A 72,089-nucleotide genomic window follows, 5' to 3' on the forward strand; every position below is an offset into this window, starting at 1 on the left:
ACGATATTATTTTGTGAGGAAATTAAAACACTAATTTGTTGTACAGTGAACACACTCCCATCTCTAATAAAGGCAGACTTAATTTTCTTCTCAGTAGCTGGTGCGGTGCTGTGTTTTGGATTTGTGCTGGAAACAATGTTGAAAGCACAGGGATGTTTTCCTAACTGCTGAGCTGTTCTCGCACAGCCTTTCCTGCTCCATGTGCCGCCCCAACAAAAAGGAGGCTGAAAGCGCACAAGAGCTTGGGAAGTGACACAGCTGGGACTGCTGGTCCAAAGTGATGCTCCACACCATATGGAGTCATGGTCAGCATGTGAATCCAGAGGAGAAAGGGGAGGATGTTCAGAAGGGTGGTGCTTGTCTTCCCAAGCCACCATTATGCATGATGTAGACTTGCTTTCTTAGGGATGGCTGAACACCTGTCTGTCCATGGGAAGTGGTGAATGAATTCCTTGTTTTCCTTCACTTGTGCATACAGCTTTCTCTTTACCTACGCAGCTGTATTTATCTCAGTCCAACAGTTTAATTGCTTTTACCCTTCCAAATATCTCCCCCACCCCAGGAGTCAACAAGTGTCTGCATGGTGCTTATTTGCAAGCTGGGGTTAAACCACATAACCTAAAGATCTGGGCTTTGATCTGGGCTTTGTTTGTTTTCCTCCATTGTTTTTATATATTTTTATTAGGCATTTACTTGCTTTTCTGTTTCAGAGTTACTTCTGTTATATCAAGATTTCTGTGGGAAACTTATGCTGTACATTTTTATTGTTTTCAACCAGAGGCAGATCCTCTCCACAGTCATGTACCATTTACTGTTTCAGATATCTTTTCCTCACTGTTCATCCTAGAAAAGCCATGGTCTTGAATTTATGCTGTTGTCTTCAAAAGCTTAGAATAGGCTGTGTAGCACTAGTATTTGGATGAGTGCTTCTAAATCTGTATTGCTAATGATTTGTATTGAAACCAATCATGACTAAAATTCAGTGGGGATGAGTTTGCAGATAATGTAATCCAGCTTGGCAAAAGAAGATTGCATATTTAAAATATTTCTATTTTTCACTGTTATCTCCATTTTATTTTTCTTTTGATAGATGCTTTTATCTATCAAAAATTAAAAAGCTATTAGATGTCTTCCTATCAGTCTCTTTTTACTGCACTAGATAAATATGAATATTACACTGGTAGAATATCTCTGTTCCCACAATTTCTCATTTCATTTTCCAATTATTCAATACACAAAGGTTGTCAGGCAATCATATATTTTTTTCTCTACTGACCTGCTAATTACAAAGTCTTTTTAACATCCAATTTAAAGACTTCAGGAAAGAGGGGGATATTTCTAGAAAACATTTTTTTCATACTTGATGTATATATGCATAGCTTGAACACGCATATTGAAAACTGTCTGAAGGCCAGGCCCAGATGGTGGTTAAAGACTTTCAAAAGTCTAGTTAGAGACCAAAACCTGGTGCTGTAGCTCCGGAAGTCTCTACTGGGTCCAGTCCTGTTTAATACCTTCATTAATAATTTGTATGATGGGGCAGACTGTACCCTCAGCAACTTTGCAGATGACACACAACAAGGAGAAGTGGTTGATACCTCAGAGGGACCTCAACAGGTTGGAGAAATGGTCTGACAGGATCCACCTGAAGCTCAACAAGGAGAAATGTAAGAGGAACACCCTCAGGCACCAACCTATGCTGGCTGCCACCCAGTTGGAAAGAAGTTTGGCAAAAAATGCCTGAGTTTCCTGCTCAATGCTGAGTTGAACATGAGCCAACACAAGCCCCTGCTGCAAACAAGGTCAGTGATGCCCTGGGCAGCACTAGGAAAGCTTAGCCAGCAGAGGAAAGTGATCCTTCCTCTCTGCTCAGCACTAGGTGGGCCACAGCTAAAGCGCTCTGTCCAGCTCTGGGCTCCTCAGTGCCAGAGACACAGACAGACTGGGAGAATAAAAGGGCCATCAAGATGGTGAGGGGGGCTTCCTCCTGTAAGAAAGAACTGGAAGGACTGGGCCTGTTTAGGCTAGAGAAAAGAAGGCTCGTGGAGGATCATAGCAGTGTACATAAACACTTGAGAGATGGGTTCAAAATGCTTGGAGACAGGCTCTTTTCCCTGATGCCCAGTGACAGGGGCAGAGGCAATGGGCATCAACTGGAGCACAGGAGGTTCTATCTGACCAGTGGGAAACACTTTTTCGCTGTAAGGGTAATGGAGCACTAGAACAGGTTACTAAGTGAGGTGGTAGATCCTCTAACCTTGTAAATGTTCAAAAGTCAATTGGAAACGGGGAGGCTGGACTAGATGGTCAAGAACCCCTGGTCTGGCTTATGCGGAAAGGCAGTATCTTTATTGATTAACTCAAAAAAGTCTATTTGAACAACCAGTTGATCCACTTAAATGATGTAGCCCTGATCCACTGATGCAGATGACTTCAAGCTGTTTCACAAACTGTCATGTCTGAAGATGAATTAGGGTTTAAGATTGAAATGAGTTCCCTATTAAAAACTGGCAAGTAGCAACTTTATTTGTGGGGTCCATTTTTACAGCCATATACAGCCCTACTGAAATTTTCATAGCACTTCACAGAATCATAACAGCCAATACATGTAACTTAATTTGCAATTTCAATACTTAATTTTGAAAAAAGAAAATATGCTTAATGAACTACCGCTTTGGAATGTATATGAATACACAGAGCATTCCAGATGACAGGGAAACACATGAAAATCATTCATTTTCTGTTTATGTGCTAGATTGGCAAGAAAAAAGACTGGTTTAATCTCTTTTTGGGTTTATAAAATCTGTTTTCAACTTTTTTTTACCCCCTTCTGCTAGATAGAAATATTAAATGGTCATAAAAATATCACTTTATAAAGTCAATAAAACACAGGAATATAAAAAGTCACTTATTTGCTCTAGAAATTCCCTGGTTTAGCCCATATCTTCAATAGAGTTTGGGTCTGCACTTGAAATAGGGTGGGGTTTGTGTCCCTGAGAAGTCCCACTCTCTTTTTGTGAATTAGACTTTTGATGCTCAAGTCTTTATAAACTGCTTTCATTATCCACTATGTATATTTGATAAACATCAAGCCAGTAGTCTTTAGAGATTTCAAATCATTATTACTCTCCTATTAGTCATGTCATGTTATCCATAATGCCTACAGAGCAGAAAAGACTTTGATTTAATGTTTTATTCAAAGGACAAATCCTTCAGTGGTATAACAGTTCCTAATGCAGGAGAGATATTAGTTGATGTAAAATAGACAGTTTATTGCAGCCTGGGATCTAGAATTACTTTGACCCTTTCAACCTGGAGGTGAAAGAGTTTTCTATTGGAGACCAGTTACAAAACTATTAATACTAATAGTGTTTTTGACATCCTTTCTTGCTCTGAATAGTGATTACATATCCATGGAAGTGCTTTGTCACCTACTGTGGGATCTCAGCCTCTCAGAACTGGGGTGAATGGTGAAGGGATAAGTTAATTGGAGTGTGAGATAAAGGGTTTAAGATTTCTGTACAGGGGGGTCTAGAGAAGTAAGATGGAGGAATTGGGGCGTGCCCTTCTCCTTCTTCTTCTTCTTCTTGGCCTCCATTTTCTGTGGTGATGTTGGCACTTTGGGATTGGTCTTTACTAAAAGTGCACTGGTTAATAAGGGTAGAGGGTATTGGAGAAAAATGATAAATATTGTATACGTAACTCCGGGTATAAAGATAGACGACCGCCCCAGGGGCTCTCAGTGTGTGCCCATGGCTGACTGCTGAGCAGAACTCTGTCAGGCCAAGAGAAAATCTTTTAGATAAGCATTTAATAAACACTGAGACCGAGAAAAGATCTGAAGTCCCTTCTCGTCCTTTGAAGCGCGGGCTGCCCAAGGCCACCTTGGGCCTTTCCAGACCATCTAAACAGCCGAAAATCCAACAACCTACACTCTGTTGGCATTCTACAAAGACATTATTCTCTTTTGCTCTCTCACTGAGATACACATAAGTAAATAAATATAGTCAATTTATTTTTTCCTAATATTTTTCATAATCATGTCATGGTTACCCTACTTCATTACATTTGTTCTCTAAATGTGTGAAGAGTACATGCTACAGAACCAGCAAATGTAGAACTCACTAATATGAGAAGAGAAATGAAGCAGCCTTAGATGTAGATCTCATTATTATGATTGCAAGTGTAAGATTTCTAGATTCTGAGACATTGGTGTCGACTTGAATGGGAGCAGTGTTGGCTCTAAGTAAAAAAAAATTATTAATATAATCCCAAATACTTTGTTCTATTCCATGAAATTATTCAGCAAAGCCCTGTGGCTGCTAGCAATGTTTTAAGCCTTTGTATTGGTCTCAGATCTGACTGCCAAAGCACATGTTTAACTTTGGGAAGACAATTCATGACTTAAATTGTGAAAGAGGATCAAATGATTTCCACACTGGATTCACAATTCTTGATAGCTGGAAACGTTCCCATGCCAGAACTGTATCAAAATGGAGAACTGGAAATTTATGAAAAGCCTAAGTACACAAGTTGTAAAATGTCCTATTTCTTTGAGTAGAAGAAAAATTAGTGTGATTACTAATTTGGTCCATCCCATGAGTAACACAGCAACAACTAAGAACCAGCGCTTGGAATTCCAATTTGAACAGTGAGAAACTATCCAACATCTACTATGTTCTTATACACAGGAAAAAATTGCCTTAAATAAATGACACTTTCAATAGAGTGCACTACTACTGCCAAGATAGTGCAAATAAGTAGTTCATAATACATGTATATAATGATATAAATATATATATTATATGTAATATATTTTATATAGATGACAAGAGTAGCATTTGTGTTAACCTTGACTTACCAATTTTTATCACAAATTCCATATCTACCATCTCTCCATCTTTCAGTTCTGACACACTCCTGTATGAACACCAGCTGCAGCTTCCTTTCTATTAATTCAGACACCAGAGGCAGCATGAGATGATAAACTACAAGTTGCTACTGCAAACTGCTACATATCTCATAGATCAGGAAAGTCAGTAAACACCTGAAAAAACACATAAAGAAGTCTGTGATATATAGCCAGGCCATTAAAGATTTGCTTGATATACTCAACTCATCTGAGTAAAAAAACCGCACCACCAAATTATTTTCCAGATTGTATCTTTGAATGACCTCTGAAACAAATATATGGAAACCTATTACAAAAAGCAAAATGCCAGTGATAGTAAGCAGCTAGTAATCACGTATCACCATAACCTAAAACAAAGGCTAAAATTATTAAAGAAATACATTCATGTCTTGAAAGATGTTTTCAGGTTTCCTCTACTGTTTTTCAAATGGCAGACCCCCAAAGTAGAATGGATCCCCTTCAGGGACACCTATATATGTGAAGCTAACCAAGTGCAATACACTGAAGCGAGCTCAAACAAACCCATGATAAAGAATAAACCAAATAATTAGCCCTAAGTGGGCAATTTTTTCACATGACAGCTACTCACCAAGATCTCACAATCCAGATTCTTAAGGGACAACTTCAAAGCTCCTCTCCAACTGCACAAATCTATTGAGTACCATCAGTCATGGACTCAAGATATAGAAACTTCTCTTTGTTTTACTTGTCTCAACCCAGCCGCACTGCAAGCAGAGCCAGTTTATGCCTGTTTCTCTCTTGTATATAAACTTAACATGTCTTTCATCTTTTTTACTGTCATCCCCTGCCTTATAACTGTCTATCACCCCTTCTACACAAATGTTCTGTAGAAAGGCAGCATATTACATTTGGAGCAACTGTCCTAAAAGTTTATGTCCATTCTAAAGTAAATGCATCTATTTCAAAGCACACTACAAGCATGTGAACCTAGGAAGTTACACGGGGTTTTTTTCCTAATTGTATAAATTTATCTAATCCAGGATCTGTTTAACCTGCCTCCTCATACCTTCATAAATATGAATCCCATTGAACACTGACTCTGAATCATATAATATGTTTCAAAGGTGATTATTGTCTGTATGGATTTTGGCCCATAAATATAATTGTCTTTTTATCATACCATTGACTGTATTGCTAATGAAACTACAAGTCAGCTTCTTGGGAATTTCATACCTCTTCAAAAATGGTCTTAATCAATAAATTTCAACAGAGAAGTTTGACAAGAATAAACCCCAATGTCCAAGCAGTTCAATCTGGGTCTTCTGTCCTTTTGCTATGCTTCTGCTGATATCCCTTAAATTTATAAAATATCTTTTTCTTTATTGTAAATACTTCTGTGGTTATTCTGAGGCTGGGGATTAGATAAAACAATAAAATAAAGCTGTGAAGTAAAACACTGGCCACATTAATGACAAATATAGACTAAAAACCAACTAACAAAACAAAAAAAACCAGCATCAAATTACTGTCATGATGGAGAAAATAGAACAAATGGCATTAATGCACAAAACTAAGGGAAACAACAAGACGAGCTTCACTATACAAAAAATTTCACAGACCTTCACAGCAACTAATTTTAGCATTTGATTAGTTTTGTAGTATCTGTGTATGCATTGGTTTTCAGAAAACAGGAACAAACAGACAATGATTTGAGTTTGTTCCCATAGGGAAGTTTAGAGACAGAATAATTCTGGCCAAACTGGTGATTGGAAGAAACCTTGCATATCATTCCTAAAACGCAGCATAATATGCTGCTGAACCTAAAACCTCTGTGAATATGGAATTGTAGTGGGTTGTCTGACACACTGACATCCACACTGTCTGGATGCCAGGCATCTGTCAAAACCAATCTCTTGCTCCTCTCCACAGCTGGACAAAGGACAGCAAACATTACTCAGGGTTCATAAGGTAAGGACAGAGAGTGATCCCTGACCAAATATTATCATGGGCACAACAGGCTCAAATTAGAAATATTAATTGAATTTATTACTACCAAGGTCAGAGCAGGATAATGAGAAGAAAAATAAGACCTTAAAAACCCCTTCCTGTCACCTCTCCCCTCTTCCCAGGGGAAGGAGGGCCTTCTCCCCAAGATGTGCCAGGAGACAGGGAATGAGGCTTATGGTCAGTTCATCACTCGTTGCTTCTCCTGCTGCTCTGAGAGAGAAGTCCTTCCCTGCTGCACCATTGGGTCTCGCTCACTGGAGACAATTCTCCATGAACTTCTGCAACGTGAATCCATCTCACAAGCCGCAGATCTCTGAGAACAGCTACAACATGAGTCCATCCCACAGACAGCCATCCTCCCCAGAGTGCTGCAGTGTGCACCACTCTCCCAAGAGGTGCTGTTCTTCAAGGACAGGCTGCTCCGGTGTGGGCTTCTCTCTCCATGGAGCTGCCATGAGTTCACAGCCTCCTCTCAGGCTTCTACATACTCTGGTGCGTGTTCCTCCAGGGGCTGCACGTGGATCTGTCCATGCCTGTGGTCCTCCTTGGGCTGCAGGGGAACAGCTGCTTCACTATCATCTGGACCACTGGCTGCAGAGAAATCTCAGCTCCAGCACCCTCAAATACTGTATTGATGAACAAGTACACTATAGGCAAATGGTGAAAAAAGAGAGGAAAAGGGAAGAGAAAGAGAGCAGGAGTGGAAGGGAGGGGAAGCGAGAGGAGGGAGTCTTGGATCTCACTATAGATACAAGTCATGAAAGGAGTTTTTTAATTGCTTTTGAAACCCTCACAATTATTGCACTGAAAGTAAATAAGTCCCTTTTTTATGGTTTAGGAATTTTTTGGGTTAGTTTTTTTTTTGTTATTTTTTTCTAGTTTATTTGTTTGTTTTCTTTGGTTTAACTTTTATTTCCGTACCCATTTTTCACACTTTGGTCAAGTTGGTTGTTTTTAAATTTTATTATGAATTTTTTATTTATTTAGACTTGTCACCATAACATAAAATGTCTTTCTACTACTTTTCATGGTAATACATAATTTCCTGGAATTCCAGATGTGACTGGAGCAAAACTTATAAAAAAAATATATATTTTTAATGGACACAAGAATTTTTTGTTGAATGTTTGTCACAGAGAATTTATCTAGGTGTTTGATAAAGTGTTAGTTTGTATTTTTACATGACAACCCATATATGCCTGTGAGAATTGTTATACTATCCAAAAATATTTTAAATTTTTTCTCAGAGCACAAAGGGGGGGGAAATGGAGAAATTATTCATGTGCATGTGAACTGCTTTTGAAATTCACACCTTCTGCTAGATGTTAAAATGAACCTTGAGAGATGAGTTCACAAGACAATTCTATTTCATGAAAACTACAGGTGTTTTGGACTACAAACTAGATTCTTTTTGACAAAATCAGAAGGTTCACTTTTGGAGAGTACTTAATGCACTTCAACTGCTAAAGGATGGTCAGTTCAACTCAGCCAAGCACAGTTAAAGCCAATCCAAACTAAACTCTTATACAAGGCATATAGTGTAGACATCACATCCTCAGTGAGAATATTTATCTCTACAAGCACAACCTTGTTGGGCTACACAACTCGCTGCAGCAAAGAGAGACACCAGTTGTCCTGCTAAGTTTTGGCTCAGAATTTTCAGACCCGTGTTAACAAGAGATGTCTAAAAAAAGACATTTGATCTGATATTACAGAAAAGGGCCAGACACAACAAAACATGAGTATAACCACAGGGAACTTCAGTCATTCAGATCATGTGATTCTTATATTGCCCATCAGGCATCCTTTTGGTTTTCCCGATGAACACATCCACTGAGGTTTGATACAATGACGTGCTTTTTCATAGGACACATGATGTTGTTTAGAGCTATCCCTACAATATTGAAAGAGAACTATTTCAGAAGAAAAACAACTGGGATTTTTAAATATGGTCCTTACCTTTAACTTTCCTTTTCCCTGTGGTCGTCCTTCCTTTTTCTAAGCCACAGTAAGTTTAGTGGTCTTCCTACAATGCTAGTTCATGTACTTACTTTTTGGCCAATCATGTATGTTTTCCATGTTGTTGAGGTTGTGAACAAGCATGCTGTCATTTCATGTGGCTGGGCAAGTTTATGAATGCATGTTTATGGCTCAATGTATTATCTGAACACAAGCATAGATACACATACACAAGGAAAGCAAGGAAAGGTTAGAAGTAATGTTTCATTTAATCAGTTCTGAATGAGGTATAGAATCTTAGACTTAGTTGCAACTTTTAATAGCAACTGCTATTTTCTGACTGAAAAGTCTTACAAGATTGTATGCCACAAATGTGATATACAACCTACAATAAGTGAATACATTTTTAAACTTCATATTGGTAAAGAGTTTCTAATATAATTAAACCAAATAACAAGCAGAAAGAAGTATTAAATGATACTATGGTATGATTTTTAATATTAAGTTGTGGAATCTTTTAAAATGTTATTTTTTTTCTCAGTTTGACATGTTTGAAAAATGCCTGGAAAAATAGAATTATTTACAGCAGATTATCTGCACAATGGTGATTGTTACACTAATAAAAACTATTAAATGTCTACATATTCCTTTACCATTGTTTGTTTTATTAAGCCTGAAATGAATCTAAGACTTGAAAGAGAAATAAATATTGGAGATTTAAAATTAACAGCCATCAGGAGGAAAACTCTAGAGGTTCATTCACCCTTAAAATATAACTTAATGATGTCTAAAAAAATTTTTATTGATAGTAAAAAATCCAGTAGGGTTCCTATAAAAAGGATGTCCCCTGAGTAGAGAAGCTATTGGAAATGAGAGCAATTAAATCAAGCTTATGAAATATTTAGACTCATTCCAAGGTGAATTTGTTTCAGTGAATACCATCTATTCAAATAGGCATTGGAAGAAAGAGGAGACTGAAAGAAATGAATGTATACAGAATAAATAAATTTAGCATTTTCATAAAAAGGAATGGACTTTATTAGAATATATGTTAAACATTTTCTGACAATCCTTGCAGAAGAATAAGGAAGAAGAGAATTATATCAAACAGCATTACAGATGTGTAAGCAGTACATTGCCATTGCAGATGCACAGTTACCAACCAGAAAACACAGTGCATTTTAGAGAAAAAAAAAATCACAAACCATTTTAATTACTTGCAAATGCCGTAGATGTCTTTTCTTCTTCATGTGCTTTGCAAAAAATGGATGATTTGTAGATAGTAATTTTTATGCATTGCCTTTAACAACTCTATTATATTCTGGAAAAAAGATAGCATATTTATCCAGCTTAACAGGCCACTCTGGGAACAGTGATAACAGAAAAATCCACCTGAAGCAAGCAAGGATTTTGATGTTCTGTATATGTGAAGTTGATGTTTCAGAGTCATAAGAAGAGCTCCTAAACAGCTCGTATGGAAGTGAATATTATAGCTAAAATAAGGGTGTTTATGGATAAGTCTTTTTCATAGGAAATTACATGCTTTTATCCCTATCTAATTAAAATTCCATTTTAGCAAAACAAAGCCTGTAATCTAAGGTATTGATACTTGTTCTTTCTGATAGAAATTCAAGGATACTGCTCTTCAGTACATTGCAGAGCTTTTCTTTATGCATAAGGTATGTCAAGATGTACACAACCCTGACAGTTGAAAATTACATATTGAATAATTCTCTCTACAAATGCAATAAAAAAAAAACCACCCAAAGCCCAAACAACAAAAAATTGAAACTTAGGAGCTGCATCACAGCCTTTTGTACTTCTGCTTGAGAAAGCTTCTAGCTGTGATTGCAGCTTCTAGAGCATTTTCTGTGTAAACTTAAGTTTTACTTTCAAAGTGAAACTTTGGAAGTAAAGTACCTAAATGCTGCTTAGAGACATAACCTTGTAGCATCTTTTTGGGTTGATTTACCAGCATTATTATTAGCAAAGACAACTTATACCAATTAAGATCATGGGACTCAAATTAATCTAGTTTTATGTTTCTTAACATCTGTTTATATGGAAGCCCTTTATGCAAGTAGGTAGAAATGGATGTAGAAAAACAGTACAATTGCACCCACTGTGATGTTACCTGGATTGTGATCAGTCAGCTCTTCATAAATGACTGCCAAAGCTTTAGAAAATAAACCTCAGTCTCTTATGATTTACCCCATCACTAGCAGTTACTACTCTCATTATTCAGTTTTATAAATATGTATTTTTTAACACATTTCTCTGTGAAAACATCTGGTTTCTGTTTGCTGGTGAGGGTGTTTAAATTGAATATTTACAAGCAAAATAGAAGCACTGATAACCTTTATTTTTATATTGTCTGTAAGAATAGCTGAGTGAGGAACAGTTACTCCCTCCTACTTGGTTGGGTGGCATCTTCAATGTCCCAAAGACTTCTGCAGCAATCATGTCTTTGGTGTTGCAGAGGTTTGAGGGCTGGAACAGGCCAGTCAGCCTCGTCTCTTTGCCTGGCAAGATCATGAAGCAGATCCTCCTGGAATCTATGCTGAGGCACATGGAAAATAAGGAGGTGGCTGGTGACAGCCAACATTGCTTCATTAAGGGCAAATCATGCTTGATAAATTTGGTGGCCTTCTGTAAAGGGATCAAGGTATTGGTGGATAAGAGAAGAGCAACTGATATTACCTACCTAGACATGTGTAAAGCATCTGACCTTGTGCTGCAAGACATCCTCATATCTAAACTAGAGAGACATGGATTTGAAAGATGGACCCCTTGGTGCACAAGGAATTGACCGGATGGCTGCACTCAAAAATCTATGGTAAATGATTTGATGTCCAAAGAGAGACCAGTGAGTGATGAGCAGAGTTCTGCAGGGATTGATTGGTGCTGGGGCCAATGCTGTTCAGCATCTTTGTCAGAGTCATGGACAGGGGGGGTCAAATGCACCCTCAACAAGTTGCCAACCTGTGTGGTGCAGTTGACAGGCTGGAGTGAAGTGGTGAAATCCAGGGGAACCTTGATAGGCTGGAGATGTGGGTCTGTGTGAACCTCATGATGTTCAGCAAAGCCAGGTGCAAGGTCATGCACCTGGGGCAGGGCAATCCCAAGCACAAATTCAGGCTGGGTGGAGAAGGAATTGAAAGCACCCCTGAGGAGAAGGATCTGGGAGTATTGGTTGACAAGAAACTCAACATGACCTAGCAATGTGTGCAAGCCAAACCTTGGCTGCAACAAAAGCAGTGTGGGCAGCACATTGAGAGAGGTGATTCTCTCCTTCTACTCTACTCTTGTGAGACCCCAGCTGGAGTGCTGCATCCAGATCTTGGCTCCCCACTACAAGGAAGATGTGAACCTATTGGAATGTGTCCCGAGGAGGGCCACAAAGATGATCAGAGGGCTGGAGCTCCTCTCCAAAGAAGGCAGGCTGAGACAGTCTAGTGAATAGTGTCCCTGCTCATGGTATGGGAGGTTTGGAACTGGATTATCTTGAAGGTCTCTTCCAACCCAAACCATTCTGTCATTCCATGATTCGATGATTCTACAAATTCTATGATATATTTGTGTAAGAAAAAGTAAAGTAAAAAAAGGTAATCTACCACCCTAAATAAGTGTGCTTTTTTGAGCAAAAGAGTAAATGGTTATCAAATAAATGTCTGTCGAATAAAATATAACATTTTTTGTGTACATATGTGTTGTGAGTCGACACATACAGGCAATGAAGGGCAACCATCAAACCACAGCCAAAATGCACAGAGTAGATTTATTTCATTGCCTCACTAACAACACACAGGCACACAGGCTCCATTTGGCTCACTTCATCCAAGCTGACAGCAAGGGCAGGGGCTCACCTGTCTCACTGTAACAAAAGGCTTCCACATGTGTCTGAGAGCGACTTATCTCTTCACAGGAATTCTACTTCTTAAAACAGGCAGAGGAAGAGTAACACTAGGCATAATAAATGGAGTTTTCTCACACTGACATTTTTATCATTCCCAGCTTCAAGGTCACTTTGAGAGAAACTATTCATTCCTTCCTCCCCGCCAAATCTCCACGTTTTAACCCTTTCCTCCCAACTATAAAAAAATGCTGGAAAAAGACTTCTAAATCAAATAAATTCAATTAATAGAAAATTCAATGTTTGTAACTTTCCATGGCATCTGGAATTTTATTCTTTGTCAAGTGAAATGTATTTCCTAAGTACCTTATATCACCAGAAGAATCAGTGACAACAGATATCAAAAAGGCTGATATGTTCAACACTTTTGCCTCAGTTTTTAATGGTAATTGCTCTTCTCACATCTCTTAAGCTCGTTAAAACTTGAGTCAGGGAATAGAGAGTGAAGTCCTTTCCATCATAAGTGAAGATCAAGTTAGACACTACATAAGAAAACTGAATAAATACGTGTATGTCCATGGAACCTGAGATAATATCTATCTCATGGTCCTGAGGAAATTGACTCATTCAGTTGCCAAATTGCTCTTCATCATACCTCAAAAGTCATGGTAGTCTCTAGTGGTTAGAAAAACATGTCCATTTTTAGAAAGGAAAATAGGATGAGCACTGGGAGCTACTGAACAATCAGTCTTACCTCTGTAAGATCATGGAACGGGTCATCTTGGAAGAGATGTTGAAATATATGGAAGTCAGAGAGACAGAGATAGCCACATATGCTGTGTATCTGTACTTCTGATTGGCTTTTGATATGGTCCCCCACAACATTCTTGCCCCTAAATTGGAGAGATATAGTTTTGAAAAGTGGACTGTTAGTTGGATAACACCTTGTCTGTATGGCTGCATCAAAAGAGTTACAGTCAATGGGCTGATGTCTAAATGGCAACCAGGGCAATGTAAAGACTAACAAGTAGAACTGCTAACTGTAGCTATAAATTATTTTCAGTCCAAATTACTATTTATCTGTTCAGAAATATTATAACTTTCATTGGCATTTGTCTCTGGCTTTCCTAGAAGAATTCTGGTTGCCCACGTTCATTATTGTGACCACAATGCAGCAGAAAATGATTATTCTTTGTATATCACCATTACTTTCTGTTATAAAATAACACTCTACACATTGCTTATTTATTAGCATCACAGATCTCTGTGTTTGTGCTTCCTTTTCTCTTGCAGACACTATTCATCCCAATGACTTCAATAACCCTTTCTACCTTGGGCTCATTACTTTGTTTTCTAGGACAGTCCTTTTCCCCCTAGTGCAACTTAAATTGAAAAGATATTTCTATCTGCTAAATTAGGTGCTTGAAATGTCTTTACTTGCCATATCTGAACTGCAAGTTACTACACTCTGCATGAATTATAGACAAATCAAAGTCCCAGAAGCAAAACTGGTCACACATACAGGTAAAAATATTTTTGGCAAAAAAGTCACTTATATAAATCCAAACTTTCTAGAGAAAGCAATCTAAATAAATGTTGCATCTAACAAAGTGTTATAACACAGAGTTTCCCCTTCAACTGAATTTTGTTGTCCGTTATGGTAGGTGTTACATTACTAGAGTTTTAGATACAAAGAAGGGAAAGAAATCTCAAATAATACATGGCACATGAGTAGGTAACTGAATGGGGAAAAGAGACCTTTAAAGAGCATTGTGAGAAGACTCTAAAAAAAAGTTTCCAAAACTTGCAGGAAGGTCAAACTGTAAAAGCAGCTAGACAGTAGTTGTGCTATATTGCTTTGTATTACATTAAGCACAACATTTCAGTGTTTTCTGCTCACTTGATATTTGTTTATTCATTTATGGTCTGTCTTCCTGTTATTTCTTTGGGTGAGAGACATTAACTTGTATTAACAAAAAGTGTTCCAGTATTAATGCTGCATAACTCATAACAGTTGATGAGTGAGGAAGAAGGAAGAAAGAAGAGGAATTGGCTTTCAGGCTTCTGTAAGGAGCAAGACGTGACGTCCATAGCTTTATACACTATTTCAAATGCGAATTGCTTTCTCTTTTTAGAAATTGAATTTATAGAATAAAACAGAGCATTTTCCCCAGATTGCATTTTAGAAATGAAAGTTTCAAAAGACAGAAAGGTTTTGAGAAACATTGGCTCTGATTAATAAAGGTGATAGAAATTATTGGGCGAAAAACCCCATGTGGATTGTGCCGTGAATGACCATTCCAATATTCACCCACAAGCAGACCAAATAACTTCCATATTTTTTCCCCCTAGAATATTATCTAGCTCAAAGAGGAAAAAGTCTATTAAAGTGCTAAATTACAATGTCTTGGTATGATGTGTAGTCATTAATAAGTTAGACTTGAAAAAGTGTTGCACAAAAAAAAAAAAAAAAAAGGTCCAGTGCCCTAGATATTGAAGATCAACTATAGGGAGGACTGAATATTTTATAACAGGAAGAATAAAGATTGCTATGATAATAGTCAGTTCTATTTTAAAACTCCAAGATCATAGCAATCTATGAATATTCATAATACCATTTTTGCTGCTACTCTGGGGAAATCTTTCCTGGACTCAAAATACAGATTAAAATTGACAGTCAAGAAAGGAGGTGGGGGGAGTGGAGAAGAGAAAGAAAAAAAATTGGCTAAGACAATATATTTAAGCATTGAGAGAGAGAATGAAATATTCAGACCTATCTGGAGAAGGATGTAAACAACCTGGAAGTATTCAGTAATTAGGAAGAATATCTGCAAAAGCAAGGAGAATGAATTTGAAAACAATTTTAGAATAGATTCACAGACTAAATGAACCAGAACAATGAGAATAAAAATAACAGAACAGGAGAAATATGGGAAAGAGTGTGTCTGGTTGCTAACTAAAGGTATAAATACAAATGCATAAATAAGTAGTTTTATATCCATATAAAACTATAATTTTTAAATGTAACTTTTAATCCTAAATGAAAACTGAAGTCCTTCTCCACCAATTTTACTGAGTTCAAATTTTACACATAGGGAATACTTTTAATGTGGACTTATTGTACTATTCCCAAAACCAGATATTTCACTTAGCTCCTTGAGTCTGTCATGGTTTAGCCCCAGCCAGCAGCCAATACCCATGAGTTCCTGATGGGTATATAATATGTTTAAATTTACTGTAGAGACCATCTTGATTTGTAGTATCAATCCTAGTCACCAAGTACCATTTCACACTGAGAGCATTTTATTCTCAGATAACAAAAAAGAAAAAACAAAAAAACCCAAAAAAACCCCACCTGAACCAATTCCTGAAATCTGACTCTAGAAATCAGGTGAAAAACACTTGCCAGTGCTCTTCATACAAATATTCAGGGACCATGCATTTGCTCAGCTATGATGCTAATAAGGAAGAGTAGTGGCATAAAGTGTACAGGAGAGATCACAAAAAAGGTCCTTGTGAAAAGCCATTTCACCAACTTTTCCCCAAAACAAGGTCATGTCAAGCTACATGGAAGATTAGACTATTTAAATAGTAAGCAAGACTTATAATTGAATAACTGTCATGACTAGCTCTTCAAAGAGAGGGCAAGAATACTTGTAGGTACTTCAGTTGCAGACAAATTTTGTTGCCCAGAACTAAATTCAAGCCTTTTTTTTCCTCTGGGAGAAGTTTTTGTAGTTCACTAAATAGTGTTTCCTTTCTATTTAGTACCTTTTGTAGTCTGAAGTCAAGATTTTTTCCCCGATTAGCAAAATAGTTTTGTAATAATGGCTACCTAAAAAAAAGAAAACCACCCACATGTGAAAAAAAATCTAAATTCAAAAGGAAAAAAATCTCTCAAAGATAAAAAAAAACATGCATGAGCAACTAAGTCAGCCAAACCTTTACTTGTAAACTCACACCTTAAATATTAAATTGATATTTAATACTGAATAAGTTGTTTTTCTCCAGTTGTTAACACACTGTTCTTTATCCAAACTTCATTTAAGAAACACTTTCATGAGCTCTGGAACTGTTAAATTTGGTTAAAATTTATATTAGTTATTTGGTTAAAAAAAAAAAGTTTATTTAAGAAAATAAAGAAAATTAACTTCATAATGTGAATTCAATTTCTGCTATTAAGGACATCTCAAAGAGTCCTTGACCTTCTCTTCTTTGCAGGGAAAAGATATAACAATCTATTTCCTTTTTGTATCTTCCACACGTTGACACTCACACTCCAGTGCTGTAAAAAAGGAGGTAAAACCCTACGTTTTTCTGTCAATGAAGTTTAGAATTGAAACAAGCAAGCAGGCCACCTCTGCCTCACAGATCAGATCACAGATGAAAAGAAGTTGAAAACAGCTGCCTTCATCCTCGACTTCCTGCATCATGAATAAATACAGCAACATGCTAGCTCAGGAGGCTCTTACACTCCTGAAAGGAGTTGAGGAGTCTGTTCCCCTGCAGGGACATATCAATGGAAAGCTTCTGCTGGGACAGTGTCCTAGGAACTATTTGAGAAGATGGGAAAAAAGATGAAAATAGACAAGTTTTGAGTTGCAAAAAAAAAAAAAACTCATCTAATTTTGGAAAGCACTTTTTAGGAAATGACTGAAACCCTTTATTTTTCAAAACTTAATGTGATGGCTTTACATAATACCTTTAAATTTTATTTTGCCATCAGTAAACGTGTGCTTGGATTTCTGTCACAAATGACGTTTTAGGTTTCCTGGGTGCAAATCTAACTGCAGTGACTTTCATTGTCTAGAAGAATTCAGACAGCTTCAGTGAAATGAATCTAAAGAAAACATTAACTGGGTTTTCCAACTGTATAGGAAATGGGTCATGCGATTTCTAGCTTTTCACCAACCGAGGAGTGACTTGAATAGAAAATGAAAGGGTGATGACAATGTGGCAGTGATGAATTAAAAAGCTTCAGAAGTCATTCAGATTTATTTTTTTCCTTCATGAGCATTATGGTGTGGAACTCGTAAAAGCCTATTTGTCTTAAACTAAAAGGAATGATTTTTCTGCAAGTCAGGGGATGAGCAGGTTTTTAGGGGTTTTTTTTCCCTTTTTCTTTTCTTTTTTTTTAATTCCATGAGCCATAAGACAAATAAAGACAGTTTTCTCATTTCCTCTGCAAAGATAAAACTGAGATAGTGTCCCCCAAGGCATGTTGAAGAAATGGAGACAGAAATTTAGGCCAAAGTATTGTCAGGTTACAAAGCAAGATAGTAGTCAATGTATGATTATCTTTTGGTTAAAATTGTCTGCTGACCTGGATACTGTCAAATGGGTTTTGATATTTGAAGGTGACTCACAATTATTATGGTGTAGTTTATATTCCTTATTTCAGCTTATAGTCTTTGCAGTTGAACAAGTCTGTAAATGAAAAAAAGAACAAGAAAGTTTTTTGTGTCATGAGGAGAATATTTAGCAATTTTATGACCTTCATGCAGTAATAAAAGGGTAAAAGTCAATCACTACAACCAGTTTGATTGCATATAGCAAAAGAGTCTAGGATGAGGGAATGTTAGAATTATGGAAATATTGACCTCTGGAGGTAATTTAGCCCAGCTGCCAATTCAGAGACAAACTCTTACACCGAGTCTGGCTGTTGTAGAGTTACTGTCATCACAGTGGCCCATATTGTGCCATGCTTTAAATTTGTGCATTTGCTAGAACAGTATTGATAAGACATCATGTTTTGCTGCTTGCTCAGCATCAGGGCTGCCTCTCCACACCCAAAGGCCAGCTGGCTGGAAGTGAGTGTGAGACTGGGAGGGGACACTGATCCAAACTGATCAAGGGGACATCGCAGACCATATGATATCATGTTATGACGTTTGTCTTCCAACGTAGTCATTACAAATACCGAGGCCCTGCTCCCTAGGAAGCGTCTGCACATCTGCTTGCCAATAGGAATTGGTGGAAAAATTCCTTTTCATATTTGGTTTTCGTACACAGTTTTTTCTTTTATTAAATCACATTTATCACAAATCATGAGTTTGTTTACCTTAATTTCTCCCCTTGTCCTATTGAGAAGGTGTAGTGAGAGAACAACTGAGAGGGTGTCTGGCAGCCTGTCAAGGTTAACCTGCCACAGTTGCCACCAACGCTAGTCAGATCAGCTCTGACTTTGCCAGCAAAGCTATGAAAACCTCACAGGATAGAAATTTTTCGTTTGAATGTGGGAATTTTTTGAACATAAGAGTTGGAGTGGACACATTGCTCCCTCATGTAGACCTTGAATTAAATTCTCCTTTTAACTGAACACCAATGAAGTAAAAAAAGGTCAGCTGATATATAGATGCAATTCAGAGAACAATTTAAACTATTCCATGAGGGAGATATGCAAGTGAAAATCTATAGTGTCAACATACCCTATGGGAAGAGTATGGGCCTTGATTAATTTTTGAAGCAAATAAACTAGACTCTGAAAGCAATCTTAAGCATCTTCTTTCCCTCTTCTAAACAATTTTTTAATAATATTTGACATAAGTGTTTATGTGTTTTCTTGTTTTTCTGGTGTTACTCAATCTTCTTCATTCTGAACCTAACACTATAGAGATAGAAGGACATCTTTCAAATTACTTTCTCAAGGGTAATGTTAGTCATATCAAAATAAAATTTTGGGGTTTTGTGGTCAAGTATATCTTTATAAAGTTAGATCTAGAGTGTCAAGAGAAGAAGTGACTGTACAGTACTCTTGTCTGTTAGTCTGTGTTTCACTTGGCAATAGTATGCATCTGACTGCCTACAATTATTTAAATACATGTGCGAACATGGGAGTCTTGAACAGGAACCATGAAAAGAATGAACTTTATCAAAAGGCTTCAGTGCAGCCTCTGATTACTACACCTGTGCTTTCTTCTGCAGAAACTTTCTTGTCTCACAAACTGACATATCTGTTGGAAGTAATTGCTCCCATGAGCTTGTCAACAGCTTCTAGAAACAAGCTCTAGAGATGCAATCCTCCTGGTGCCTCTGAAATAAACTGTTTCTTCTGAGTTCCCTTCTCTTAAAGACATCAGGAGTTTTCAAAAAAGTGTTTTTCATTTAAATTGGAAGTCTTTGTTCAATCTGCACTTTAGGTAAGGGAATGCACTGGCAATCTATATAAGCATGCCTGCCAGCATGAGTGGCCGCAGCTGCATCATGAGCTCATCTGGCATGGCACGTTTGTGGGCTTAGGGACAACATAATTCCGGTCTCATTTAATGTACTCTGTTAATTGTCATGTAGTTTTCTTAATTGAAGAAGGCCTGGAGCTATTTTCAGTGGTTCATATGTGTGCAGAAAGCACTGCTTCTGTAGCACACCTGAAAACTCACCTACTCTTGTTTTTCAGAATATAAATCCGGTCAATTGATATCAACTAGAGCTCAGTTTAGTTCTTTCCTTCTTTACTTTGTGTTTAAAAGGTGTCTTGACTCAAGAAATGTACGTGTAAAACATCAAAGGCAAGGAAATCTCATGTGCACAGACTAAGAAATATAGTTCTGTGGGTCACAGTATAAAGGGGACCCACAGTCCCATGTACTTTTTATCTTTCTGTGACAGTAGCATTAAATACTCGATGTCCACTGCCACAGGGAAAGGGAACCTTCATTTATTCTGCATGACACAATGATGTGCTGGTATTGCTAAGTCACACAGCAGGAATGATCATTTTATAAAAAAGTGAATGTGTTTGAGCTAACAAAGGTCAAGGGACTAGTTGCATTTTTATAATTTTCTCTGACCCTGATGTGCAATAAATAACCTTTACTGAAGGCAGTTTCATGTTTAGGACTTTGTGAACAGGATCTGTCAGTTTTGTTGAATTAAACCATAAAGGTTTGAGTCATACACTTTTTTCTGAGATGCAGCTGATCCTACAAAATTCATTTCACTTCATACCATAATTCAGCCACCATTTGTATTCCCAGAATTTAAGAACTGGTGCTCACAGTAAACAAGTAGAAAAAATAATTCAAAACGTGCTCCTACTTTCCATTATTTTGCTATCAGATGTTTGACATTTTTTAACTAGAACATGTCCATGGCTTGACAAACATGTCCATTTTTAGTTACATCAACCTTTTATTTAATTAATTAGCTGCCTTACTCCACCTTCTCTCATCTAGAAAAATATTTAATTTGCTGCTGATTTCTACTGAAGTGTTTGATTTTTTTATGGATAAGAACTAGGTAAAGGATCTGAAAAGACTTTTAGGTGTTCTTTTTTTAAATCCTGCACTATTTCTGAGTCATTTACTAATACCTTTATTTTCCTGATATGATGTTAGCAGTATTTTATCCTCTCTATCAGAAGTGATATGCATCTTAAAAGTTCTTCTCACACTGACTGTATTAGCAGTTATGTAGCATTGTCATATGTCATACAACAACCCTGTGCCTACTGAAGAATAACTCAAATCTACTTTCTCAAAAGTAAGAATGCCATTTAAAAAGACAAAAAAAATGCAAATAAATAGGGAAATATATAAACAATTATTATTATTTTCTGTATTTTGTATGACTAGAAGATTTCCAAAATGTTCTACTGTGCTAATCTTATTGGTTTCTCAAACTTGGAATCCTAAGATCAAACTTTTATTATGTGAAAAGTTTGGGAAATCAGTAGATGCATTCTCACATCTACCATACTCACTGGGTACTACAGTGCATTGATGATAGCACATTTTACTGCTGGAAAGACTTCTTCCTTCTCTTCATTTTTTCTAATTCTTCCTTTTTTCTAATTAACAAGTTGCATAATATGACAGTATAGATCTCTTTACAATACAAATGGGAAATATTGCCATGACATCTCAACTGCAGCTAAAGATTTTCAGTCTGAGAGAAAAAGACAACAGTGTGATGCTGTAGGTTTACTCAGAACAAAAAGAGGCCTATTGACTGTCTTAAAGCACAGAAAAAATGCTGCTCTGTAGATGCCAGAGAATCCTTTAGCTGAACTTGGCATTGCACAACACTCTCTCCTGTTCAGGCTCCTGTAAGTCTGGCAGAAAACACTCTTCACTTCCAAGGTTCCTCAAAGATGTTTGAGGCATTTATTCCCTCAAAGATGTGTGCACCCTTGTAACATTTACACTTTACTGGGAGAGATATTTTGGTATCTCAGTTGCATCCTCTGTTCACCTCATCCTCTCGAGATGGGGTAGAGTTCAAGATGAAGGATACATTTATTAAGTATCACCTAAACTCAGGGGTCCAATCAGACATCTGTAAAGACTGGATAGCCTGAAAATCAATATATAAGACTGTCTTATCCTCAGTGAAAAACTTGACATCCCTTTAGCTGAACGGTCTGGAAACAAGCTCCTTGTTTTGTGCAACCAGCGGCATAGTTCTGCTGGCGGCCCTAAAACATAAAAACTACATAGCCTTGAGTCCCCCAGCACTTTGTTGGGATACCAGTTTCTCCAGATTTCTGCCCATTGGGGTTTTGGGGGTTTTTTTTGGTTTTGGCTTTTGTTTGGTTTTCATTATTTTTTTGGTTTTGTTTTTGTTTTGGTGGTTTTTTTGTGGTTTTGGTTGGTTTGTTTTGTTAGTTTTTGGGATTTTTTTGGTTTGTTTTGGTTTTGTTTTTTTTTTGTTTTTTTTTTTTTTGTCATTTCAACACCTTGTCCTCTGGGAACAATCTGACTTTTCAATGGGTTTTTTTTTTGGGTTTTTTTTCTGGTGCTTAACTTTTGTTTTCAAAAGAAGCACAGCTTTGCTCTCTTCTCTACCTCCACTTGCTCTGTCTTTCAGACCTGATTTTGAGAGATCAGTGCAGTTATCCTTGCTAGTCCTCCCTGGGGCTGAATGCACTGGGCACTTACAGGTTATTATATTTGGGTCACTCCTACTTAGACTGATAGTCAGCTACCTCAGTCAAACACGGGCTGTTTAATTTAATTCCCTAATCCCAGCTGGAACTTTACTACCTTATACTGAATACTAAACAAGCTGAGACTGACTTGATGTCTGGTATAATACCTGTTCTTTGAAATGACCACACATGATTAATTTTTCTATGAAATGAGAGCTGTGGTATAAAACCACATCAGACACATTTAAGAGGCTGCACATCCCACCCCTGTCATCCTGCTAACTTTCGATTAGTAAGCATTTGTTTATCATAGTTACATATAAATTACATTAAATAGAAATAATCTGCTGAAAAGAACAAGGAGTATTTGCAATCCATGAAATGCCCCAGATAAATTAGGCACAAGCACATATAGCAACAGCAGGTAATAATTAAATCATGATGATTATCAATACAGAAGTTAAAAACACTGATTCTAGCAAATGAAGAGAAGAAGGAAATAATTTTAAGACATAAACAGTAAGAAATTTGAATCCTATTGGAAAGTAAGTATTGGAAGGACACTTCCAGGGCTAGGAGCTGAACATCCAGCACACTCCTTATCCTAAACCAGATTTGAAATGTTGAAAATAAACTAGACATGATTCTGAAGTGTACTTCTTAAAACAGTCTAAACAATGAAAAATCTTGCCTGACAATTTTTACAGTCAAGAGTGAGTGGTGATGGCATAATTTTTAATTGATTCCCCAGAAGTCAAAAAGAAAAAAATCAGCTTCTAACTAATGCAGATTGTGTGATGAATAGCATCATATTTCCAAAGAACCTCAAGATTTTTTTGAGGAAATACAGCCAGAATATGTTCAGCTCAGGAAACAAACCAATCTTGCATTTTTTGATAGAGTAGCAATAGCAATATAAATTGTACCCAAGGAAAATGAGTCATATTTCTTTGGTGGCAACCTTATCAACCTCACCACATCAACTTCAGCTTTCCACTGCAGGTTGCTCCAATCAAATGTTTGGACATGTTTAGCATCAGCATCAGTCCTTGGACAAGTTTAGCAGTGTGCACACTCCTTCTTCTTCTCTTCTTCTTCTTCTTCTTCTTCTTCTTCTTCTTCTTCTTCTTCTTCTTCTTCTTCTTCTTCTCCATTATTATTTTTATTTTTGCACTAATTAATTATAGGTGCAGCATATGGCTTTTTGCTGTCTGAGATTATGCTTTTGTCAAAATATTATTCATAAAGTCATTTTGACTTTTTTTCCTTTTCTGCCTTTTCAGATCCAAAAGAAATGATCACACCCATGTTCTCACTTATTTTACTACTACACAATACTCCAAACCAACTGAAAATGAGGTAATTGGAATAAATAATATATAACTTTGTCTGTGTAATTATATGCTATTCTTCCCCATTGGATCCACACTGAAATTCTAAATTAATGCTTCAGAAGCACTGGGAGAATTTCCATTTATGTCAATGTTTTTCTGGCTCAAGCACATAGTGTTTTGGCCATATTTCCTAGCACTAAAAGTGTAGCCAGAGGTTTTCTCTATCAGAAAGGATGATTTAAATGTTTTAGATAGAGAGGACATTAATTAATAATAAATGTATTAATTTTACCCTGTTTTTTGTTGTGCTCATTCCTCTGAGCAGTAAATTAAAAGGAACAGATGTATAATTTTGGAAGTTGTCCAGATTCCATTTTTCTTTTCTCCTAAGTGAAACATTAAGCAATGATTGCTGTATGCAATGTTCTTTCTCTGTAAGTTTCACTAAGGATCCTAATTCTGCGCTGTATACATTATGAATATATCAAAAAGAGGGAACATTTCCTTGAATAGATATTTTTTCTGGTATTTATGATATTGCCACCATGAGCTTGTCATTGAGTGTCACTTTACAGTCTGTGGTGAGAAATGGATATTTCAGGGGGTGATTCACCTGAAGCTAAAATAAACATTGGAAATAAGTGAAATGGATCAGGTCCTAAACAACCTATTTCTCACTTAACAGCTTGTAAATGTTTTTACTAGTCTCATCTTTCAACATCACTTTCATACTTAAGGTTGCAATTTTGTTTGAATATAATCCTGAAGATAATATTCTGAATATAATATAATCATAGAATTGTGGAAGAGTTTGTGTTCAAAGGGTCCTTAAAGGCCATCTGGTTCCAAAGCCCATGACATGAGCAGGGATGCCACTAGACCGGGTTTTTCAGGGCCCCATTCAGCCTTGAACGCTTTCAGTGATGAGGCATCTTGTTCCAGAGGGCAACTTTCTCCAGTACCTCTCTAACCTTTGGGTAAATTTCTGCATAACATCTAATTTAAATCCACCCTCTTTCAGGTTAAAGCTGTTACTTCTTGTCCTGTCACTGCATTCCCTGTTTCACAGTCCCTCGTTATCTCTAGGCCCATTTAAAGCACTGGAAGGCTGCTCTAAGGTCTCTCTGAAGCCTTCTCTCCTCTTGGCTGAGCAACCCCAGCTCTCTCAGCATGTCCTCATAAGAGAAGGGTTCCAGTCCTCTGATCCTGATATAATGTAGTATTTATGTATTTTTATATCAACTATAGAATTATCAGGGTGTTCATTGAAATGGGTCCGGATCTAAAGTTTCCTTTAAGCAGAAAACACACTTTCTCTATTCTTAACTCTTGGAGAATATGTCTCAATCCCTGATTTTAGTCACCATTAAGTGCCTGAGGGGGCTAAGTTCATTCAAACCTTGGTGAACAACCCTATCAGCTACATGATGTTACTCTTGGGTACATCTCTCTGATGATTGTGTTTTCCAGTGTTTTTCTGTATTTCAGTTTGTGCCCCTTGTCTCTTGTCCTGTGAACTGGACACCACTGGTTTAATATTCTTTACTATATCCATCAGCTTTTTGCACACACCAGGGAGATATCCCCTTTCAGTAATAAAAGCCTTCTCCTCTCCAGACTGAACAATCTGTTCTTTCTCAGCCTCTCTCATAGCAATGGTGCTTCAAGCCTTTCAGTGTTTTTGTGCCTCAGCACTGGACACAGCACTCCAAATGTGTCTCACCAGGACTGAGCAGAGGAGAGAGATCACATCCCTTGATCACCTGTCAACTCTTCCTAATGGAATCCAGGAGGCTGCTTTGTCATAAGAACACTTTGCTGACTTATAGTCAGCTTGATTGTACACCAGTTCACCCCGTTCCTTTTCTGCAGAGATGCTTCCCACAGTCCTTCCTGGCGCATGGAAATTATTCCTCCCCAGGTGCAGAATTTGACATTTCCCTCTTTTTAAATTTCACAAGAACTCTCCCTGTGAAATTTGCCATCGTGTTGTGGTGTCAGTGAATGGCAACACAAGCAGCTGGTGACAGACACTCCTCCTAGTTTTGTGTCATCTGCAAATGACTTTTCACATAGCTGCAGGTATCAGGTATCAATCCAATTCTTTACGGTTTTTTCACATTTCTGTTTAAATTGTTTACTACCGTAAAGTCCTGGACTCGCTATGGAGGATGAGCACCTCCAAGTGATTTACATGTGCAGAAGGGGGGTTTTTGTGTTAAATTCATCACAAAAACACAGGAAGCAAGGATTTCAAACTATGATTGCAATTAACTTATTTGTGAAGGTAAAATATGATAATAATAAGTGCATATATTTCTAAGGCAGGACAAGAGCAGAAAATGCTCATTTAAGTGTAAAAACTTTCAAATTGTTGAAGCACATCAACAGAGTTGAAGCAACTACAGAGAAAAACTCCTAGGAGAATGCAAGGGTCTTAAATACTATGGTGATCAGCACTCGATGGTAATTAAATTAAAGTTCACTGTAGCAGTGCAGAAAATTATTATTACTGTAGTATAGGAAATGTAATATAGGAAATTCAGATGAAAATCTGGAAGTGTAAGTATTAAAAGTATACAATTGGATATTCTTTATTCTTTATTTTCTGTGAAAAACATTTTCAATTTCAAAGCTAAGTGAATTCACAATTCAGAATATTAAAGTTTAAGGGCACAAAAAACCCCAAACTTCCAAGGACTAAAAGCTGAAGAAAAATATTAAAGATAACAATGGCTACAAATACAATAAAATGAATGAAAGAACTTAACTGGAATGAATCCTGACTGTAGTTTCTGTTATATTTCAATGACTGCATTTAGATTTCTTCTGTAACATTCACAATGCCTGCAAGTAATACTCCAGTAAATCCTAAGGGGAATTGCTATTTGTGACAGTTATCTCTGCACAGAAGAATAAAATCAGAAAGAGTTTGGAAAATCCTCATAATGAGATAAAATGCTGTATGCAGGAGAAGATCATAAACATTGTGAATAACAGTCTGATTAATTCTTGAGTCAATGATTTTGATTCAATGTGATGATGATGATGATGATTAAGAAGGGAGTACAGAGCAAAAGAAACCATGAGTCAGAAAACATGCTTTATTTCTTGTATGCCACTTGGTGTAGTACAATATATCTTTTCCTGCCTGTTTTTTAGGCATGGTTTCCTGCCTATCACCCCAACTTCCTGGTCAAGATTACATCTCTTTTTCTGCAGAGCTTCAGACCTTAGCAGGGCCACTGCCTGTTGTCAACCTGGGAAATAATGGGATCTTTGTGGACATAGCAGCCATTTCTTACATCAGATTAGTTACAGAGGATCTGCCATTTAAACCACAATACCCAGCTGGCAGAGAAATGAATAAAACAAAAGAGTCCTCTTTGAACTTAAATCTTTAATAAAATTTTAAAAAATTCACTTAATGTCAGATTGAATCACATAAATGCATGCAAAATTCTTACTTTGATATATTTCTATAAGTAAAAAAAACAACAACAAAAAAAGGAAATCAGATTATTTGAGAGCAAGGAACAAGAAAGGAAACATTTTATGACTTATCTGTAGAATGAATTCTAGTGGTAGAAAAGATGCTAAGGTATTGTGCCAGTTTAGGAAAACTGAAAGTGAAAATATGCTCATTAAATCGGGAAAAGAGGACTCTGTTCACACTTTCAAAAATATTTACTTTCCATCCAAAATGCATTTATTTTTAATTTCTGATGATAATGACAATGATGCTGAATATAGGTTTAGATTACAGTTGTGGGTGCAATGTAACAGATGGTGAAAAGAAGCTTGCATACTGTAGTAAGGATTCAGTGGCTAAATATGATTTCCATACTTTAAAATGAATATTGTGCAATATCAAAAATAGAAGAGAGAGATTTTGCAAGTGCTTTTAATTTTTTTTTTCTCTTGTAATTTCAGAACAGCTTTTAGCAGACAGCCTGGAGGCAATTTCCTATTCACAATGAAGTTGTCTCCATAGGTTGGTGTTAGGATAGGCCTTCTTTGGGCAGTTGGCTTAATCATTGACTAGTATTTCTCCTTATCAAGGTTATAAGAAAGAGGGAAAAGTTGCTTTAATGTTCTTTTTTAATTGAGCAATTTATCTTAGATCAGAAATCATATAGTATAGTGATAAAAACTGTGTTTATTCCTCTACAGATATTTTGTTCTGTGAATGATATTCTCAAAGAACATGATATTGAGGAACAGGTTTTTTTATTGGTTGTTGAAAAACTATTTGAGATTTACACCAAAAAATAGTCTTGTAATTCAATTTTTACTAGTACAAAATTGGACTACTTTTCCCTTTGAAATGCAGTCCTTTGGAAAAGACAAATGATTCCAGCTATCTGAGCAGTTGTTTGGATGGGTTGTTTAGTAATGTTCATGAACTCCCTGTGTGCTGCCTCCTGTAAAATCTCTGCTTGCTGTGATCTGTGCATACTTTGCTGTGTATCAGAGAGAGACTACACATTTATCTCAGCGTTATAGATTTCAAATGAGAAAGACTAAAGAGAGCCTGATGAGAGACAGAAAAAGGCTTCTGTCCTTCCTTGGCTTTCGTTCCATATCTTCAAGAGCTGAAAGCACTGTTGGCCTCCACTTTGCTTCATTTTCCCCGTGACAAGAAGGGATTTATTATAGTGCATCTTATTAGCATACTATGAACTGACCTGAACATAGAGCATCATTTGTAATGGAAAGATGCCAAAGGCTGCCATGATCCCTCTTTCTGCACATAACACTGGAACAAGTTGTTCCTGCTTTTACGTAGCTGGCTGTAATTTAACCTTTCAAAAACGAGATGCTTATTGCAGAATTGTCATTCATTTATTATGAACCCTTGATAAATGGTATGATTTTGCACTTTTCTCCTTTGATGACTGCTTTGAAATTTGCTCTTACACTTAATACTGTGTTTTAATAGTTACAGTGGTTTGAAGATGATTATCATATCAGAGTGGTGCACAATAACATAATGTACTGGTGTGCTACTTAGCAGCAAATGAGACAAATGCGCAATTGTCTGTGAATTGAAATGGAAATCAGATTCACTCAGCTTGATGACCAGAGTCACCAAGATGAAGTTGGGGTGCTCTGCAAATGCAAGAGGAAGCACATATGCAAAATGTGACTTTTCTGTTAATGATCATGATGGACACTAGAAAATATTTTCTGTTAGGTTACTTATGAAACATATTTATCAACATTAACACCTCTTCACACATATTCACACTCATTCAAAAACTGGCAGTAAATTATATGTTCCTACTAACACAGAACCGTGGTAGCCTTTAGCTTTTCATTATTTCCCACAGCAAAAAAAGGGGGGAAAAAAGCAAGTAAGCCAAGGACTATGTAAAAATGGTTTCCACTTCCTAACAGCTGATAATGGAAAATTTTACTCTTTTTCTGGTAGACTGTGTCAGGATAATTGAGTTATCATAGGTCATTGATTTAATGTATATTTCCATAAACTTCGTTTTAAGTGCCCTGGGATGTCCTGGGATCAATTGTTAGTACAGTGAAACAAAGCATTTATGTATCTTTGGACCATTTGCTACTGTCACACTGTAGAGTAATAGGGTCCATTTTTAGCACACTATTAAACTGGTCTTGATTCACCATTTTCTATAGGATATATTTCTTTTGCCATATCACATTAGTGATATGCTCTCACATAACTTTATTTGGGCTTTTCTACATATTTAGGGCATCACATTTGATTAAAAATAAAAGGTTTCTCTGACAAAATAAAAAATATTTAGAATCTTTGGTTGAGAATTTGAAACTTCTAGTTGTGAATGCTGCTATGCAAGTGCTGTCAAACCACAGCAAACTTCATATCTCATAAACATTAATAACATAAACCTCTGTAGATTTCTAGAGTTCTCTGGAACCAGCAAAAGCATAATAGTGTCACAGCTTAGGCAAAATGTAATCTCAGTTCTCATTGAACTAATGGGGTTCCAGAATCTGACCCTTTATCTCCTTTAGAGCTTTGACCTTCCAAGTGTTGTCTAAATCTTAATGAAATTACAGGTTTGAAATCTTCATAAATTGTTTTTTCAGGTACCAATTTCTTTCAAAAGAGGACATAGGCATGCTTTTACAGCTGTCTGGTCTTTATAAAACTGCCTAGATATTTGAAAGAGGCAAACTTAATCAGTGCCTGTCTCTGACAGTATCCACATTCAATTGCTCTTGAACATATCAGTCTTTTTAAAAGTAAACATCTCAGATTTTCATCAGTATATTCTGAATATCTTCAGGATAGAGGATTTTGTCATAATGAGAACTTTGAGCTACACGCTGTGCAATATAATACAGAAATAACCAGAATTCCTGTTCATGTTCCTCATCCATTGACTCAGTTGCCTGAAAAGAGATTTATATCTCCCTGGATAGCAGGATACTGGTATTTTCCTTAGTTTATGCTAACTCAGTTTTCATATTAGAACTGCTTAATCACACACAGGGATTCCTCAATTTTGTAAGAAGTCTGATGTTTTTGGCCATTTCTCATTCTGAATGGAAAAAAAAGCTCACAACAAAACCAAACCACTAAATGATCAAACACCCCACAACCTCCAAAGACCCCCTAGCCTCCTCTAAGTCCCCAAAACCCCCAAACAAGTCAACCAATCCCAAAAACAGTTAAGAAATATTCTAGCATTGTCATTTTTCTTTTTCACATTTACTTTTCCATAATGAATAACATTTCATTCTCCAGGCAGTATTGACTGTTTAGAGTCAATTCAAATAGCCTGTATGAACTGGGTGTTTGGGTCTTGCTTGAACTATACATTTTATAGATGAGAGCAGATGTTTCGTTAGTGGTCTCTGTAATGCAGTGTTGATTTCTAAGTCATTATCTCATTATTTTTACCTCAAAATCACAGAATCTCAAAATATCCTGTTTTGGAAGAGACCCACAATGATTGTTGAGATCAATTTTCTTTCCTGCACCGAACATTTTCCAAACAGAGCATTGTCCAAATGATTCTTGAACTCTGTCAGGTTTGGTGCTGTGACCACTTCCCCAGGGAGCCTAACCACTCTCAGGAACAAGAACTGTTTTCTAATATCCAATATAAACCTTCCCTAACACAACTTCAGGCCATTCCCACAGGTCCTGTCCCTGGTCACCACAGAGCACAGATCAGTGCCTGCCCCTCCTCTTCCCCTCACAAGGAAGCTGCAGACTGCAGTGAGGTCTCCCCTCAGTCTCCTCCAGGATGAACAGACCAAGTGACCTCAGCCACTCTTCATACGGTTTCCCCTTAAGACCCTTCACCATCATCGTTGCCCTCCTTTGGACACTCTCCCATAGTTTAATGTCTTTTTTTATATTGTGGCACCCAGAACTGCCCCCAGCACTGGAGGTGAGGCCACCCCAGAGCAGAGCAGAGCAGGACAATCCCCTCCCTTGCCCAGCTGGCCATGCTGTGCCTGATGCCCCCAGCACAGGGTTGGCCCTCGGGGCTGCCAGGGCACTGCTGGCTCATGTTCAACTTGCCATTGACCAGGACCCCCAGGTCCCTCTCTGCAGCATCTCATTCCTCAGTCTGTCTGTACATCCAGGGCTGCCCCATCCCAGTGCAGAATCTGGCACTTTGTTGAACTCCATATGGCTGGTGGTTGCCCAGCCCCCTAATTTCTCAACCTCTCTGCCTTTGAAGGAGCCAGCTACTCCTCACAGTTTAGTGTCATCGGCAAACTTAGTGTTCCTTTTAAGTCTTGTATCAAAATCGTTTATGAAGATATTGAAGAGCACAGGGCCAAAGATGGAACCCTGCAGACTGTCACTAGTGAAATAAAGCCAAATAAATTAAAAACCTGAAATAAATAATAAATAATATAGAAAAGTAAAAATAAATAAATAACCATGCAAACTTCAGAGATTAGGAAAGGTTAAAAGATATTCTGAATTAGAAGCTGATTTAGATACTCACAGGCTCAGGCTGTGACTGTATATATTTTAGGTATTATCTAGAAAAGCAGAGGACAGCAAAAATTCTTTAGAGTGATTTCAAATAGAGAAAATATTTGCCTAGGTAGAAATAGCTAGAGAATTAGGAACTGGAGGACCTTTTCTCTCTATTAGTACTTATGGTTTTGGGCTGACTGTTTTCATGGTAAAATGGACAATTATCTTCATTATTACTTCTTCAAGGATTACATTCTGATGGTTCCTTTTCTGATGTGGAACAGTTAAACAGATACATATTATTTGCCAATAAGGAAAGCTGAAACAATAAAATGTTTGAGCATCCAACATGGTTCTGCCTTATAAGAAAAGGAAACAAATTGTGTTGGATAACTTTTTTCTGTTAGCAAGCAATCAGCAGTTTGGAAAAGAAAAAATAAGTTTTTTGTGTTCCTGGAATATCTAAACCATTCCTAGACAAGATTTTCATGTCAGATGATGTAGATTTAGTAGTAAAATAGAGATGAGTGTTACTCTGCAACTTTAGGCAGCAATTAAAAATGCAATAAAAGTTGACAAGGCATAGCAATCTGTTTTCATAGCAACTCCTGTTCTAAATGAGTTTCAGGTGAATACAAATCATCCACAGCAGAAATATGACATTTCACTTGCACATGTAAACTTGAACTGTTTACCATACACAACTTGTATATAGGAAGACTAATCAAATATTCTCATTAATAAATCATCTAATTACCTAATCTTCAGGCTTGTTGGAAATTATTTTCAAATTGATTCAAATTTCTGTAAATTTAGTTGTTATTAGATAGTCTCCACAACATTCATGGGAATTTATTTATGTGTGTTACTGTGATCTGTCTGATTCACTTATTCATGATTCATTATCTAAGCTCTGTGAATGTTCGGTTTTGTCATATTTACTGAGGGCATTTCAGGCTGAACAAATAAAATACAATTGTATGATATATAACACTTTTGTGATGCCAAGCATCCTCATTCTTAACTGAAAAAGTAAATTCATTTTGCATTCATCAAACACTACTCAATCAAATTTCTATTACATGAAAGTTTTTCAAAAAATGGAACCATTGTATCAGAATGAGTAACTCAGGCCAGAAGGGATATCAGGATGTCTCCAGTCCAAAAGATATTTTGCTCACAGCAGGGTCACCTATATGGTCAGACCAGGCTTCTTAAAGCTTTATCCAGTTGAGTCTTGAACACCTCCAACTTGGGCAACTTCAACCTCACTGTGGTCTCTGGGAGCTGCAGCTAGGATCCCATGAAATCATCTCTGCTCTGAGCTGAATAGGCCCAGCTCCCCAGCCAGATATATTACCAATCAAATCCAAATAGGATAATGAGAAATAAAACTAATTCTTAAAAAACCTTCCCACCAACCCCTCCCTTCTTCCCAGGCTCAATTTCAGTCCTGCTTTCTTTTCCTCCTCTCTGCCAGCAACAGGGAATGGCAGCCATGGTCAATATGAGTTCCCTACCACAGGAGACAGTCTACCACAAACTCTTCCAATGTGAGCCCTTCCCAAGGGCCACAATTCTTCACAAACTGCTCCTGCGTGGGTCCCTTCAACAGGGTGCTGTCCTTCAGGAACAGGCTGCTCCAGCATGGATCCCCCACAGGATCATAAGTTTTGCCAGCAAACCTGGTCCAGTGTGTGATCCTCTCTCCACAAGGCTACAGGTTTTGTCAGAAGTTTGCTCCAGCACAGGCTTCCCATGAGGTCACAGACTCCTTTGGGCATTCATCTGTTCAGTGAGGGATCCTGCATGTGCTACAGGTGGATCCCTGCTCCAACAGGGAGTCCCATGGCCTGCAGGGGCACAGCTGTCTCACCATGGTCTTCCGCATGGACTGCAGGGGAATTTCTGTTCCAGCACCTGAGGCACCTCCTCCCTTCCTTCTGCACTGACCTTGGTGTCTGTAGGGCTGCTGCTGTCACATATCCTCAATCCTCTCTTCAGCTGCTGTTGTGCAGAAGGGCTTTTTTCCCTTCCTGTCTCTATTATCCCAGAAGGGTTACCACCATCGCTGATGGGTTCAGTGTTGGACAGTGGTGGGTCTGTCTTGCAGCTGGCTGCTATTCGCTCTGTCAGACATAGGGGAACCTTCCCACTCACCTCACAGAAGCCACCCCTGTATCCCCCCGCTACCAAAACCTTCCCATCCACACCTAATACGCTAGAATACAAATACTTTAACACGGGGACAGTTCTTTGTTACAAGCTACTGATTGCACAACAGAGTGCTATAAATGTAATGCTACTATCATAACTGCACCTGTTAATTTTTTTTTAACCACAATGTATAGCTAATTGCACCTTTTCACCCTGTGGTTTCATTGTGGGATATGCAGTATAAAATTGTTCTGAAGCATCACTTTAGTTTGTGAGTAATAAAGACCCTTTGGTTTATCAGGTAACTGTGGGTTTATATCCTATTTATTTACAGACCTTTTATCTCCTTGTCTTTACTTCCTTCACCCCACCACCGCACACATTTATTTTAGACAAGAATATTATCATCTTGTGATTCAGAGGTATGCCATGAGACTTAATGCACGGTGCCTTTGGTGCCTTTTTTAATACTAGGTAAACAGTCATCATGTAAGTAGCCTGTGTAGAAATGTTTCAGGATTGATGCATGTCCCAACAAATTGGGAATGTTATAAACACAAGGAATTCAAGAAAGAAAAAAGAACAGGAAAACTAGCATTGTATTTTACCTTCATACTACCCTAAGGATAATGGGTATTTTAGTATAGACATACATTTTTTTACATAAAATTTTTCCATCCAATGATTTGTTTCTCATTTTTTAAACCATCCTTTACTGGGAACCTGACATGAAGCCTTCTGAGCTGAAAATTCCCTCCAAATGGTCTAAGTGAGCAGAACTCCATGGCATAATAGAACATAAAAATAGTACTGACAATTTATATATCCTGTTAATTCCACTGATTATGTCCATCTTCCAAAACCAGCCCCTGGGTGTTACATTTAAACTCTATCCTCCTTGCAATACTCTGCTTTGAGAAAAGGCTATGTCAAGAGTTGCTCTGAACAGTGACTGCAAGGCTACGAATTACTGTCAGCATGTTCTAAAATTAATATCTTTTCTTGGTGATACCAGAAGCACAGAACAAGTTGGGTAGCAAAATAAAATGTTGACATAACCAGCTACAACAATGAGCAAAGCAAATATGTGCCTCGGCATATCTACCCCATGAGAGAACATTGACATGAATTCAATTGCTTTAACAAATGAACAAGTTTGAAGCAGAAATCCTACACTAAGAAAACTGGTACACTTGTGTCAGACTTCTGCTGTCTTATTTGTTTTGGAAAATTTTAAAAACTAGAAAAGTTAAAAACTCTAAATTTACAGTATGTGTGCACACACATTCATATATTTATATATGAAACATAAATATATATGAAGCATATATATAAAATAAGGTTCCCTACAACAAAGTTCAGTAGTTCTGCAGTAAAAAATTTCTTTAATCCTGAATGCTACCAGTGACATACATCTTCATACCTACTAGTTCCATTCACTCGTGGCTGGTTTTCATGCTCCTGAGCACCAGTAGACTCACAGTACTCAATCTGGACAATTAGAATACAAATTGTTCTCTAGTTGTACTGGTCAGCTTGAAAAAAAAAAAATCTAATAAAGAATGGAAACAAGATACAAATGGAAAATGGGTGATAAATCTTAAATATTAAAGATGAGATTTTTGAGTGAATGAGCAGTAACACACATGGAGAAGGATAATGAAAGAATAACCAGGGTAAATCAAAGTGTTAGGTGTAAAACTAAGTGTTATAAGTTTCTTCTTATGTTATAAGAAATTATTATAAGATTGTTATTATCTGACTGATTTATGGAACCAATTTATGATTCTAAAAATTCTTATAGCAGATACATATACCATCAATAACTGATGACTCAGAGAAGATACAAAATCTTTTGAGAATAACATTAAGACAGATCACTAAGAAATATTTTTAAGAGAACTAAAACACAAGGAAGTTAACTTACAAAATAACTCACAAAAATAGAGGCTGAAATTGATCCCAATTATGGATATTATGCAATATGAAAAATTTATTTTAGGCAAAGAGTTTATATGTGGGCAGCTTAGTAACCGTGTATCAGATCAGTTTGTCCTAAACTTTCTGAAAATCAGTGAAAATAGGTCAAACTTTAGCTAGAACCTACAGAAACATAATTTCTTGTGAAAATTTATGTCTATTAAAGGGATGTATAAATATGAAGTTAGGAAATGAGAAGTAGCCACCCTGATGTGGTTACTATGGCACACAAAAACACAATTGCTACTTGATCTTGAGGCTGTCTGGTACAACATACCCTGTGCCCATGGAGCTAAAATAGGTGTTTGCCTTCACACTTCCTGTTGCTGGCTCCAAATTGTGTCTGGCCACCTTATGCAGGAGTGGGCCAAAACAATACCAGAGACTGTACCAATAATTCAGCTCTCTAGAAGATCCTGACCTGTCTGGTTTAAGATGTCAGGTTTGTACCACTTAGAAGATTATTCAGTTCACTGGTATAGATACTGCCACTTTTTCTAAAATCTGGCCTTAGGTATGTTCAGATGTTTTGTTTGAGAATATTCTAGGTTTATAGACATATTTTTCCCAGAGAGATTGCCCTTATGAGCAGACTATCAAGGTTATCATGGCTGTAAGGGATGCAGTATAGTATGGATTCAGGATAGCTGGATTCTGTTAATCATCTAACCTAGCATATGATGCTGGGGTAAAGACTCACATTATATCTAAACCATGGTAGCTTCCCTAGTAATTCCCTGGTAAATCCAGACCAAAATGGCAGCAATAAGAGGAAATCGGGTAAACAAGCAGGGATGAATGGGCCCTCAACAATGGGATAATTACACTATCAGAAAATCAGAGGACATATTTCTTTACCTGTGAGGTAACCTGATTTCATCTTAAGCTCACTTTTCTCAGGGTACTTTGCAGATTAATTCAGTCTAGGAACATTGCTCCAGCTCATGAGAAATAACACTATTTTCAACAGAGACATATTTAAGATGGTGTAGTTTTGTTTTTATTTTAATTAAACAACTAGAAAAAACTTAACGTTTTAAAAAACTTATTAAAAAACTTATTAAAAAACTTATTAAAATTATTAAAGTGGTTTGGTATCTGATTGCTTTTGTCACAAGCTTAGGAGCACAGTTTTATGGTGAGCAATTACAAGTTCTTGGATATCTATCATGAAGATCATTGGAATTCCAACACAAACTTTAACAAAGGACTTTTTAGTTTATATGACTACGATTGAAGGTATTAAACAAGCACAAATTATAGTAAAAAGCATCACCAAATATCTTCTACAACTAATCCTTGCATAACAGACAAAAGATTTATGGAACACACCTTGTGCTGAAGCTTGAAATTTCCCTTTTTTATTTTACTTGATGTATTTGGCCATATAAGTGCCCAGTTGTTGTGTTGCCAGCTGCTGACAAGTCATCCTCAGGTATTGCCCAATTATTCAATGTTAAATGACCACGGGCATTATTCCAGGGAATTCCTAGTTAAAGTAACACAGAAAGCAAGGATGTTATTAAACAATTTTCTTCCTTCAGTTTTTTCTGACTATCAGACCAGTACTGTAAATTAAGGAGCCAGAGCCCAGCTTAGATATTTAATGCACCCATGTGTGGATGAAAGAGCCCATCCACTCAGATGAGTAATAGGAACCATTTTGAATTCCATCTGTTAAAGGAAAATCTGTGAAAAAGACTGAGCAATATCACTACTTGGATAATAGCAATAAATTCTTGTGGACATAACTTTTCACTATGTCATATATCTTCAATTTGAAAAACTTTGATGAAAGGAAAGAAAATCTTCAGATTTCTTTCATGTATAAGTGAAAGAATGACACCACTACCAGAGTTTTTTTCCTGAACTCAAATTTCACCATACATATACCATAGGAAAAGTAGTCTGGGTGAATTCAATTTATGAGTTACAGAATTAATCTTAATTCACATTACTGTGAAACTTAAGGAATTTTCATCAAGGATAAGTTTCATAAATCTATCTGTCAATAAATTTTTGATGACACAGTTAGATGGCTGTCTGCATATGGAAGGGAAACCTTTAGACAATGAAATTTTCGAAGACTGCTGACTTTAAACATTTTGTATAATCTACATTAGAAGGCTGTATTCTGTTTTAAAATAAAATTGTATAGCATTATCCTTGCTTTTATAGGACAGGTCAGCATTGGAAAAAAAATAGTCCTAGTGATATGAAAAAAAATAGAAACTACAGTTAAGAAACTGTAAATGTAAAATAATAAGTAGCATTGATTCAGAATAGCTATTGCTACCCTTTAGTATCATCATAAGGCTAAATTAATTCCTTATTAGAGTGTGTTCTTCAGCTTCTTATTATTTTGATTCCCCAAATGTTCTGAATAAGTAGACAACATAGGACACTCTTACTTTATTCCCTGTGGTCATTCTATATCATGTGGTTTGCCAAATTATTATGTGTATAGGACTAATATCTAGATGCAAAGCTACAAGCCTGCATGGGTTTAAGCACATAGATCAAAACTATGCCCATTACTGTTTCTACTCATCTGGGATGAGAGTATAGGAAGAAAGAAAAAATTCCAGGTCGTCCTATAGGCTCTGACTACTTCCCTCAGTTGCTAGGTCCTTTAAAAATATCTACTTAACTCCGATTAAAGAATAAATGAATAGGTAGGTGATCTGTCTGCACACGTCTAATTTCTTGTTTGATGTTGAAGTTCTATCTTTAATACCTCTGCACTGCAAGAAAGCCCGTATCCCTTAGAGAGGGATGAATAATGGCTATTAGACATACTTTAATGAAGTTCTGAATTTCTGGGGGAGGTGTCAGAGTTTGATGGCAGATTTTTGCTCACACAGCTGTCTGTGCACACTTTAAGGTGCACTATTATCTATTGCACTCACAGAGAGTAACTGCATGGTGCTAAATATATTTGCTGGCTTTGCAGGAGATTGAAGCACAATTTTCTATTCTGTTGGACTCTAAATATAAGTCTCATTATGGCTCTTCCAGAAGCCATAGCTATCAAACTGGTTTGGAATCTGGTCTGTCTCCTGGAAGGTTTCATTTCAGAATTTCTGTAGCTCAAAACTGGAAACTCAGAAAGTTTAGCACAAGTGGAATAATAATTCACTTAGCTTTGTTTCTATTGACTTTAATATAAACTAAGAGCACAATTAAGATTGCCTTCCTAAATCACTTTATCCTTACTCTGTTTCCTCTATGCAGATCCAAGCAAAAGTGTCATGGACTTCAAACCTGCAACATATACTAAGATCACACTTGTCTTAGGTAAGAAGTGCGCTCTCTGCTCTTTACTGAGTCTGAATAACACCAAAATTTAACTGCTGCAAAGACTCCAATCTGAAATGAACTTATTCCTCTTTCTTGCAGCATGCTCTTTTTCAAAACAGTTGTTTTGAAAAAGCACTATTGAAGCACTATTATTGAATGGATTGATTTAACAACAAAGCATAAATTTAACTAGACATTGGCCAATAACATGTTAGCAACAGTTGTGTAAGTATCTCTCTCTTGGGTATACAGCAGGACTGATATCTACATGACATAACATCATCAAAATCTAGTGAGATCAGGGTATTTTAATAAGAGAGAAGCAGCATCTTGTGGCTTTTGTGTTTTCTGTGAAGATTCAGATGGGGATAACAGTAGAACCACTGAAACGAAGAAATGGGAAAAGTAGATTTGTTATGTTGTTATCTGGTGTCAGTAACTCAAGGTCAACAATTGCAGAGCTCTGTTGCATCAAAAGTTTTATTCCAGGGAAAAGAGATTCTGATCTTGATTAGAGGTGAATGCTACCTGAATGTAAAGAATACCCAGACATAAATTGGCTGAGCATGAGGCTGCATTGTCAGAGCCTCTTCTGGAAAAAGATCATGAATTAAACAAAACCAATCTATGTGGAATCTATGTGATTCTCAGTAAGGACGCACTGCCACTCTATAGAGGAAATCCTAAGCCATTTGTTCATCAGATTCCCCTGTACTGAGAAAAGTAAACTATAACTTAAAAAGCACATAGATCCAATATGCTAAATGAAAAAGAACACAACAGAGGAACATTTTATGAGTTTTAGAAATTAATCTTTGTTGCAAAAATTTGTTAATTTTTGTGCTATATCCCATAAAACCAACAAATGTAATATGGATACCACAAATTTAGAATAGATACCAGAGAAAGTGAGTAAGAATCCAAGACCTTATTCATTAACTCTTCCGTTATTTCAAAACCTCGGTAACAAAGAGCTGGCCAGTAATTTTAATTTCTGACTCAAAGTTGAGATTCTTCCTTTTCTTCTCCAGTATCTAACAGTTTATTGCAAATGTGGAAATGTTCCAGCCATATTTCTCAGATTTTTGCCTTTTTCAGCTCTATGAAGAGGTTTTAAAGGATCAAATGCAGACTCCTTGGTAGTCCATAACAGAAAATGGAGATTTTAAGAATAAGGACAGCAAGGATTTCTCATTTAAAGAATTAATGGTATCTACCTAAAGAAAAGTGTGATTGAATGAGTATAATAATTAAATACATCATCCCTTCTTTTACAAACCAAGAATGGACACAAAAGAGGGTTAAGTCAAACCTATATGCTGATGAAATAATTGTGGTAAGGAACAGGACTCACAGGAAGGAAATGAGAAGGACTAAAGTTGTGCTGGTGAATAGCTTTGAATTACTGCAAATTCTGTTAAGAGTTTGTGCAGAATAGAATAAAGAATCCTCCTACCTTCATTCCGCTTAGAAAAGAAGGTTTAAAAAAGTTTGCTCCTTTTTCCTTTCTCTTTTCTTTCTTTCTCTTTTCTTTCTTTTCTTTTTCTTTCTTTCTTTCTTTCTTTCTTTCTTCCTTTCTTTCTTTCTTCCTTTCTTTCTTTCTTTCTTTCTTTCTTTCTTTCTTTCTTTCTTTCTTTCTTTCTTTCTTTCTTTCTTTCTTTCTTTCTTTCTTCCTTTCTTTCTTTCTTTCTTTCTTTCTTTCTTTCTTTCTTTCTTTCTTTCTTTCTTTCTTTCTTTCTTTCTTTCTTTCCTTCCTTCCTTCCTTCCTTCCTTCCTTCTTTCTCTTTTTCTTCCTTTTTTTCTCCCTTTCTTTTTCTTTCTTGTGAAGTTAGAGGCCTCAAAGATCTCTGTTCTGCATGAAGCACACAACCAGCAAAAGAGACTCACATTAATTCAATATTCCTAAATCTAATCACAGTAATACCACAAAGCTGCTTGGAAACCACTGAGGAATTTGGAACTGGCCTTAAGCATAAGAGCTCTGCAGGCTTTTCATTAACACTTCATAGTGTGGGAAGTAGCAAGGCATGGGTTTTTTTTCACTCCAAGTTAATGTTCTAGGGATGGAAGGTTTGCCAGAGATATCTTTCAGGGGAAAATCCTTCCAAATGCAGGAAGAGAATAAGCTTTCTTTGTCATGGCAATATCAGTAACAAAAACTGGAATATCTCTGCTATTTACCTACAGTGTGCTGCTGGAGACATTCCAGAAAACATCTGAGTGGGTAAAGTAAATCAGGATATGTAAAAATACTTTATTATCATTTCATATATAGCAATTCTTCCATATTTTTGGTTAAAAATCTTATATTGCTAAAAATATTCTGGGAAAGGTTTCTTTCTGAAGCTGTAAACTCTGTTTTGTGGAATATTTCCTCTTCTTTTCCTCCATCTTACTTCTTTCCTTTCCTCTGTCGATGAACACTTTGATGGATTTAATCTCATCAAGGTAAACAATCCCTTGATGATCTTCATGCTATTTTATTCCACGGCCTTAGTTGAAGAAACAAGGTTTCTTTTCATTGGACAGATTATGTGAACAAATTTTCTATAGAAATATGTGTCCAACAGATGGCTTCAATTGAACTGCCAAGGAGCCTTCAAATGGTAACAAGTTTGAGGTACTGGACACGGATAATCTAAGTTAAAAATCAGCGATCTACAGCTGAAAGCTTAAACAGCTAGAGCTCATTAATCCTCAAACTTTAAAGTTATTTCTAAACTTCCGTGAACTGTAATTTTTAGGTACTTATTTTAGTTTAAGAACTTATGACTTTAAATTAATCAGCCTATTTCATGTTTCAGATCTGGAAATCATGAGAAGATGTCATAAAATATTGGCAATTAGGTAGAAAAATTACTTTAAAAATCTCTTCTTATGTGTATATATAAGTCATATTGTGAATGATCTTGTGTTACAGAATCTTTTAAATCAGAAAGAATTTTTTTGTTTTAAAAAAAAGAAGGCAAATCAAGTATAATTTGTTGTTGAAGAATAATAATCAGTTAAATCTTGCGTCTATGCCTCTGTTTTGTTCTGGTACTTATAATTACCAAGAAAATGAAATTGTGAATTATTTCTTGCTGACTTTATATGTTTATTTTTGTTTTCTGTACAACTGCATTAAAATTCTCGCCTTCCAGACAAGTTCAGAGACAGAAAGCAAAGAATGTTCTTCAACAATATAAATATTATAAACATTTTGCTGAAATATGTCAATTTTAAGAAATAGCCCTGAGATCCTTGTGATGTCACCAAAAATATCACTTTTTTTTTTAATCTGAGTGAATTTATTACTCTTGAAAGATACTAGACTAATGATAACGAAGATTAAATTACTTCAGTCATTGACATACATACTGCAACACTGTCCTGCAAAAGCTTTTTCAAGGGGAGGGAAATAGTCACTTTTGGCTAGACACTATTTGATTAATGATATTTTACTGTAGAAGGAGTCCATTGGGACTAAATATAATAAAGAGCCCCTGGTAATATAGGAGAGGAAGCACTTTCCTTTTAGCTGTGTTAGATGAATGAGGAGGTGAAGTTACAAAGTGGTAACTTTGTACATTACATAAATTTTGAGAAAAAACTGTATCATGACAGTGGTTTATTCTGATGGACACAGTCAAGAAAAGTTTCTTCACACCATGCAAGGTCAGTTTTTAGAGTCAGATCTGGCTCAGACTGTAAAGTGAAATCCCTTCAGCCCATAGACATGCAGTTGTCTTGCACATTTCCATTTGGTTTCACCGCATCCTTTTTCAGTGATGAAAGAGTTCTGAGGAGTCGGATGGTTTATTCTGAGACAGTAATCAAGTGTTGGAAATTTCATAGACAGTAAGAAGTTCCCCTATAATTTGAATATAAGAATTTCTTGTAAAATAATTTCAAAATAAATTATGGGGTTTTTTTCTAAGCTCAGGAAAACTCTAATTGTATACGCAGAAGTATGAGAATATTGCACCTCTGATACTCAATACACTTTCTTCTGTGTAACCTTCTAACTCATAGGAAGAGTCAAAGGAGGTAGCAATGAATTCCACAGGATAGGTATATATTTCCCTATTTTTGAGTTTCTATTACATATCTTTGACCTAGCTTATCATGTGAAAATCTAAATAGGAGCAGTTGTGTGAGTGCTTCAGTATATCATTACCTAATATATGTACAGGTACATGTATTAGGTAATGGTATATATATTATACATATACCTAATATATGTACAGGTAACACATGCCTTATCATTCCTTGCTTCCAAACACTAAGGTTATAAATATTATTGTGTAAAAAATTCTGTCCTGCTGATGTCTATCTAATTTTTTTTCATGGATTATTTCTCTTTTGTCTATATGTTGAGTATGGAATTATCAGAAATATAAGCAGCATTTAATGAGAAAAAAGAAATCTTGGCATTTTTCTTCTTGTTGAATTAAATGTTGTACAGTTGAGGGTAATTTAATATGAAATTTATGCATCTTGAATCATCATGCGTGTCTTCTAGTAGAATGAAGGTTCAGTCAGGTCCCAGTCAATTGGATCAGATGCACAAATAATATCTATCTCACTGCAGCTAAAGCTTTTAACCAACTTATGTATGTAGAGACTGCCCTCAACAGGGGAACATCACTTAAAAACCCAATTTTAGCATATAATATTCTAGATCTCAGGAAAAGTTAGACATGAAAACTTCAGTTAATGAAACAAGCTGTTCATTTTGGGTGAAGGGAGTTTCTTAATATATGCACTTCATAATTAGTAAAAGACCAGTGTTTGAACATAGTGGTTTTTGTTTCATCATTCTTTAGTAACATTAGACTTTCCAAGACATAAGGAATTAATTTACACATGGAAGAGAGAGCCATGTAACTGCTTTAGAATTCTGAATCTTTCAAATAAGCATACATAAAATAATGGTAATTGTGTTTGTTTTCCCTCATAACAACATAATGCTACGGAAATAATGCTTGGAAAAGCCAACTGTAGACTACAATCAATCACTTTTTTGTTAATTTCATTCCTCAGAAGATTTTCTGGAATTAAATACTATTATAAAATCAACTTTCCAAATGAAGTTTTTTCAAGGTATGTATTACTACTTCTCTTTGGTAAGGTCTATGTGTTTTTACATCTTCATTCTCCAGTATGATGTATTTTATGACAAGTTGTCAGTCATTTCTGGCTTTCTTTACCTGTAGGGTCCATAAAAATTCTGCTTTTACTGCTCTTGTCATATGGAAAAGAAATAAGGATAGACATCCACTTATGTGGAAAACTTTGTAAGGAACTAAGCCTCTAGGATCCAAAACACTGACTAGCTCCCTATTATGCAAGATGATCAACAAAAACACACAAAAAAGGAAAATTCTCTCCTAGAAATCTGAGCGTCAGATCTGTGTGCTTTGAAGGAAAAAAGTATTAATTTCAGGGAAAGGACAGGGAAGTGAGATGAAACAGCACCTTTTTTTTAAGTCATTTTTTTCCTCATGTTGGAAGACACTTGATCTTAGCACTCCAGGAATAAAAAAAAAAAAAAAAGTGATATTCAGTGGAAATATTTTGGGATTTCTTGATTTTTGGGAAAGAGCACAGTTACCTCATCTTTGCTAAGTACTCCAAGTAAATGTTCTGAATGGCTGCACTGCTATTCCTGCTCAGCACTCTTTATATGGTCAGAGCCTGCAGCAATTTCACCGTCTTTCCACAATATCTTATCATGTTTGATTTTACTATAATGTCATGTATACAATTTGTGATATTCTCCCTTTTTTTGCTGCCTAAAGTTAAGTGCAACAAATAATACCAGTCTGAAGCAAAGTAATATGTTTCTTTTAATTGAAGAGGTAAAACAGGCATCCAGTCTTCTCTCTGCTGAAATTAAAAAACCACATCTTATCTGTCCAGAAAGCCTGAGCTCTCCTTGATTTGTCTCTCGGACTGATTGTGGTATCAAAGTGGTCAAGAGGTCTATTAAATATAAAATACAAACTTTAGGAAGTAAAAACTCTTTTCCTTGCAGAGTGGTTAAACTACTATAAGTTCATGCTTTTCTTTTCTTCAATGAAACTTGTATTTGCTCCACAGTGAGAGGTGATATAGGTGCTGTAGGTTTTCTTTGATATCTAAACTGCATGTCAGAGTCATTAGTTCATCCTTTTGTAATGTTTTCAGTCTGAACTTCCTCCACCTAAGGAGAAACCTGAAACTGGATTTTCATCTTCATCTCACATCCAAGCCATTATGTGAAAGTAAATTAGCATTAAATTGTTCAAGTCACCATAATTTTTAGCTGTTTATTAAGGCAGAATTACCTGTGTAATTCACCACACCTGTAGATGTACTGAAACAGAATCTTCAAGTGACTTGGGAACTCTACACAGGATATGGACAATCAAAACCCACATGTTTTGTTAATAAGAAATCCATGTCCTGGATATGCTCTTAAACAAAATTGTTGATGCCTTTACTTGGAAAATTGCTATTCAATTAAGAATATACTATGTGAAATTTAGAATCAGTTAATCAGGGTTATTTTAGTTTTTGCAGTTAAATATATCAAAACTGTAATTTTTATATTAGTTGGAGTGCATAATATCAATTCTCACTTCAGGCTGGTCAATCTACTGATGGCATTTCAAGTTTTTGTGTTATGTAATTCATAATCCTTCACAAATACAACATAACATACAGACTACTTAGAAAATGTTTGGGTGGTTTGTTTTTTGGGTTTTTTTTTTTCCTTAGATCCTTAAATAGCTGAGAAAAGGGGCAGAAGAGCAAAAATAATGAAATTATCCCACTGACAGCTAAATTAGGTATTCATGTATTTCATATAAGCAGAAATCTGATGAAGGATATCTTACAGATATTTGGAGAAAGAGCATAGAGGGATCAAACACAAATTCTTAAGAGGTCTTCATTCTCCTTGATGCAAATATATTATTAATAAGAACAAAGGAAATAAAATGAAACTGCTTTTCTTGAATTCCTCTACTCTCTCTCAATTGAGTGGTAGTGTGCATTTATTTTTTATTCCTCTGCTTAAATTTGAATTCTGGCCAAGGAAGCAGACAGGAGAACAGTGGCACTTGGCTCTGTATCTTACCTTCTTGCACATTTTCCTCTGTCAACATAATTACCTGCAGATATATATTTATCCCTGAAAAGAAAATTATCTAATCCCACCATGCACCATGAAGAGAGTTGGCAGATGAATAAATGACTGACAGATTTTTAATGTTGTTTTATGTGGTAGATTCTTTGCCCTACAATCTTAAAGCTCTGGAAATGTACCATTGTCAACTGCTGTTTAATTTCAGAATTCCTTTTGTTTAAATTTCTTGTATTGAATCAGATGAAGTGATTCACTGTGCTGAGCAAACAATGTGAAGTCATCCACCAGCAACCTGTTTTTAGTATCAGTAAACTTCCTCAGCTATGGTTTTCAGTCCTGTAAGTTATTGTTACCAATACTACCAGGCATAGTTGGAAGATATTTCTGGTGCCCCCTTATCCCTCCCAATATTTCTGAAAAAACATTCATAGCATGAATTGCCACTATTGTGTGGATATTTATCACAAACTGTATTTAATTTAAACATATCGCTGAAATATTGCCAAAACTTTTCAACGGAATGCCATTTTAATGTGTGACACTTAAAAATTTTAATGTTGAATTCAGCAGGTATCTACTACAAAAATATTTTCCTTCAGCAAGTATGTAGATACTATATTATCCTTTAGTACTCTAACTACCTCTCCTGAAAGAAGAGTTACCATTACCAAGGCTCAGTATGATGAGTAAACATCATCAAGGTTTCTTAGTGTTTCTTCTATCCTAATTTCTTTTATCCTTATTTCTGAGGATGATGTTATTCTGAAAAAAAAAATGTATGGCACTGATTTCTTTTGTAGATATTATAACCATTTGTCATATTGAAATTTTCTGTAATCTATTTGTGTCCAGTTTTGTAAAGTACAAAGCCTTCTTGGTCATCTACCTTTACAGCTGCATGCTCAATCTGAGAATTAAATAAGTAATTCAACAAAATTAAATTGGGTTCATTAAAAGATTAGATATCTGGTCTGTTTATTTTACTTGATTATGATATAACAATGTGATATATATTACCTGGAAACATGACCAAACTTCAAATATTTCACATTTTTCCCAGTTTGCCTAATGTAGTGTGCTTTTTCTTTTTCTTCCTGTTTTTCAGCCCTGCAAGGCAAGAATTCTGCTATACTACAAAATTTCTAGAACACCTTAGACACTGTAAGGCTATGATACATCATATTCCAGTGACCTAGATCCAACAGGAGAAATCTCTGAAATGTATTTCATTAACATTGCAACAGTCCAGTCCCTGAATAAGTTCACTATGTGCAGTAAAAGATTTCAACCACAGAATTACAATATTGTGCACTTCCTCAGACTGGAAAGGACTTCAGCAAGTCTTTAGTCCAGAATTCTGGTTAAATCCCTGTGTACCATTCCCATTTACCTTCTCCATCTTTATGTTTACAACAGAGGTTGTGAAGAGGACTAGCTTCTTGATTTTCCTTGGGAACCATCTGGGGCTGAGCAACCTATAGCTCCAAGGATTTTCCCTCCCAAAGTTTTTGGAGATGGACATGACCTTTCTTCAGCCACCAGGGACCTTGCATGATCAACCTTTTGAAAACTACAAAAGTAGCCCAGCAATGACATTAGCCAAAGATATTATATTTTGACAGCTTAAAGGGTGAGATTCAGCTCCAGATTTAGTCTCCTAAAAGTAAGTATCATTAGTACATGTCTATACACAAAGCTAGATATTTACCCCCCCTTCTAGAAGCACTTTGTATCTTTTCTATTGGCAGGCAGCTGACTTGCTCCTAGGATGCCATTGACAGATTTGACCTCTTTAGTTGCTCCTACCACTTTTGCTAGAGGTCCATGGCAAATCCCAAGAGCTGTGAACAATTACATATTTTGTCTGTAGTTTTCTTATTGGGAAAAGAGATTGTAAAACAAGATTAGAGGATAAAGTGAAATTAAAGGAAAGAGTTTTCCCTCTCTTTGCAGGGGGCTATCATTCTTGACAAACTCATTAGTCTTGTTGTGAGAGTCAGCACACAGACAAAAACTATATGGTTTTCTTGGATTCCCAAAAGATATTTGACAAGATTCCTCTCCAGCCATTTTTCAAGAAAGTAACCTATCATGGGATAAAAGGGAAGCCATTGCATGGAGGAATGCTTCTTAAAAAAAAAAAAAAGAAACAAAAGTAAGAGGTTATTGGAATATGAATCCCAATATTATCAGTTAGATGGTGCCTGGGCCAGTCTGACCCTCGCTGGTGGGCCAAAGGCAGCAACTGTGGTGTAAATCACCCCAGAGATACCTTGGCTGCTGGAGATTGCAGCAGGGCACTGAACAAGTCCAAGCTTGTCAGGAACTCTGTTTACCTCAGGAGAGCTTCAGGCGATGGTGAAGAGAAAAAGGAGATGGATTCTGCTGGAGGGTTTAATCCAGTGGTTTATTACATGGTTACAGAGGTCTGGACGTGAGCAGCTGCTCCAACAGAATGCGGCCGCGTGGTCTGATCACCTTTTAAGCTCCCGGGGCAGGGGGAGGGGGGGGACAGGTGAGCACCAACCAGGTGAAAGGGGCGGGGTCTCAAGGGACGAGGGACACCTAGACATAGGCCAATGACCCCTGGGCATAGGGGCATCTTTTGAACTTGACCAATCACACGACGCCTTGCTGGAATGTTAAGCCTGATTGACAGGACCCACTAAGCAAGGGGGTAAGGGGGAAGGGAGAGGCATATAGGCACACCTGGGAAAGGGACCCGGGAGTTTAAAACAGTTTACAACACACTGCAACAAGAGGTAATGGTCTATTTTCCCATTTTCCCAGTCGAGAGTGATCACTAATGGAGAAAGGTTCCACAGAGATCTAGTGATCTGGGCTGGTGCCTGTGCTATTCATAAACACTCCAGGAAAAAGAGACAGTGAGGTGATGAAGTCTGTTAATATCACTGAATATCTACATAGAAAAATTCAATGTATGTATATCTAAAACAATTCCCTTAGGGAAAAAATAATCTAAACTTCACATACACATTCATGGCTCTAAGTGAGCAATTTGAACTCAGGAAAGAGATCTTGATTTAATTGTGTGAAAATGTCAGCTTAATGATCAGAAGCAAGACAAAACTAAAAACGCTGGAAATACTTAAGAAGAATTAAAAGAACAGAGTGGGGTGATTTTGGGGGTTTTTATAGAGAAAAAAAAACCTTGTCCCACTATTCAATTCAAAGGCTCTCACCTTGAAAGATATTTTGACATCTGACTCCCCTATTAAGGAAAGGATATAGCATTTTTAGAAAAAAAAGGCAGGAAGACAAGTGACAGGAATGATTCAGTTTTAGACAATAAGGAACCATTCCCTGTGCAAGGAACCACTAAAGAGTATGATATTATTCAGTCAGCTTAATTGATAATAGAGGGAAAAAAATGGACAAGGAGATGCAGCAGAGATATTCAAAATCCTAAATGCCATGGAGATTATGAATGGGGAAATATTTGTCACTGCCTCTTCAAATATAAACATTTGGGAGCATCAGATTAAACTGACGCTGGAGCTGTCTGGCACAACTTACTCTGAGTTTCAAGAGACACCAAAGGCTTCTGAAAGCAATTTGAAACTCACAGAAATTAATAGAAAACTGCTCCATTGAGTGCTATTATACATGAAAATACACTACTTCTTCAAAAACTTCATGGTCTGAAAATTCATGGATGTCCTGGAGACCATTTCAGTAAAAAGCTTTTGCTTTTGCTAGGTTTTTCTTCACACATTCACCTATGCATCTATTATTAGCCATCATCACATATGAGATACTGCATTTCAAAGCTTTTGCTTTGATGACTGTCCCAATGCTTCTAACAGCTGGTATATTTTTTAACACAATTACAACTGTTTGTGAAGTGATAAATTCTGCCATTTGTCTATCTTCTCCTAAGCTGCTTCTGGTTTTATCAGTTCCCTAAAAGAAAACTTTAAACCATTACTACTTACATTTTTGGTGATTCTATAGAATGTTTTGATTAAAAGAGGAAGTCACTATTTACATCCTGACCTGAAAAGATTTATAAGCAGAAAAAAACTCTCCTAAATAACAAAGAACTGTATTTTACAATAGGGATTCAAGAAGCTCTTTGTTATTACTAGTCCTCTTTTAGTAGAATCAGAGGTTACAGGATTGCTAAAAACAAGTACTTGACAAGATATCTTGGTCCCTATTTGCAGATGTTCAGACAACAGCATACACTTAAAATGTTTGGATCAATGAGTAATTAGTGCAGCCTCTGACTCTGAGGTCATGGCTCTGAGATTCAGCACCAAGTCTAGACACAAGTAGAGCCTACTGAATCATTCAAATCATTTTCTCTTGTTTTCTATCATGCCTGTTGCCATGAGACACAACACATAGATAATAAAAAAATACTCTTGTCTTCAACCTAGGCACTCTATACAGAATCCTTATGTTACAGCATCCTCATTGATTGCCAGATTTTGTGTGCTTTATATTTTTTTCATTTTCAGGTGATCATCAAAAAGCCTGTGTGACTTAAAGATTAGGGAATTACACTGACTTTTGTGTTGCAGTGTGTATGGTTGACTAAATGCATCTCAGAGTGGATCTCATAATAATGGTCTGTTAATATTCAGAACTGAAATAATATTAGTCTTTTATGATCTCACTTTTTATTTTTTACCACAATATCTGCTTTCTTTTTATGTGTTTTCTTCAGTGATGGATTCAACTGTGCTCCTTATGTGCTTTTCTTCTTGAGTTTGCTAAAAGAAGAACATGAGATTTCAGCTGATTCCTGCTTCTACTTTGCTACTTTATCTCAATCTTTTATTAATACATTATTTGTAAATCCCCCGTGTTTCTATTAGAATGTTTTTGTTTTTTCCCTCTGCATTGAAAATGCTTTGATCTTTTCAGCATGTTTACCATGCCACCTCTCTGTTTTCTCACATGAAATACACCTACTCTCTTTGGCACTCACCTAATATCACAAAATACTCCAAAAAGCACAGTTACTATGAGAATCAGCCTGTGACAAAGCTTTCATGAAAACAGAAGACACAGGAAGAGCAGATTAATTTTTATTATATCTTTGGCATGAGACTAACTCTCTGTGAGACTGTATGCAAGCTGGAGCTAAATTATTTGTTATGAATGCAATGTCCTGTGGCTACAAAATTTAAAAACACCAAAGAATGTAAGCACTCTAAATACTTTTGCCATGTAAATGTAGCTTGTGATGAAGACACAAATCAGTATAAAAGCAATTCTTGTTTTGAAAGGAATGGTGTTGTATGCTGTTGATTTTTGTCAACCTTCATTCTAATAAATTTCCTCCGCTCTTGATTTCTATGCAAACTGCTTTTATCAATTATATTATATGTCTACAATAATTTGTAAGTTGGAGTACACTTGGAGTTGGCCATTACACTCATCATATTAAAATCAAGAGTGATATTCATCCTCCCACAGAAGAATAAAATCACAGGCTGAGATAAAAATGAAATTTCTCTTCTTGGTACAATATTGGTACTATAAATTCAAGAAGATTAGTGAAGTAACTCTTTTTTAGGAAGCATTCAATTGGAGCTTTTCTGGGTACAAAAAAAAACATATAATAAGGATAGTAAAGCAGTTTTTATATTCACAGCAAGTTGGTCATCAAGTAGAAATACCTGAAGAACTATTTTATTTTGACTTCACTTTAGATTCCCTTGTTCATTATAAAAATAAAAATAAAACAAATTTAGACTTACTAAAATAAAAATTAAGTAGTCAAAAATTTTTGGATTCTTATTTCTCTTGTGTACAGAGAATATAAAGTGTTACTAATACAATTAGCTTTCCCATACAAGGGTGAAAACGGATACAAAAGGTGCAAGACAGTGACAGAGCAAACACATTTTTTCAACTAACATAGCATGTTGTGCTCTGGAAATTATTCTGAAACCTATAATTCATGTATGACCCCTTGCTGTCTCATTTACAGTGCCTCTATAACTTCCAGTAAAATGCCTGCCAGCTTTTTCAAGGGCAAAAGAAATCTATAATTATAAGTTTTAAAACAGTATATTATTTCCTTCCTTATGGCCAGGGGACAGTCAGAGCAGCAGCACTGCTACTGGAAACTTTTTTATTTGGCAACGGGTTTGTGGGAGTAAACATCTACTTTATGTGGAAGAAATACTGCTTGAGTTAAAATATAATACAGAATGTATAATTCTCATGGTTTAAGCCACTTTCACTTTTAAGATGGAAATTAAGCACCATGCAGCTTAATTCTTCCCTCACTCATCTGATCACAGGTGCCACCCTCCGCCTCCTCACTGCCATCCATGATGTCCCAGACATTGTGGCTCAACTTTTGTAGAAGTAGAAAATCTCTAATACTGACAAACTCAAGGTAACCCAATGATGATTGCATGAAAATCTTTGTGGACTTCAGCAAGCATTTGACCCAATTTTTATTGCATAGTGCGCTATGCAGATCTAGAAACTGTTTTCTTCATGCTCATGTATGCATAGGAATACAGCCATGTAACATTCTTGTGGTTGATAGGAAAATGATTATATGCATAAAAGCTTTCTCCAAAGTGAGTTAAAAAAAACCAAAAAAACAACCAACCAACCAACCGAAGTCCAACCTACATAGTGCCATCATATGCCACCAATTTCAATCCTTTTGTTTATGCACTTATTATTAGAATTTTGGAGTTGACTATTATCTTCAGATATTTTGTTGCAAGCAGAAAGCATTCTTCAATATGAGACAACAGGATAATAAATTCTTTAAATCATAAGGTTGATTCACTTTGGGCCCTAAAACTTCTTTATTCTTTGCACTTACCTTCAGCAAACCACATGCTCAACAGGTATAATAGTTGTCTCTGCAGGTGCATATCTGGCAAAAAACTTTATCTTTTGATTTAGGAATCAGTTTTACAGATAATTTTGCTATCTTTTTTTAATTGCATGGCACTCTTCAATCCCATTCTTGACGCAACAAACTTAACACAAATTTCTACTCGTTTTCCATTAAAAATTTAAAAATTGTGGAAAAGACATATTTTTCACCCTATTTGAAACATTGCATAGCAAATATAAATTTTGATTAAGAATTCCAGGTTTCTGGACAAAGGGGATAGAAGTTTGGTAGAAACAACACTGCAGCACTAGAGCACCCTGTAGTTCAGTGGCTCTGGTACAGACACAGTGGCCCAGGCTTCAAACCTCCACCCTTTAATGGAGGCAGAATGTGAACTTTGTTTCATGTGAGTGACACACCAAGTTAAATTGCATATGATGGACACTAAAGTGTCCAAGCCTCCCTGTGAAGAGCTGTTTCCTAATTGCTGCAGATGACACTGGTTTAGATGAGGATTTACAGTAGGAAAACATGCAATTATCACATTGCTTTAATAAAGGTCAAAGTAGGAATAATTTTTGTAATAACTCCTTGGAATTACTCTTAGGAAGTCAGGAGACAGACTCAGGCTAAGTATCAAAGCAAGAAGTAAAGCTAAAGACTTAAAAGTCAACAGGCTTTAAAGCATATAATGATGATAAAAAGGGCAGTAATTACCAATTAAAAGCTTTACCATCTGAGTTAGACTTTCACATACCTTATCCCTCTGGCATTAATCTTTCTGGAATGATCATTGCAAAGACTTAATACAGTTTGTGTGAGTACTACAACAGAAAAGTTTGATTTTGAACAAAAAGCTTAATTGCTACAGTTTGATGTCTATCAAAAGTTTAACAACTTCAAAACTTCAATAACCCCCTCCTTTGAGACACACAGATCTAGAGAAACAGGAGAGAAAACAGTTTTATCAAAGCTGAGTTTTATGCTAAGGAGACTATGGAATCGTACAGCAAAATTTACTCAAAATCTACATATTAATCTGGGAATATAGAACTTGTCAGGTCCTGTTAAGGAACTCACTGGTCTTGCTGCATACATTTGCAGGCACTGTATTACCCACTGTTTTCGTGTAGTAGTCAAACTTCCATCATGTTCAGATTTTGTCTTTTTTCCTCAATAAATACCAGGGAGCCATTATAAGTAAAAGGCTACAGGCATTTCACTACTTTTCCTCACCTTAATTTTACAAGACATCAAGGATAGATCCTATTTGATTTGTTATGAAGAGCACTCATTATGAGAATTTACTATGGGAATCGAGTAACAGAAATTTGGTATCTGATATCTCTTGTTACAATGCGAGGTTTAAGGGAGTTTGACTTTCAGAGGACGTAGTGACTCAGTTACTGATCACTGAAAATGTACAACCTCAGGCTGGAAAAACATGCTGTATGTATTATAAAGAGGAAGGAAGTGTGAGAAATAAGTTAATGGCTTTTGCTGGGTCTTATATGGATTGATATTATATTATTATGATATTAATTAAATATTATAATGTCATTATTGCTAAGATTATCATATGTGTTACAAAGTGTTTGATGTTGTTACAATGGTCTAGTGGTGAGGTTGGTTTTTCCAAGGATGGTTTTGTATGTTGTAATGTGGGTTTATGAGTTCACATCAGACAGATTGCTGCCGGCCAAACCTTCGAGAGACAGCCTTAAAAGGAGCAGAACTTCATCCAATGATAATCCTGACAACCAAAGTGACAAAACTATGTGGGCACTGAAAAGAGTGGCATGGGGTGAGACTATGTAAAATCAAAATAAATATGCGTAATGATGACCCAATACCAGGGGTATAAAAGGTGGAGCCACCATTTTGTGCACGAGCATCTGGCATTTGGCCACGCTCCCAGCGCTGTCTCTTTTGCATTGCAAATTTTTGGGTTTTTATTGTTCCCAGTAAAACTTCTATAACTCATTCCCACTTGGAGTCTGGGTTGGGTTGCTTATAACAGAAGGAAGGAAGGAAGGAAGGAAGGAAGGAAGGAAGGAAGGAAGGAAGGAAGGCAGGAAGGAAGGAAGGAAGGAAGGAAGGAAGGAAGGAAGGAAGGAAGGAAGGAAGGAAGGAAGGAAGGAAGGAAGGGATTACTGTCAGAATGAGAATCAGTTCCTTCCAGCTGCATCAAAAGCCCCAAAACTCTTTTGATCTGCCAGCAGGTTGTCCAAGACTGCATATGGAAACCTGAATATGTTATGTGTCTCAGGGTATGTTTTCTCAACAAAATAAGTTCACTTCTTGCCACTAACAAACCCTCAATAAATAAAGCCTTATGTATGCGACAAATAAACCTTAGCACATGTAAATTCTGGTTGACTTACTGAGTCAAATGTTAACAGAGCTACCTGAAGACTTGTGGAATACCACTGATAGAATTTCTGTTGGAAGGAATAGGGAAAAAAATGCACAAAGTTTTTTCAATCTACACAAATTAGTCTTGAGCATTTCAAGGCTCAGTGAAGTAGGAAAAAAGGTCTTCCTGTTTAAGAAACTTAGATTGTCCATTTAGACAATTACTGCATGGTTTAGATAATCAATAACATGAATCATTATGTAATGAGTTTATGTAATCAATAATACAAAGCATCCACAGAATAATAGATGTATAGGTAAACTAGCAGTGAGCAGCCATTTGTTACTGATCAAATATGTAATGATAATGATGTGGTTTACACAAGTATTTAAGATTTAAAGATCTTATAAAATTAATTCAAAATTCCTTTTCCACTAGTTTTAAATGCTCCTCCAAAGTAAATCTGAAAAAGCCGGGAAGTATAAGTATATATCCAATTTTAACTGGAGATTCTGAAGCACAGTTTTAGTGTTGAAAAATGAATGGAATAATAATATAATATAATATAATATAATATAATATAATATAATTAATAATCCTTGGTATAAGTAAGATTTGAACACGAAAAATTTTTGCCAGTATTGTTGCAAAGTTGTATAAAAAGTTCAAAAAGAGGAACATCATCCAAATCATATGAAGATAAACAAAAGATGTTATCCAAATTTATGTATCTTACTTCCATTTGCAAAGCCCAGAAATCTGACAGAAAATAATCCAGGTTTTTTCTAAGGTTTTTGTTTATTTGTTGGTTTGTTGTATGATGTTTTTTCTTTGTTTTTTATGTAGGGAGCTCTCCCAAAACACAGCTGAGCAAAACTTTTCCCACAAAATAATTTTCCTTAGGATGTTAAACATCTAAAAGTGGGCAGAATAAATAATTCAAAAACAGAAACATATTTTAAGGTCAGTTTGAACTAAAAAATATTCAGAAATACTGAATGACATTAATGAGTGGTATAACAATGAATACAGTGACTTCAAGTTTGGAGAGAATACAAAGGAAGGAGTAATGAAAGGCAGTAGTGATGAGGCAATAAGTTGTCACTTAACAAAACAGGAAAATAATGATAGAATTTGTAGATAAAAACTCTGTTAATGGATTGAATTGTATCTGAATTTCTATTTTACAGTGGAATGAAATATCCTAAACCAGTCCCATATGATTTATTATATCATGAAACTGTCTCTGTGACTTATTTTCGGAGGACATATTATGTGAGTCACTGTAAAGTGGACTAGACAATGATCTGTTTAAAATAATCTGGATTTGATAGAGAGATGATTTAGGTACACACACAAATCTCATGTATCTCTTTTCATTATGATTCAGTGATAGATAAAACAAAGTTGCCAAATTTCCAGGCTTTTCATAAAGTGTTAGCACAATGCATTTATTGGTATATATTTTATTAACATATTCTACTCAAGACATACTTGGAGAGATTTCCCATTTCAGTTGAAATGTATTTTTCAGTCCTACAGACTCGCCATCCCTTTAATTCCAACAATAGCATGCTTATTTTTCAAGCTTTGTTAAGTAATCTTTAGCTCTGAATTTGTCCTTGCACCTATTACCTATTGAAGAAAGACTAAGGTTTTTATGTGCTCAGGAAAATGAACACAATTTTTAATATCTGCTGAGATGTTTTCCCTGGCTGTTTATATGTTTTGCATGAGACATGCTTTCTGAAGATTCCAAAATTAAATAGATAAATAATGTGGACTAAATTAGCCTTCAGTAAAGAAAAAAAATCTAAACTTTAGTTCCCTCTCTATACTGTCACATTAATTAAAGTATCAGGTAATATCTTTCTGATGTTCTGACACTTTGATTTTGTTTTATGTATTTTGATTTGCCTTTCACAAAAAAACATAAAGCCTAAACCCAAGGCACATCACAAAGTCTCTACTCTGAGGCATCAAAACATCCAGGAAGGTAATGTCAACCACAGAGGAAGCTAAAACATTTTCAGTTTCAGAGAGAAGTTCAGAGATGATTATGAATCTGTTTAAAAAAATCATCTTCTGCTCTCCTAATGACGATGCTGGGGCTGGAACTGTCAGAAATGGTAGCACTTCTTTCCTTGTTCTTTTATTAACTTATATCATAAACCAGACATCTTGACACTTTATTTATTTAAGCATTGCAGGCTTCAGTTTCAATATGTCTTAGATCTCCCAAAACTGCAGTTTGTATACAAGAGCTGAAATTTGTGCTACTGAATTTGACTTAAAAAACAGCACATTTGAATGCTTCTTCTGATAGCTGATGTTTCAACAGCCACAAATAGTAAACAAATAAAAGAAAAACATGAATGGAAAGTTAAACCTCCTTTCCAGTAAAGATCTGAGTGTTTCACCTTGGATTCATAAGAATGTTATTAGCAGGAAAATAACCCCTGCAGTAGCTTGTCTATGGTGAGACTGAATTTGTGCTAGTCCCAAAGTCTTGGCTTTCTGTGTTGCATGAAATGACGGATTGCACCCACTGATTGCGTTGAACACCACTCTGGAAGCCTCAAATGTCAAGTGTTTTAAGTTGTTCACTGATCTACTGACTTCAGATGCAACAGCAGCTGTAACCAAGTAAGTTATATGGATTTAATATATCTGAAAAATAAATATGAATGAAAGTATTCTTGGATTAGTATCTTCTTTCTTCTTTATTAAATACAAAATATTAGATATTGATATTTCCTGTCAGACAACATCAGTGTAAGAACAAACTTCAACATTGGGTACCACAAGATTTATTTTTTTTTTCTCAGTGATCAGAAATTTATTGTCATTCTTTTCATCCAAGTTCTATTCTCCTCCTGAGAAAATCTCTCTTGTGATAATATTGTGACAAAGCTCAACACATCTCTATAACCATCCAATTGCTATTCTTTTCCAGTAAGGAATATTAGGTAACAGTGTGATTTTTATTTTTTTTCTGGGTCAAGCTCTAGTGACATTTGTGCAGTCAAGTCTCCAGTTAAATCAAGAACCTACTATAGGTTGCACTGGACGCTGAGGGGTTAACGGCTATCAATTCTGCGGGCTGTTTGGGAAAGAAAATGCACATAGAGACCAGAACATCCTGCTAAAGATTTCAGGAGAATTTCTGATACAAACTTCAGGATATGAAATCTTGGAGCCTTGTAAAAGGTATAACGTAAGTGAACAAAATTACTGGATGACAAGTCATGTTGATACAGAATCATGTTTGAACGATGTTTTTGATGTTTCTCTCTTCTGACTAAAAGGAAAATGACAACAGACTTGGCAGAAGGGTTGGTTTGAAACATTTTCTATATGGTTCATCAAAGTAGCAGACAACAAGAGAAGCTCTTCTCATCTGGCATTTTTCTCTGAAATCAGTAAAGATAAAATTTGCACCCTGACTGACATAATGAAAAACTCAGCAACATTGTCAATCTGGCTACACATCCTGTCATGGATGCTGTAGCTAAAGTCTATGCAGAGAAAAAAGCAGATTATATAATGTTTAAATAATTTCTTTTGGGTTTTTTTTCTCTTTTTATTTTTGAGATGCTATAGATGAAGTTTTAGTGCTAATAGAAGACAAAGATTTGTTTAAGCATGTTACCATTGAGAAGCATTCAGATCAGCCCATTTCACATTACTTTTATTAATAGCTTCTCTTTCCTTCAGGAAGGCATCATTATTTATCTTTGTCAATGACCATGACATACGGCTAGTCTCACAGGCACCAAATGGCTAAGCTAAAGGCTAAAGGTTCAGCTCCAGCAGGAGTAGAAAATCAACATGAGTGATGCAGATGGCTCATTCATGGCAGTAATTATCTTTTGTAAAAGATATCACTGAAGGCAAAATGGAAATGGAGGCAAAAAGAATTTAAATAGAATCTTACATTTGTCTTCTTTTGAGAAGACAAGTGACTTTTTGGTGTGCCTCAGGGCCCATTACAATAGCAGTAGCAAGCAGGCTGCTTATAGCACATTCTGATTCTAGGTACCCTTTTCATCACATGTTCCTGTGTCTAGGTCATTTTGGACAGAGTCTTTGACAGTGGTACAGAATAGGAATGAAACGCAAGACTCTGTGTCTGCTGAACTGCCATGGGAGGTTAATTACAGCTTATGGCTGTACTGTATTACCTGTGGATTCCCTTTGCTGTTAAATGAATACAAATGGGTCAAGCGTCAGCAGAACAACTCACCCACACATTTTGGAATCGGCTATAGAATTTGACAATGGATCCTGGTCACTGAGGTAGAATTTGATACATGGTTCCTAAATCCTATGCATTAAAAATTATCTAAAAATATTGTTTATGAAATGATCATTTTGTTTATAAGGAGTAGGTTTTATAGGGTTTTTTGGACAAGAGACAGATGTTTGGTCTGTATTGGGTAAACAGTTCCTAGTGACAGTATTATCATATAATCATTGGATGTGTGCTGTGCTGCAAAGATACTGATCATAGTGTTTTATAATTGGAATGGATCTGAGCTTTATATCTCTGCAGGATGCAAAGTATGGTCTCATTTCTGTGAAATTTCATACTAATTGGGGCTTAAAATGGTGCTTTCTTTGATGACCATTTGCAAAGTGATTTACTTCACATGGAAAATCTCAATTTTTCGTTTTAGACTTACTATAACCTACTGAGAAGTTGTCCCCACATACATCATATATTTTACTAAAATGTTACTAGCAATGAAATCTGAATGGAATAATTTGAACAAAGTATCACTATTAGAAGAAGTATAACTGAATTACTGGATTCATTTGCTTAAGCAGGGCTAATTAGAATGGACAAATCACTGCTCTAAAATGACTATACTCCTCAAGCTAATGTCTCTGCAGAGACCTGGTATCTCACTCAAAGACTGCTTGAGAATCTCTAATATTGGTGGATTGCATTATGTCCAAAAAAAATTCTAACACCTCTAAAGGTGATAATGAACCATATTCTCATTCATACTGCTGTTCCTTAAGTACCGACCAAGCTGCAACAAAAGGTCATAAAATCTACATCTTCGAATAAAAAGGCTTCAAGGAGTAAAATCAGGACCTGATTGACAATTACACTTAATCATAGTCTTTCTCGCTCACAATATTTTGGACCAGTGCAGCTCTCTGAGAGAAATCTAGTCTAAATTAAACTAATCCTGAACAATGGAGATACAACCCAATTGTAGTGGCTTGACCCTGGCTGGATGCCTGGCACCCACCAAAGCCTCTCTATCACTCTGCAGCTGGACAGGGGAGAGAAAACATAATGAAGGATTCATGAGCTGACATAAGAACTGAGAGAGATCACTGACTTAATACTGTCATGGGGAAAAGAGACTCAAATTAGAGATACTAATTTTATTTATTACTAACAAAAACAGAGCAGGATAATGAGAAATAAAAACAGACCTCACAGCCACCTTCTCCCCTCTTCTCCTCACCATCTCTATCTCCTCACCCCCAGCAGTGCAGGAAGGTGGAGAAAGGGAGTTAAAATCAATTCATAACATGTTGTTTCTGCTGCTTCTGCTTAGAGAGAGGAGTCCTTCCCCTACTCCAGCTTTGGGTTCCTTCATGGGAGACAATTCTCCATGAACTTTTTCAACATGAGTCCATCCCACGGCAACAGTTCTCCAGGAAATGCTGCCATGTGGGTCACTTTTTTATGGGGTGCATTCTTTCAAGGACAGGCTACTCCAGCATAGATTCCCATTGGATCACAAGTCCTACCAGGAAACCTGCTTCAGCATTAGTCTCCTCTCTCCATAGGTCTGAAGGTCCCTGCCAGGATTCTGCCCCAGCAGGGGCCTCCCATGGGCTCACAGCCTCCTTTCAGGCATCCACCTGCTCCAGTGTGGGGTCCAGCTCCTCCAGGGGCTGCCGGTGGATCTCTCCATCCCTTTGGACCCCCATGGGCTGCAGGGGTCTGCACCATGGATGCAGGAGAATCTGTGCTCTGGCACCTGGAACACCTCCTGCCCTCCTTCTCCACTGACCTTGATGTCTGCAGAGCTGTTCCTCTCAGATATTCTCACCCTGTTCTTCTCTGGCTGCTACCATATCTGTTCAATAACTTTTTCTCTTTTTTTTCTTAAATCTATTATCCCAGAGTGTTACCATAATTTCTAATTGACCCAGCCCTGGCCAGTGGCACATCTGTCTTGGAGCCCCCTGGTATTTTCTCTGCTGGACAGGGAGGAACAGCTTCTCACAGAAGTCGCCTTTGTAGCCCTCCCTTACCAGAGCTTGGCAATGAAAACCCAATATACCAATTCATGTCTCTTAGTTTGAAAATTTACTGCCTTGTCAGAAACACCCACATAGCCTCTAATGGCTTCTGCTGGCATTGGGATCCCAGATCACTCAAACTGCCAAGAGATGCAAACGTGAAACACAGTTTTATTTGCATTTGTCCATAGTAGAAGGATGTGGTGGGGTCCCTGGAAACTCATGTAAATACTTATATTGTGTAAAAACTGATGAAAGTGGAGACATCTCCCTTTAATTACGTTATATTCTTTTATTACTTTCTTTTGTTTAAAGCGGAAAGCAGTTTAGACAGAAAACATATGGTTTCTTTACTACCTGAAGAAATACACCATCTGGAAATCTCTCAGAGCGGGTTCTGAGAAACTACCTTACATTCATAATTTTGGTAATAAACCCATTTCATTTGCTTTAGTGAATAACCAGCAGTAACATGACAGTCTTCCAGTTAAAGTTCCAATTAAGTCTTAATATGGGTTGGCTACTTAAGCAGTTCACAAGTAACATTGCTAAGTAACCATTGCTAATATGTTCTCCTGTGCACTGTGCCACATTTTTGTTTACCTACTTGTTTGATTTTCTGAAGCTGTGAATGTTTCATGCCTCTAAGCTTTACAGATCTTAAATAACAGATATATGAAATAGTAATCAGTTCAAGATTAGAATTTACATTTAGATGTTCATATGTAGGTGTCTTGGTATGCAATAAATATCTAAGCTCTTATTTCAGTCACTGTTAAGATGATCGATGTAATCAATAGAACCTAGAAAATGATCTGTACATAAGCTGAAATTCTACAACTAGAAAGTCTACATAAAGAAAAGGAAAAACTACTATGAGGATGGTCAAACACTGCAGCAGGTAGGTTGTGGAGTGCCCATCTAAAAGTTCAAAATCCAGCTGGTTATGGACCTAAACACCCTGTACTATGTGACCCACATCAGTACAGGTTGGACTAGACAATTTCCAGAGGTCCCTCAGCTCTTCTGAAATTTTTTTTTTTTTATTTTCTAAGCAGCCTTCTCAGAAAGCATCACTCCCTTCTCTCCTTGTTTTTGAATTCACAATGGGAGAAAGAAGGGAGTACTGGAGGAATGAACCAGGAGCCTCGTGTTGCAGGGATTTATATAGGGTTATGGAGGTTTTATTCTTCTGCTGGTACTGCAGAACTTTGTGCAGTTATTTTTCAAGCACCATATTTCCAAGAGTGGGCCTAAAATAGTCACATAAGGACCTTACACTCCAGTCCCATCCTATCATGTCACCATCTGTACACTTGTCATGACACCATCACACAGCTCAGGGAGCAGTTGTTGTTCACTCTGCTACACTGTTGAACACGACCATGTTTCAGACACTGACTGCCTTTATGCTATGAAATATGCATGCTTACACTTGAGGGACACCTGGAAAAAACAGGACTATGGAGATGGGTGCAAGTTACATGAATTATATAGTGCACATACCATATATAGCACAGTTCTGCTCTGAAATAAATGAGAAACACTTCTGGCAGTAGGCATCACAATGGCTTCAGACAACCCTTTACTAAGGATAGGACAAAAGAGTAGAAAGCCAGATGAGTTTTTTTAGAAAGGAGATAAAATTCCAGTCAAATTTGGAAACAAGACAACTATAAATAAAAAGGTGAAAGTGTCTCTGAGGAAAATGTGAAAATATCTCACAATCTGTAAGGAATTGAAATACCCCTAATCTATCTGTTTTGGAGTTTGAGGTCCTTTTGTTAACACTTCTTTTTTATTTTTTTTTATGATTGTTTACCTTGTTATACGTGGAATTGTTTTTGATGGGTGAAAGTGTTTACCTTGTGGTAATCTATAGTTTTGATCTGCATCAAACAGAACTGTACTGAACACTCCCAGCTTTTAATACTGCCTATTAAAATAATGTTTATATGAAACAAAAATAGACATAATTTAAGAATCTCTAACTGACATTTCACAGGGAAATGTCTACCAGCTTCTGGAAGAGCTGTGAAAGTGCAGAGCGTGGAATTAATCTGCCTCTTTCACTGTTGTATTCTGCAGCAGCAAGTGAACAAAAGCAGTTCTCTTATTACCATCTTGAACACTGCCAGTGTTAATATCTCAGAAGAGGAGAAAGGTGTGTTCTTTTCAGGTCTAATTTTAAAATCTTAACAGGTTGAAGTTGCTTCAGAGGATTGCATTGCTTGCTTGTTCCTTAAAGGAAAGAACTCAGAAGTTAAGTCTTTAAAACAGATCTCTGAACTCCCAATCTTTTGCTAAAAGGGTAGGAGGGGAAAAAAAAGGTATGTTGCAGAGTGCATTTATGTCAGAATTTTAGGTCAGAGCAGTATAGTATTTTTGAAAGAAATCTCCTGATCATATTCATTTATAATGTTAGAATTTATATCTTCAAGTAATATTTGAGCTAATAAATTAGACCTATTTATTATAAGACTAACCTAGAAGAATCACTCTGGAATTACATCTACTCAAAAAACTACCAGGCATTTAGTGCACTGTGTTAGAGAAGAGCGAGACTGAAATAAAATCTAATCAGTACTGACTCCTCAGAGAACTTTGGAACTATTCTGACTGCTCTACACTACTCACTAGTGTAGATATTGCCCATTGCCCCAAAAGGGGCATTTATATGTGGCACAGTCCCATTTCTACCTACACAATGTTCTGCCACATGCAGTTATGTTAATGACAGCTGGAGTACCACTTGACATTTGTGGTGAGATTTTCTGGGATTTTGCTGGGTTTTCTGGGGAAAAAAAGAGCATCTGCCAGTAAGATTCTGCAAAGGCAGAACAAAAGTACATTTAGGAGAGAAAGCTGCAAATATGACTAGACAAGGTTTTAAGTTATGTGTCATAAAAACTTAGATATGATTAATCAGAACAGATTGTCATTAGTATAAAATTTCCATTACTTTCAGTATAAAAAGTACTGAGAAATTAATGATTTTGTGAAGTTTTGTGGTGGATGCAGCCCCTAATCCAGCCAGCAGCTCTGTAGTGCAGGCTTCAAAGTCAGTATAGGTCTGAGTCATAGCTGGGCCAGGGAAAACATGCATTAATGCCCACTGGATCACAATGATCCAGGAAACCTCCAAAAGAGAAGTGTGATCCAGTGGGCATTGATGCATGTGAGCTGGGAACACCAGCCATGTACTTTTTCAAGATTTATTTATCAAGAAACACAGAAAGTTGTGGGTACCAGAAGTATCGTGCACACCTTCCCAGTGTATGTAATTTGACTGTAAGCCAACAACTTTATTCCATAAATATGACAAAGTGAGCCTTCTTTGAGCCCTTCCTGCCAGGCAATGTGGCTGATTTGGTGACAATCTCTTCTTGAGGTGGGACACCTCTCAAACGTGCTTCTCAAGGCAGGAAGACCTTCTACTAATGACAGTTTTCTTTGGATGAGTCTAATTTGTGTTCTCTCTTAATTGCATCTGGACTGCATACCAGTGACTCTTCCCTTGAGCACCGATGCCTCTCAAGTTTTGAGATTCCTTACTTGGAAATCCTTTCTAGTAAATCCTTCTTTACCCAGGACAGGCAGACCACTCAATCACAGTAGATCCTTGATAAATAACTGGTGGAATGCTGAATCAGTACTAATTAAATCCATATACCGGATTCTGTTAGGTGTGAAGTGTTGTTCAAGTCTGAGATAAAGATTGGATCTATCAAAACTCCATCAGTAGCTTTGAAAGCAAGAGGGCCCACTCTGAACCTCATCACTCAGGTGGTCGTCTTATCACTTCAGGTTCCCTCTTATCCTTGTGCATCTCTGATCTCTCTCTCCATGGCATATAATTCTAGCTTTATATCTAATTTTTTTTCCTTTGTATGTTTCTTCCATGCACTGTAAGCAATTAACAAATTGTTGATGAGAAGCTGGACATGGCCCAGCCGTGGGCACTCCCAGCCCAGAGAGCCACACGTGTCCTGGGCTGCATCCAAAGCCCTGTGGGCCGCAGGGCCAGGGAGGGGATTCTGCCCCTCTGCTCTGCTCTGCTGAGACCCCACCTGCAGGGCTGTGTCCAGTTCTGGGGTCCCCAAAACACGAAGGACAAAGCCCTGGTGGAACGAGATAAGGGCAGGGCCACAAAGACAATCAGAGGGATAGAGCACCTCTCCAGTGAAGACAAGCCAAGAGAGTTGGGGTTGTTAACCTGGAGAAAACAAGGTTCTGGGGAGACCTCAGGGCACCTTCCTGCATCTCTGATTTTTTTGAGATCCACTATTCTGATGTTTAATTGAGGTAAGGAGAGAAGGAAAGATGAAAAAGAAGAAAGGAAGGTTATTTTCTGGATTTAATTTTCCTAGTTACAGTGCCCATCAAGCGGATATCATTATCCCCCTTTTTTTCTTTTTTCATTTTTTTAATTATATAATGGTCTGTTATTGAAGATGCTCTTGGATTTTATGTCTGTTGAAAGACCAAAACAAAATTTCTGAGCAATTATTTTTTTATTGAGGAGTCTAATTTCCTTTCTGTTGCAACCATTCAGAACTTGGGGGTTTTTTTGAAAACAAACACAAGTTGGAAGATATAATTATTAATATACAATAATGCTTGCATTTAAATTCTGAAACTCTTGAAAGTCTAAACAAGTCTAATTCTGCTATTAAGAGTCTTTTCCAGATAAACACGATTGCTTTCCAGGAGAATTTATTTTTAAAAATAAATAAATCTCTAAGTAAATCTCTAAAAAATTCATTTTCTCCACACTATTTTCTGAACTTTGGCCAAAATTTGGACTGAAACATCAGGAGGTCACATCATTCTGACCATAGGCTTTTTTTCTCTTAGCTATGGTATAACACAGTAGCTGAGATACAATTAGTTAACCACAAAAAAATCAATCCTTTTCAGAGCCATTTTTTTCTTAAACACAATTGAAAATGTTTGTTATTTATATATTCTGTTTATGCAGGTTTGGCTTTGTAGTTAGCTGTCTTAAAATAGCCAATATAGACAAAACCATTTTTCTTTTAATTTGATTACTTACACCTATATGTATACTTTTTAAACTCTTTTTCTCACAATACACACCTGGAACTTTCGGGCCTAATTTTTTACCTTTTCTCTTACTCAATTTTAAGGGCTATTGTCTTAGAAAATAGAAATAATCTACCAAAATAAAAACTATGATGTGAGGGAAGAAGGCAGGTGAAAAAGACAAGGGGATAAAAAAAGAAAAGCATAAGGCTTACATTAACTTGAAACTAGCATCAAAAAAAAGGGACAAGAAGGTTTGCTCTCGTGATAAGCTATCATCTGCTCAAAAGTGGGAGTATGTGAAACAGAACTGCTATTAATGAAATCATAAATGCAAAAGGCATTTACAAAAAAACACCAGTGTCAGTTAAAAAATTAAAATCATTTACACCAAGAATAATTCTACAGAAAAAATGGAAAAAACCCCAATGTAAACACTGTTTCTATAAAGGTAAGTGGACTAAATGACAGGAAGATAAATGTAAAGAAGACTGTGAGAAAAAAAGGTCTATGAAAACACAAATCTAAAAATAAAACAACATGTACAACTATAATAATATTTATAAGATGCAAAAATTCTATTACCTATTTTTATATTTTGTGATCTGGTGCTTCAGCTGAGCATGGCACAGTCAGAAGAGATGCAAACACTCCTTAACAAGACAATCGGTGTGATTGATTTGGGGACAAATTGCAAAATTTTCTCTTAAATACATTTTGATATGAAGACAGATGATATCTGAAGAGGGGTAGTTCTCATTTGGGGTTTGGGACAACTGCAACCTCTTGGCCAAAAACTATTCCAGCCACAAGACCCAATCCTAACCATTTGTAAGAGTTCTGTACCTGTCAGGGAATCAAGTGCTGTACTGACACCTGATCATATATGATCCATATAATATTATGTATAGCTTTTTAAAATATGGGCAGATATGTGTGAGACAGGCTTTTGACCAAGGTAGACTTTCGGCCTGATGGAGGTAGAACTAATTTTATATTATACTTTAAGTTATGTATTATATTTTACATAATAACTGTTTTGTTCTCGCTGACAGAAAGCTTTAAAAGAATTAATCTAGGCATGGGAATCCATCTGGAGAATTAATTGTTACATTTGGGATGAATTTGAATTTCATTTTCCTTTCATTAACTCATCTTTCTTCAATGCATAAGACCAAAAGCCACGACAGAAGCTTCTCTGAAATACAACTTTTCCTGTTGTGATACTTGCATTAAGCTTTCTTTGAAGAGTTGTAAAGAGGCCACCACACTTCTGCAAAAATAAATTCCTGAATTATAGCTCTTGGTTTCTCTAGTTTTTCTTACTTATAATACTGCAATACTGCAAAAAATGTAAAAGGGGTTTAGACAAATGTTTGATATAGAAAAGTCAAACATGAAACCCTGTGACATTTCCCAAGGTTTGTTAGACAACAGTGCCTGAGACATGCCTTCCCAAGTGTAACTTTGTGTAATTTTATCCTCTGATAAAACATCAAAAACATGTAGATTATTAGCAGATTAATTGTATCCATTTTTCCCCACCTATAATAATATATACGCCTTTGAGAACTCTTCTTCCCTGATCTGAGTGTGCTGAAAACTTAGATATAGGAGTTTCTGTCTATTCTCTTTATTCTGCCCATATCAGTAAAGTCTAAGGTCACAGCACAGTGATCAATGTTGAATTAAGGGTAACTACCAGCAATTTCAAGAGGCAAAAATTTAAGAATGGATCCCAAAGTCATTAAGGACTGGATGAATTGGTTAGGGTGAATAGACAAAAATACTAATTTAAAGCAGGAAATGGTACATGGAAAAAGTGCAAAGAAAATGTTTTCAAGGGGAAGTAATGTAGTTTATATTGAAGTTTGAATATTAATTTTGATTTCTTAACTACATGTTAATGTATTAAAATTAAATAAATAAAATGCACTATAAAAGTTCTAAAACAATTCATCCATAATGCACTGCATGTGCTGATAGCCTTTGAATAAGACTGCTGAAGAGAGATATGCTGGGAAAGTTTCCAACCAGTTTTACTTGGAGCACTTCTACTTATTTTCTGTAAATGAACCAGGAAAAGAGAAAATTATTGAAATATATATTCTGACAACAGTATCCAGAGAATTTTAAGTATGTTCTTTCAGAATATTAATGCACAGAATATAATAATGACGTAAATGTTTTCCCCAAAATCCAACTGTAAGTATTGCCAATATTAGACAGGGTGTAGGGATATATTGACATATGAAAAAAGTAGATGAAATTTGAATTTCCAAATAAGCTAGAAAACAGTAAATGATGCATGAATATTCATAAATGTCAAAATCTGTGCACTAAAATACTATTTGTTCTAGACCTTCAGTGAATAATTTTGAATAACAAAAAACAATAATTCATGGAAGCCCTGATGTATCTGCTAGTAATTCACATGACCAAAAAAACAAGTAAATTCCATCAGTGATTCACAATGAATGTGCTCCTTGGGCTATTTATTAGCCTGTTGAACTCTGCAGGTACATAATGTGGCTGTGAATAAATATGCATATGTTTGTGTAACTGCTTATTCTGCTTTCATCTTCTACTTAACTTTTACCAAATTAAACCATTAGCCAGTGAACTTTTTCCAGTCTTTGCAGAATTTATGTTTCTGCTTTAGTTGTTGTCTTTTTCTCTAGCTGTTTTTGGACAGCACCACACATCTATCATTGTATGTCTTAGTCCTGTTTGATTGCCTCAACTTCATGGTTTTCCATATAGCTTTCATGCAACTAGTGTATAGGAGAATTAGGATTCTACTTATGCCAGAAATTGTTTACTCTCTGAGGAGACAATGATGCCTAGGAAATGTTAGTCCTGTCAAGGTCTACTAGGCACAGAGAAAGAATTCAATGTATAGAGGTGTTTTTACAGTTGTCCAGCAAAGCTGCCTCATCATCTTGGCTTTTTTTTTTTTTTTTTTAATTTGAGCACAACATAGGAAGAGTCTCTGGGTAGAGATGTGAACAAGAAATACTACTAAGTAATAGAAGAAGAAATTTTAGATACCCTTTATATCTAATAATAATTGGCTGTAAATGTCAATGAAACTGTTATAGCCTGCTCAAGAGAATCCTCATAAAACTGCTAATTCCTTCTTGCTGTCTATGGTCTGAATGATCTTAGCAGCCTCCTCGGGGAACCTGGTGTTTCTAGTATGCCTTTTTTGGAGGAAAAGTTCCATAGCAGCTCTGCAACATTAAAGTGAACTAAAAGCAGAAATATTTAACATTTCTTGGTAAGAATATTGCAGTGTTTCTGCTTTTGACTCTAGCATTTTCCTCAGTCCCCAGCTGATTATTGGAAATGCAGATTTTCTATATCACTAGCAGAAGTACAACTGCAAAAAGTAGTTCTCCCCTTCTTGAGATCTTGAAAATCCACGATTTGCAGCAACACCTTTTTCCTTTATCATAATGTAGTTCTTATTTCCACTAACTAAGCCTTTATTTAACTTGCTCTCTCTATTATTCTATGTTTTCCTTGGTACTTGATCAATTTAGAATGCATGGAGAATGTTTCACATGGACATGGTCATGGTCTTGCTATCCACCCTGTTAACAGAAACGCCGGAGCCGATATCCACATGCAGTATGACACAGAGCACATTCCCACTGAGAGATGGGGTTCATTGGCTTCAGCTTGGCAGCCACACAGATTTGAGTTTCAGACTAAATTTGGATCTTGGACTGTCAGCTTCAAGGATAAGCAGAATGCCCTCAATCTACCTTCATCTTTAAAACACAAAAAACCTCTCCATAATATTCAGTGTTGTCTGCCTAAAACTAGGTCTTCTCAGCAGTTTTACATTACTTAAAAAGCATGACATTTTTATACCAGGACAAATTAATTAATATTCTGCTCTGCCTTTTCCATCATAAACCTGATGTGCTTTATAAAGCAGAGAATTCTACATCTGAGAAGAAAATGAGGTGTTAGACTGCTGCCTTCTCCTTGAGGATGGTGACTTTTCATTGTTTCATAACAGTAGAATAAGTCTGAAGTTGATGAATTAGTGGAAGAGACCATGTGGTCTAAAAGTCAGAAGTGAACTATAAATGGATTTACTATGTCATGCTTTTGCATCCATATACAAAGAACAACATATTACATAGAACATCTATTTCTTAATCTTGGCAATACAATAAATAAGACAAAGAAAACATCGACACAGATGTGATTCATCAAATGCCACAACATGTTCCAAGCCTGTCCACTACTGCTTCTACACAGAGCAATAACAAAGCACTTGCCATCAGAAAAGTGTCAGTTTTATTTATATTGATCCCAAAATTGCCTTTTGTGTGTTTGCTCCTCAAACTGAGTATATGTGTCAGTCAGAAAGAGGAAAACAAACCCTCACAGAACTGGCATATTTCCAATATTGCATGTGAAACGTGGGAGTGAGAGACAAAGACAGTAGCAGGATAAATTTAAAGGCAAGAAAAATGCACAGTAGCATAAATCTTTCCACAAAGCCTCTATGAAGTTGTTAATGTCCTCAGTAGAATTCCTGCTCTGGTTTATGGCATTTGCAGATGTTATGACTAGGCCAGAAATGTGTCCTCCAAAGGTGTATCAAGAATGCAGGAAACAGTGTTAGCATTTCAGAGAGCAGTATTCTTGCACCACAAACCAGAAATAAACCAGTGTCCCCTCCGGGTGCCATGGCATGGAGTACTACAGGTGATGTTGTCAGGGATTTACTTTTTTCCCCCAGAGAAAATCTCCGAAGATGAATCTCCCTGATGCTGCGGCCTGTAAAGGTTCCATTGAAAATTCTATGACACAAGTGAGTTGGCTCCAGATTCTCTAGAATGTTTACTTCCAGCCATCAACACACTTCTCCTAGGTTCCAGGTGGGGATGTTTATCTTAGCTTCTGCTCCAGAGTCTTGCAAAAAAGTATCTTCTGAGGAGTGGCATGATTTCACCTGAGCTGGAAACAAATTAAACAGATACCATGCATCAAATTCAGTTTAGCTCATGTGAACGTTTCACAATATTTTATTTCATATGTCCCATTGAAATGTATTCATTTAATTAGACATTAAATTTTGTAGGCACTAAAGTCCATATAAGCTTTCCAGATTAAAAAAAAAGAACAGAAACTAAAATTATTGTTAATAATTTTCTGAAGGT

The sequence above is a fragment of the Melozone crissalis genome, unplaced genomic scaffold (genome assembly GCF_028551555.1).
Source record: "Melozone crissalis strain CALT ecotype California unplaced genomic scaffold, PUWL_Pcris_2 ptg000008l_1, whole genome shotgun sequence".
NCBI lineage: Eukaryota > Metazoa > Chordata > Aves > Passeriformes > Passerellidae > Melozone > Melozone crissalis.